The following is a 72,089-nucleotide window of genomic DNA, read 5'->3' as shown; positions in this document are numbered from 1 at the left end:
GCTGAAGTACGACATGACAGGAGTGTTTGTCAACGAGTGTTTGAGCTTGTCGAACGCTTGTTGTTCTTCTTTTGTCCATTTCCACACAGTCTCTTTTCTTGTCAGCTTCCTGAGGGGTTCTGTGATTGAAGCATAGCCGGGGATGAATCTTGACATGTACTGTGTCATCCCGAGGAATGATCTCACCTCACTGACATTTTCTGGTGCGGACGTGTTTGTGATGGTCTTCACCTTCTCAGGATCTGCAGACACTCCTTTCTCGCCAAACTTATGACCGAAGAAAGTCAGTTCATTCACAGAGAAGACACACTTTTCCTTGTTTAGTCTGGCACCGTTCTCTTCAAGTCTTTGTAAAGTTATTCGCAGAATTTCGTCATGATCTTGTTGTGATCTGCCATGTATGATGATGTCATCTGACAAGTTTCTTGTGCCGGGAATGCCTTGGGGTAGCTAGACCAGCAATGGTGTTTTGAAAGATTTCTGACGCCGCGTTGACACCAAAAAGTAGACGCTTGTACCTTCTGAGTCCAACATGGGTCGTGAACGTTGTGATGTACCTGCTGTTCTCTTCAAGTTCCAGCTGGTGGTAGGCGTTTCTCATATCAAGTTTTGAGAAGACAGTAGATCCCTTGAGGTCTGCTACAAGATCATCCATTGTTGGCATGGGGTGTTTTTCTCTTGAAATCGCCTTGTTTGCTTCTCGCATGTCGATGCATACCCTCACGCCTCCAGTCTTCTTTGGAACAACAACCACTGGGCTGATCCATGGGGTAGGGCCTTGCACTTGTTCAATGATGTCGAGACGTTCCAATCTCTCCAGTTCGGCTTCAACATCTTTACGCACGTGGAATGGAATGCGCCTATGTTGTTTTGCCACAGGTTGAATGTTCTGGTCAATGTGAAGTTTCACTTTCACGTCCTTGATTTTGCCGACTCCATCACTAAACAGTGAAGGAAAGTCATCAGCGATGATCTTTGGTGAGCTTGTCGAAAAAGCAAACTGGATGATTTTCAGTGCCTGGGCTGTCTCGGCACTCAGGAGATTTCCGGTACCTTCTGTATCCGTAATGTATATCTTGGCGTTGACTGTCTTTTGGCGAAAAGTTATGTCAGTCATGAAGAAACCTTTCATCGGAAGTGGTGTCTTGGATCCAAATGCATAGATGAGCGGACATGGATTGTGAAGTGTTGCTTGTGGGCGTAATTTGCTGAAAACGCTCCAGGAAAGAACATTCACTGTCGCACCTGTGTCGACTATGAAAGGTATCTGGGTGTCGCATATGGTCGCATGGACGACCGGTGTCTTATGAATCGCTGTCTTCTGTTTTACAGCAAAAACTGACTCGTCGCTTGACGTCTCACATCCAACTTCTCTGGAAACTGTGGTATCCTCCACCACCACGTGTCTGACTTTTTGGCTTTTACAGACACGTGCAAAATGTCCGATTTTTGCGCAAAGTTTGCATGTCTTCCCTTTCGCTGGACATCCTGCTTTATGTGGGAACTGTCCACCACAGTAGAAGCATGTCTTGCTGCTTGAAGCCGTGTTATGCGTGCGTTTGAAATCCTTGTGACCATCCTTGTGACCATCCTTGTGGGACTGTGAGTGTGATTGTGAACTGCGAAAGTGATGTGATCCACGACTCTGAGAATATCTTCTCTGCTTGTTGATAGAGAGCGCGTTGACTGATCCCTCAATTTCTACAGCACGAGTCTCAGAAAGTTCCAAAGCACGAGCTTCTGCTAACAGATGGTCTAGGTCAAAATTGTCACGCAGATCTCGTCTTCTTAGACGTTGTGAGTGACAACCCTGTAGAATCTGAGTGAGTATCTCTTGATCATTGTTGTGGAACTCACATGTAGATGCGAGTGCTCGCAGTCTGGTGTGGAATGTATCTATCGATTCACCCTCTAGTTGGGTCGACTTTCGAAACCGGAGCACTTCGTATGCAGTGTTTTTCTTGGGGGTAAAATACTCGGTCAATGAGTCTCTGAGTGTCGCATACTCGTTTGGTACTGCTCGTCCTTCAACCTGACGCGTAGCACCAGCTCCTTTCTTCTCCTCGCTGAAAGACTCTACAATGTTGTACACTTCGTCACCACAAAAATGGAGAAGCAATGCCTTCTTTCGAGCATCTGTTGTTATGTCAAGCGCACAGAGTAAGTTTTCGAAACGTGCTACCCACCTTCTCCACCTGACGCCGGCAGATTGCTCGTCAGAGAAGACGTTGAACTTCTCAAACGATGGTAAAGCAGCAGCCATTGTTCTCACTCGGATATCCTCGTCGCCAGTGTAATATCTTTCATCCGTCCGCTATCAGTGATAACAGGGAATCAACACAGCTCGTGTGTTCTGTTTAATATTTATTCAGGTTTGGCACATGGTTGTGAATGGTGGTTGAGTGCTGGGTGGAAGTGCTAAAACTCCCAGGGTGCAATATACTAAATACAGTAGTATGTATAAATCATGGATTGGAATACGATCGGAATAATAGGGTCATGGACACAACAACGTGGAGTGTTAACGCCTGTACAGACTAAGACTTTTTACAGAGCAGCTAAGTGTTTTCTAACTTTACACGGTTCAGCGTGTTCTTATTTTTCATAAACTTTAACTGGTTTTTAATTTTGTCAGTTATTTTTGTTTTCCGACTTGGTTGTAAAAACACTTTTGGCTTCACGAGAAGAGGGAGGTGGAGAGTTTTTGTGTGACTGCGAGAGTGGATCATGGTGTGGTTAGTCAGTTAGCAGTAATTGACCGTTTTAGGTCATTCATTTGACTTTAAAACGTGACAGACAGACAAGCAGACAAATATACTGTGGAGGACGCGCAGACAGACATGCGCGCACGCAGTTTTTGCAAGTCCCATTCTATCATCTTGGACGCAATCACACTGGTAGCATTGTACTCAGACTGAGCTGATACGAACATTTTATTTTAAAGTCAAGGCAGTGTCAAAACGATTTTCTTCAGCAAGCAACAACAAACAATATGCTTGTGATTGGTCGCAAAATGCATGAACGGAAATTCTTCTTGCTCTGTGTGATTCTCGTTGGCTCCCAACATCTTCTCAATGCATCAAAAGTCGCAGAGGTTGAATATGTGTATCCGATCTTCACCTCAAAGAACAACCCGTCTTCACTAGCTCCACCTACAGACATGTCGAGGAGGAGTGGAACTAAACAAGTTTCAGCACCACGAGGCAAGTCAAAGACTTCAACCTCGCAGGTGCAACCAGTGCGTTCAACCAGCCTTGAGGATCAAACCACAGGCCTTAAGGTGGTTTCATCGTCTCAGAGTGAATTTGTGCTTTCAGTCAATCTTGAAGATCAAACTCAAGGTCATAAGGTGACTTCAGTGTCTCAGGGTGAATCGCTGTTTTCAGCAAATCTTGAGGATCAAACGTCAGGTCCTAAGTTGAGTGACAATGCTGTACACGACGAAGAATTCCATCCTGACGATAAAACACCTATATGTGACGCTATCGTCGCTGCATACAATTTGATGACTTCAAGACCTGCAGCTTTTTCCACCATAAGGTCCATTCAGACGTCGGATACATTGGCCGAAGCTAGTGTTTTTCAACCCCTTCCCAGCTATGATGTCCGTCAAACGGCAACAAAGAATGAAGGTACAGAAGCTGGTCCTGTTTCTTCCCCTGCCAAGGACAATATTCGGCATACAACCGAAGATGACATCTTGCCAAGCTACTTGACGCAGGTACCGTTGTATTCGGCACATCCTGCTACACCGCATGCAAAAGTCTCCAGTGGTGTTGTCCTGCAGGCATCCTTCGCACCTGCCGGTTTCATGACATCAAACACACCTGGTCGCAGCTCTAAAGTACCTAGATTGCAGCACGCCCTTAATGCAACAGTCTTGCATACCAATTTCACAGAGGAGGTATCTTACTCGTCTGGTTTGAAGTTTGAGCCAACACCACTGCCGATAGTGAGCTGCAACCAGGTCCTCTGTCAGACGAGGCCACGGCACTATTTGGTGAACTCAACCTTCTGTCGTAAAAATTCGTCTGCTTTTCATCTCGTATCAAAAAACGTGCCGTCAACGCTCAAAGTCCTGAGTAACACGGACAATGGCATGGTCAACATCTTCTGCAAAGGAACCATTAGAGCCCCTGATGACAGTAGCAGACCTTCAGTGACGTTGCAGCTGGTGTATGACGTCGGTAACCTGAGAGTCGAAGTTTGTGAGAATGATGAACTGCAACCAGTGAACAATCCCGTGCTGCTAATGAATGGAGCAGTTGAGACTCTGTATAACAAAGAAATCCAGCTTGTTTTTCGTGGTCACGTCCCTCGTTACATGCCATCGTTGATGGTACAATTTGTCTCGTACTCCACTCTTCTGCCATCGAGGAGATTGTCCGCCACTGCGGGCTTTGTTACCTCCCCTGGATTTGAGAAATATATCCCAAGCTATCCCACAAACTATGATGGTACTTTCTTCATTAAAGTTCCCAAAAGCCACTCTGTTTGGTTCAGGTTTAACTTTTTCAAAGTGGACGATTACGATCCTTGCTCTTTAGATAATCTAACACTTAGCCAAGTGACAGAAAACAAGACTGACTTTTTTGTGTGGAGAAAATGCGAATATCAGTTCATCCCACTTACTATTGTTCATAACTCTCTTTTGCTGGAGTTTCATTCGGGTGGGTATAAAAACTCTGCACCCAGGGGATTTAAAATGACTTACGCTGTCATTCCTAACGTTCATCAGCTTGCACGGCTGCCAACAGGTCGCTACAACTGCAGTGTGCCACACTACCATGAGCTAGAGGAAGTTTTCAGGTGCAATTTGATCCAAGAATGCGAGGGGAACGAAGACGAAGAAAATTGTAAGTATTCAGGCCAAACCTGCGGCGTGGGTGCGATGGAGGTAGGCAGCAAATGTCTCACTCTTGAAGGGCCGGTGTCAGAGCTAACCTGGAACGAAGCCCACAAGAAATGCCAGGACAAACAGCAAAGCCTCGTCAGGCCTAGACACTACCACATTCGAGAGGCTCTGGGACGACTGCAGATTGAACAAAATGTGTTTTATGCATACATTGGACTTCAATTTCGGCAGATATCTTTGCTGCCGGTGATGTCAGCCATGTACAGACACATATGGCGTTGGACGGACAATACAACAGCTTTCACTTCCATCGATGACGCCTTAGTCAGAGAACAGTTCCCCGTCTACTGTGCTTTGTACTTCGATAATTTGAGAATGGCTGATATCTGTAACAATAGACCGTCTTTCCCTGTGCATATTGTTTGCGAGTTCGACAGACCTGTTGATCATGTTCCAGTGCCCACCCATTTGAAGAACATATCTTTAGAAGAGTCTGTTAGCGCATATACAAATCTCACCATGGTCCGGTGTCCGCAAGGTCACGTGACCAGGAAATTCTTGTCATGTGACCAGGAAAGCCAGTGTGGAGCTAAGGGTGTGATGACTTCATGCCAAGTTGAGACACGGGAGGTAGCCATGTTTGTCTGTGATGATGGCAGACACTCACTGCCTTACTCCTTGGTCTGTGATCATATCCCCAACTGCTTGGACAAGTCGGACGAAGACTTCTGTCATCACACACCGTGTCCACGCACTCGTTTCCAATGTCAGAGCGGTCAGTGTGTGTCGCCAAATGTTGAGTGCAACGTTAAACTAGACTGCTTTGACGGATCAGAAGAAATGATGTGTCAGTACAAACTCCGAACGAGCTATCATGACGACACCTTCAGCGTAATTGTGGAACTCCACGGCGATGGAAGTTACCAAACAGGTTATCCTCCAGAACGCTGCCCGCCCACCCATTTTCCATGTCTCGATGGAGACTTCCTGCCAGTCTTCCTGCGCTGTAATGGTATCGCTGACTGCAACAGCCGGGAGGACGAGGAGAACTGTGAGAGCTACGCATGTCCGGGTTACTACCGCTGCAGGAACTCATCAGTGTGTTTGCATCCTCACCACATGTGTGACGGCATTTTCCACTGTCCGCACTTTGATGACGAGCTGCTGTGTAAGGAACTGACTTGTCCTGAAGCGTGTGAGTGTCAGGGACTGGCTTTTGTCTGCGCTGCTAACAACTTCTCTGTCAGCGCCTTTCCCGAACTGCGCTATCTGGACGTCAGCGGTACAGCAATGTCACCTGGGAGTTTATCCAACAACTTGAAGCTTGTAAGAGTCTCCCTGTCAGACACAGGGCTGACTGTTCCACCAACACTGGCGCTGCCAAACCTGATACATCTAGATTTGAGCTACAATGAGATAGCTAGCGTCAACTTGCAGGCTTTTGGTTTTCTTACAAATTTGAGAGTGCTAGTTCTGAGAGGCAACCCCCTGTTCACCTTCGTTAGTGAAGCTCTGCTAGAGTCGGACATACAGAGGCTTCAGAACGCTCTTCTATCCTACGGTCTTGTGAAGTCTACTGACAGCTTAGCACTGCGTGAGTTGGACGTCTCACAGACGCAAATAGAAGTTTACAATGGCAGTGAATTTGCCGTTGTTCCGCTGCTGAAACACCTCAACCTTTCACACACTAAGCTTCATACGATAACAGATGAAGGTTTCAAGTCCACTTCAAAACTTGAACTCTTGGATGCCAGAGCTTCACCAGTGAAAATCTTTCCAAGCGATCTGTTGAGGGTTCTGGCTGATTTACATACGGTATACGCAGACAATTTCAAGTTGTGTTGTCCGGCCATGTTGCCGGAGGACTTTGACATTCAAAATTGCTATGCTGCTCAGGACGTGTTGGCTTCATGCGATGCCCTACTGAGATCCAACACGTACCGTGTCTTTCTGTGGATCTTCGCCGCACTGTCCATAGCGGGTAATGCTGGCAGTTTTGTGACCAGGTTGTACCTGACTAAGCGCGCTACCGGTCTAGGCAGTTTCGAAGTGTTTGTTACCAACCTGTGTGTAGCCGACTTCTTGATGGGAGTCTACCTGACCATCATAGGGGCGGCTGACCTCAAGTATCAAGGAGAATACTTGTGGTTCGATGACCAGTGGAAAGAGAGCATAGCGTGTAGTTTCGCTGGTTATCTCTGCCTGCTTTCCAGTGAAGTGTCTGCCTTCATCATCTGCCTCATCACCCTGGACCGTTTCATCGTTCTGCACTACCCCTTCAGCAGATTTCGTTTCAGAAGGCGGTCAGCGTTGCTGGGCTGTAGCTTCGTCTGGAGTGCGGGCATCGTCCTGGCCAGTGTCCCCCTCCTGCCTTCCACGTCGCACTGGCGCTTCTACAGCCAGACTGGAATCTGCATCCCGCTTCCCTTCACCACGGACATGCAGTTTCGGGGTAGGGTGTACTCGATTAGCGTCATGATTGCAGTCAATTTTGCGCTGTTCCTTCTGATCGCTGTGGGTCAGGTGGGCATTTACTGGTCAGTGCGCCACAACTCCATCGCATCTTCGTCCAGAAACACGACGTCCAGGGACGCGGCTCTCGCTCGACGGCTGACCTCTGTGGTGGTGTCGGACTTTCTTTGCTGGTTCCCCATCGGTCTGCTGGGACTGCTCAACTACACGGGGACGCCCATCCCCGGCGAAGTCAACGTGGGCGTGGCCATCTTCGTCTTGCCCTTAAACTCTGCCCTCAACCCCTTTCTCTACACCTTCAATGTACTGATGGAAAAGTATAGGCGGGCGATGCGACAGTACAACAGTAGCAGCACCAAGGAGGCTGTGCTGGACCAGCTCAAAGTCTGCCTTGCCAGTAAAACGATATCCATCACAGACATCATCTCTGCATTCATTAACGAAGGAACATCGCAAATGGAGATTGATGTAGCTGTGAGAAGCCTGCTGTCAAACAAGAACACAGCCCGACACAAGCAACTGAGTCACTGATCCTACAATTTAATAAGCAACTGAGTCACTGATCCTACAATTTAAGTTGTGATATGAATTCAGTAACTGAAGTGATAATGTAAGCTTTCACCAAAACTCCACCAGTCACAGTGACTGTAGCTCTCTCTGCGCAAGTGTACTCTGTATATATATAAGAAAATAATTAAAAAAAATAACCTGCATTATCGTGCCGAAAGATGTGAGACACAAGCAAGTGCATTTGACCAAAGTAAAAACATTTCTGTTCTGCAGGGTGTCTTCAAAATATTTAAGTGCAATACCTCCTGTTGTCCACCCAGTTTGCTGTGTACGGTAGCATCGCCCTTTGGTTTTCAGTGAGAAGCAGACGATTAGATTTCAGTGAGAAGCAGAGAATAAGTTTTCAGTGAGAAGCAGACGGTTGATTTTCAGTGAGAAATAGACGATTAGTTTTCAGTGAGAAGCAGACGATTGGTTATCAGTGAGAAGCAGACGATTAATCTTCTACTTCTCACTGAAAACTAATTGTCTGCTTCTCACTGAAAACTAATCGTCTGCTTCTCACTGAAAATCAACCGTCTGCTTCTCACTGAAATCTAATCGTCTACTTCTCACTGAAAACTAGTTTTCAGTGAGAAGCAGACGACTGGTTTTCAGTGAAAAACAGGCGATTGGTTTTCAGTGAGAAGCAGACGATTGGTTTTCAGTGAGAAGCAGACGATTAGTTTTCAGTGAGAAGCAGACGTTTGGTTTTCAGTGAGAAGTAGACAATTGGCTTACTGACATTCTTAAAACATCATCGACATTGCGCACCGCCGTGTCTCTGACATCAAAACACACACACACACACACACACACACACACACACACACACACACACACACACACACACACACACACACACAGAGTGATGTACAACTTATTCCCGATGTATTCTTTGTTAAGAAACAAAATAAACAGAAGCATATGAAACTATAAGAGAGAGAAATATCTTATAAGCAGCTCCAAAAAGCGATAATTCAACTCTAAATAGCCACACTTATAGCAAAATAATTCACAATGTTCCTGTGGTGACCTTTCTTCTTATCACAGACAGTACCAAAAGTGATGTAAAACAATAAACCCAAACTTAAATGAGCAAAACACTTTCCAAGAAAACAAAAAAGAAATCATAATTCACGTTTGCCTGATATAAACTACATAATAATCATAATAATAATAATAATAATATGTTTAGAGCGAATATATTATATCAAGGCTTGAACCTTGCACAGACCGCTGTATCTTCTACGAAAGATAGTGCCAAAGTGATGTAAAACAACACTAAAACTTCAAATAGCAAAGCAACGTTTTGCAAGAAATATTGCAAAACACCCACTTACACCTTTTCTTGGTTTGAACCTTATCTTGTATGATAGAAAGTGCCACATTGACGTAAAACAAACATTTGAATGGTTCTCCTCAGTCTTGTCTCGAAGGCTTGGGCAATAATTATGTGCATCTTCCAGCAACCCAAAAGGAAGCAAATTATGTAATTGAGCGTTTCTACAAAAAAACATAAACATGGAAGTTACCATGTGAACTGAAAAAGGAAACAAACTTGCATCGGTGTCACGTTTTAAAGTCAAATGAATGACCTAAAACGGTCAATTACTGCTAACTGACTAACCACACCACGACCCACTCTCGCAGTCACACAAAAAAGTTAGAAACAACAAAAGTATAAGTTCTAGACATCTGTTTATATACACTAACTCTCCACCTCCCTCTTCTCGTGAAGCCAAAAGTGTTTTTACGACCAAGTCGTAACAATAACAATGAAGACAACTGACAAAAGCCAGTTAAAGTTTATGAAATGATAAGAACAGGCTGAACCGTGTAAAGTTAAAAAACACTTAACTGCTCTGTAAAAGGTCTTAGCCTGTACAGGCGTTAACACTCCACGTTGTCACAACTCAAAGTTCGTCATAAAGGGTTAGAAAGATGACAAGGTGGGGGGGGGCGTTTACGCATGGGTGCACTCAACTCTCAGTGTAGCCAGGGTCCATTCGATGAAACGCAGTGGAGCATACGGGTGAAAGTTGGAGCAACACCAGTAACAGCCGTAGAACAAAGGACAGCAACAGTGTAGCCCGTCTTCAACAGCAAACAGGTAGCAGCCAGGTAGCAAACGTCCAGCAAACGTACAGCAACACCTCCGCAACAAGCGGCGTAAACCCGCAAAAAGCTGAAAGAAGAGCAATTGGTGCAGTGACCATGCCAACAATCCCCCTTTTACCACCTTTAAACATATCTAACTTCCCCCTTCAGCGAGCACGTGGTACCTGCAAGGATAAACTTTTAATAACAACTCGAGACATTTTCTCCGCCTCTCCATATCTGCAAAAATCATATACAGATTACAATTTAGCGTTATAATGAGCAAGTTATACGCTATCATGGAGAAACAAAACAGAGTTTACATTTCACAGACATTGACCGGTCACCAGCGTAAAGTAACGGCTAATTACCCCAACAGCTCGTAAAATGTAGCTCTCCCAAGCAAACCGCTTGAATATTTGGCTCCCGCTCGTCAGCGAAATTATGTAGGCAAATCCCTCCCGTGTCCTAAGCCTTCTGTGTATTGCACTAACACTAGAAGCCCGTTGGTAGACCTAAACCAGTCTTGCAACGCGTTGGAATCCTCCAAATCTTAGTCACGGAAACAAACCAGACCTCTGTCTGCAAAGCATGTGTAGAAAAGAAAGCCAGAAGGACTGGGAAGAAAGACCATGTGATCTCCCTGACCAATCAGCAGTCGCCTATCCCAGGACAAGTGATCTTCCTGACCAATCACTGGTCGCCTACCAAACACACCTATAGCATGCTTGGAACACGTGTTCTAAACCGTGAGCGAAGAATCACCCGATAACTGCACGGTTTTCACTTTGGCACTTTCCACGTGCATCTCGTGATTTTTAACCAAAACTTTTCCCCGCAATGCGGTATACAGGCGCATTACGTTGCAATTTGAGAAAGGCGCCCAACAAAGAGTTTCTTTCTCAAACGTGTCACTGAAATCGTGACAATCGGTCTCGAATAGCATTAAAATGCTGAAGAGACAATAAACAATAACAACCAACCAGCCAACCTGTTACCGTATCAATTTTGTTGTTTATACTAAAAATGCCGAAGAGACAGGAAACAATAATAACCAACCAACCTGTCAATACTAAAGACATTATAAAGCGAATATTTACTTCTTATGTTATTATTCGTTTTGTGAGTGCGTTAGAGGTTCATGTAGGTTTGTCTTGATTTTGTAAATTTAATTGATTGGCTGTTTGATTTTAAAAAAAATTTGATGCAGGACTCATTTGATCAACTATTTTCTCCTGTTGAAAAGATGCCTTTATGACCAGTGTCATAACCGCCTTGGATCCCATACAATCGGCAGCTGTTTTTGCCCATTACGTCGGCAATCACGTCGGTAAATGGACCCTCCCTGGCTTTGGGTCCCCCGCCGGTTCCAGGGAACTTTCTCTTGGAAATATCCCTGCAAGTCTCCACTTTCAGTTTTCCCCATTTTCTTTTCACCTGGTCTGGTGTCCTTTTAACGCCACAGACAGCGGTCACCAGTACAAAAACCAAACAAACAAAAATACAAAATTGGTGGAAAATCATTAACATGTCAGGATGATCAACTATCACACCACATGTACTTGGTTGTGCCATTAAAATGTTTTCTCACTCTGTTCACTGCAATATTATAATTATGTCTAAAAAAAATAAAAAATTGTGTGTGTGTTAATTACAACAGACATATTTCTGTACTCATTGCCAACAACTACAAATAAGTGTTGCAGTATACAGACAGGTGATGATTTACTTACATTGCCAAAAGATTTTATTAACTGTAAGCGATAAAAAAATTGAGATTGTAAAGGCACTCTCCTCCCTGTTCAAAGGATTTGACTTTTGTATCTGGCCAAGCTTTTACATTGGATACGACCATCTTTTACATTGGATACGACCATCTTTTACATTGGATACGACCATCTTTTACATTGGATACGACCATCTTTTACATTGGATACGACCATCTTTTGCATTGGATACGACCATTCCCTAACTTAGACGAATAATGAAAATTAAATCTGAATATTTGCTGTCTAGAGTGGATTTTTTAATTCATTAGTAAAAAAAAAAATAAAAAAAAAATCACTTGTGTTCAAGTGGAGGGATTGTCGTTTTTTTGAGTCACTTGAGAAAAAGTGACTCTATGTAATCGGTCAGTGTTAGTCTGTCCGGCCGGCCGGCCGGCCGTCCGGCCGGCCGGCCGTAGACACCACCTTAACGTTGGACTTTTCTCGGAAACTATCAAAGCGATCGGGCTCATATTTTGTTTAGTCGTGACCTCCAATGACCTCTACACTTTAACGATGGTTTCGTTGACCTTTGACCTTTTTCAAGGTCACAGGTCAGCGTCAAAGGAAAAATTAGACATTTTATATCTTTGACAAAGTTCATCGGATGTGATTGAAACTTTGTAGGATTATTCTTTACATCAAAGTATTTACATCTGTAGCCTTTTACGAACGTTATCAGAAAAACAAGGGAGATAACTAGCCTTTTCTGTTCGGCAACACACAACTTAACGTTGGGCTTTTCTCGGAAACTATAAAAGTGACCGGGCTCAAATTTTATGTGAACGTGACTCCCAGTGACCTCTACACTTTGACGTCTGCTTTGGTGACCTTTGACCTTTTTCAAGGTCACAGGTATGTCTTGAAGGAAAAAAATTGAAATATCATATCTCTGAAACTATTCATCGGATTTGATTCAAACTTTATAGGATTATTCTTTACATCAAATTATTTACATCTGTATTGTGTTGTGAATAGCAATTTCTTCCTGTCCATCTGATGCCTCATATAATATTCAGAACTGCGAAAGTGACTCGATCGAGCGTTTGCTCTTCTTGTTCCCAAATGCCAGGACAGATCTGAGACCGTGAGAAGAACTTTTCACAGAAAAGTCGGTGCCAGTAAATGTTAATTTGACATTAATAATAATGTGCATACAGTGAGAACGTTCCAAATTAACATTATGAAGTAATAACCCAGTTGAGGTTTGACTAAGTTGCTAGAATAAGACACACGCACACACACAGTGAAACAACACCATGAAAAAGTGAATTGGTCAGAAATTTTAGAATTGTAAAGTAAAATTTCACAGCTAAGAGAGTAACGCAGGCAGTCTTTCCACAGCAGACCCGTTCCACACTCTTCAACATCTTCCTGCACTTTCCGCAGACACACCAGTGTGGTGGTTGGTCTGGGGAAGGATGGAAGCCTGCTGTCGGTCTCTCGGGGCCCGGCTCCAAAACGTCAAACACCAAGCTGGGGTATTTCTCCAGCATGGCAGTAAAGAGGCCTCTCAGCTTTGACTCATCAACAGTGTCAATGATGGCCTAAAAATGCACATGCATGTGAAAGTGCATGATTATAATAAAGCTAGAATGCAACATATCCTCTCTCTCACTATCTCAAAATAACACACACACACACACACACACACACATGTATGTATACGCACACACTGTAAAATACTTTCTTTCACTTACTATTCATATATCAGTTTGTTCAAGATCGCAGATACTCTCTCTAGCTTTGCTTTTCTGTGCAACTTCGTATACTTATAAAATTAAAATTACTGTAAATACTACCTAATTGTAAATAGTTTTAATAAATCATGGAAGTTACCATGTAAACTGAAAAAAGGAAACAAACTTGTATCGGTCTCGAATAGCATAACAATGCTGAAGAGGCAATAAACAATAATAACCAACTAATCATCTTGCAGGAACCAACGGTAGCAGTCTCCTATGGAACGCGAAAAGGGTCAAATGATCGATCAGAATGATCGATCAAAATGATTGATCATTTTTGCGTTTGACCCTTTCCGCCAAAGTGTAACATTTGATCATTATCAACTTCGAAGCATAGCATATCATTCAACAACATTTTTCACGCTTCATTTATTTCCTTTTCAATCATTGATTCAATACACAAACAAACAAGAGTCAACAGCACTTGACAGAATGAACGACAGATGTGATGAAACAAAAGACGACACACAAGATTGACCTGCCGGAATAAACAACGGATATTTACCGAACGAGAAACAGCGTCAAACTGTAGATTGCGACATCTTCGGAATAAGACATTCCATGTTTCGTAAACCTCAGGTGTTAATTAGCTTCTTGACGAAAACCCGGCACCTTTTCATTTCGCAGACGTCTACAGTTACTCGAAACGTACGCAGTGCATTACCACGCAGTGTGGAGCCATCTCGCTTCTTTCGTTACTCGTCATCATGGAGACCCATCAATGACGTGTAACCTTGCTGAACTTTCTGTGGAGTTCGTTCAGAGGCTCGCATCAATCACGCAGGAAAACGGCAGTCACGTTGGTTTTCTAGATTCTTTATTGATTGTTCATGTCTTCCATTCTCTAGTTCCGTTGGTAATGTCAATAATCACGTTATCACGCATGCGCAGTAAGCTTATGACAAAAGGATTGCTGTACGCTCCTGATTGGTGCGTATTCTACATTACAAAAGCGATACATCCATCCCGCAGCAAAACTCGTCTGCTACAGATAAAGTACATACAAGAGTAATTTAACTTGTTTCCCTGAGTATTACAATAACACTGAGTGAGTGAATGTGTGTGTGTGTGTGTGTGTGTGTGTGTGTGTGTGTGTGTGTGTGTGTGTGTGTGTGAAACTATAAAATAGTTAATCCACGATAACAATGTTACATTTAACATACCCAATAATTACAGACAAAATAATCACTCTGTCACAGACGTAAGCTGTTTCGTCATTTTAGATGTCGTGTCATAGCCTCGGTCACACCGCCCTGATATGGCCCTTCGTGGTCGGCTGGGCGTTAAGCAAACAAACAAACAAACAGTCTCGGTCACCCTGTGTTCTCGCGCTGCATTTTTATAAACCAACAACTTTAATGCTGTGTCGCCCAAAAGAAATAACGGTTTTGGGTGTGATGAAAAAAAGAACAGGGCCGGAGTGCAATGTTAATTATGAGCAGTTCTTCCACACCCATTTAAAAAATATGACACTACCAGCATGTTCCCGCATATTGAGCCAGAATTTTTTGTTTGGGCAAATCGACGTCCAATACGACTTGCAATTTACCGTGTGCGCTGTAAAATCTCCCTACCTGAAAAGCAGACGAAAAGCAGACATCTTCATTTACTTCCAAGGGAGAAATCGTTGGTCATAAAGTCTTGCAGGACCCAAACATACTTCTGCACGCTTTCTTTTCTTTTCATATTCAGTTGCTTCGAAAAATGAAGTGTCATTGGTGTTCTCAACGTGTCAAGTCAGTCAAAACGACCGCAGAATACAGAACTATGAAATGACATTGATTGAAATACAAAAGATCTCCGAAAGTATAAATGACGTCATCTGGTCACACCTATCTTGAGAACTAAACGTCGCTCGGAACCAGCGCCCTTCCATTACTTCCACCATGGCGACTGCAGCTGAGAATGCAAAACTTACCAGGCATTTGAAGCGAGCACTTGCTTAAGTGTTGCAATCATTCTACACAATCATTAAACGGCCTACAAACCGGCACGGTTGGCCTAGTGGTAAGGCGTCCGCCCCGTGATCGGGAGGTCGTGGGTTCAAACCCCGGCCGGGTCATACCCAAGACTTTAAAATTGGCAATCTAGTGGCTGCTCCGCCTGGCGTCTGGCATTATGGGGTTAGTGCTAGGACTGGTTGGTCCGGTGTCAGAATAATGTGACTGGGTGAGACATGAAGCCTGTGCTGCGACTTCTGTCTTGTGTGTGGCGCACGTTAAATGTCAAAGCAGCACCGCCCTGATATGGCTCTTCGTGGTCGGCTGGGCGTTAAGCAAACAAACAAATAAAACGGCCTACAAAGGAGTAATTTGAACATACGAAATTTCAATTCAAGTGCCTGTCTAGCCCTTCCAGTCAGTTTATACCACAACTTGTGCGAGCATTGCAAAAAATATAAATTTAAACTGACTTTTTTCTCTCACTATATTCAAGCATTTTGAATTCAACTACAACAACCATGCCCAGAAAGGCTGCTTTACAGTTGAGGTCATTTTCTGAATAGATGTCGCACAATATTTGGTAACTTAATGCACTTCTTTCATTGGGAATAAGAGTGAAATATGTTTGAATTGGCACAGAAAGACAGATGTTGCAACTTACATTGATGAATTTTTTTTTAAATGTATGATAATCCCAGATGGAAATATCGTAAAATATACTGTGTCGACAAATGAATATGACTTTAATACCAAGCAAACGTACTTGGGAATATATCTCAGCTGTTTTTATTACGTACTGATACTTTTTAGGGAATTTCTTTGTAAGTTCTTTTTTAACAGGAACAAATCAGATATATGATACATTTATATTAGATCATTTGGCACGAATTACCTCATGTTTATACCAGATAGAGTGTCTACCAAGTATAATAACTGTCAAACACTCACTTTGAGTAAGATATAAACAACAATAGCAAGAACACTATAAGCATAATTGTATAAGATTCAGATAATAAAAATCAAATTGAAACGACTGTCAGAGTCAAACTCAAAAGTGAAGAATGGATAATAACTTTGGTGAAACTTGATGGTTTCACACAAAAACCTGATCAATGTTGATGTGCCACCCATTCACTATAAGTTCAACATTGCTCCGTTTCAATGACTGTCATTTACTTGTTCTGTTGGCTTACACTGATACTGTGGGTTGTTTCGTGTATGTTGAATGTGATGTTACAGTTGTTCAGATTGCCGGAGAAAATGGATTTTCTGTCTTTATCAAAGTCATCGCTAGTGATGCTTTCGAGATCAGCTGATGAAACTGTGTGCTGCGCTGGTCTGACTTGTTTAAACAGTGTCCCCTGTATCGGCCTTCCTCCATCCAACGTTACGTCGAACCTCTAAACCAAAATCGTTTTACCATCACATCTTAATTTTTTGCAGTTAGACCCTTAACTTTGACTTCTTGGCCTGGAGCCCCCCCCCCCCCCCCCCCCCCCCCGCCCGCCCGCCCTGCACGGTATCGAATCTTATTCTCTAGTCCCTAATAGGCTAAGTTCCTGTGGGTCATGAAGCACCATTTTACGACTACTACTCTGACTTGTTTTGTGTCTTTGCGATTTCAGTTGAGACTTGTGTTGCGGGTGTTTGATAGCTAATCAATTTAGAAATATCCCTATGTTGTTCCTGGGTTATTGAGGAGTACGTGTTCAGATTGTTGTGTCCAGAAATCTGAACAATGTGTGTGGATGGCACATCATTTGACACCAGTTTATCATGATTTTTCTGGCAGAATGGTTTGCATTTTTTTTGGAACCTTGAAGCCCTGATTTCAATACCATGAACCAATAAATTTTTTTCCTATTGGTTGTGCTCTGAACCAAGTGGAATCTGAGGTTGGCTCCTTCAGAGTCATGGTTGCAATATAAAAAAGGAGCATCTGGTCCACTGCAGTGGCTCGGTCTCCAGGATGACTATTCTTTGTAGAGCTCTACTGGACAGCGGTCTGTTGCTGCTGGCGTTGCCCATGCACATGGCGGGACTTGTCTGATGTTGGCTGTGTTGGGGCCAGTTCTGGTTTTTGTTGCCCTTTCGTTGTAACTGGAAAGAGTGCAAACAAGCCATGATTTCACGACGATGCTTGTTTGTTACATTCTCGACAACAACAACGAAAACAGCGTTATTATGAGTTATTTCTAATATACTGACTGTTACAAATGATAACAGGCATGTCGAGAAATAAGATATCAAGCATGAGCCTTTTAGGCGAATGCTGATATCGTTTGTGAGACATGTCTGTTATCACAGTCAGCATATTATTAGAAATAACGGTTTTATTACCCTGTAATTCGACCAAAACAAATTTCGAAGCGACCCTGCGACTTAGACAGAACAGCCGCAATGGGAACTTGAGCGCTCCTACCTGATTATGCCTGTCAGTCAAAGAATTCTCGTGGCCTGGGTCAGCCAATCAGAGTAACACACCTGACGGTGATGAATATTCACAGGTCAAAATGCGTTTGACACACGACAATCTCACAAGATAAACCATGTTGAACATGCGTTTCGGTTGCTTCGCTTTTTCTTGTTGAACAGAGAGCGACAGATTTAGAACCGACTCCAGACGGATGGGAAATGACGTAAAGATACATTTGACGTAAAGCGAGTGACGCGATTTCACTTGATTTTTCCAACTTAGATAATTTAGATTTCAAGTGAGCGGGTCGGCATTGCACACTCAGAGAATGGGCGGTGCCTTCCTGTTCCGTAAAGCACCCACCGACAAAACTCGCTTTTCGGTATTTTTTTTAGATAAACTGAGAAAGTATTATCTGACAGCATTTGAACTGTCATTCTTTAGAATAAGTCACGCTGATATTGTTGATTTAAATTGTTACTTTGTCTTGTTAATTTTTAGCTTGATAAAGAAAAAGGGTCCCTGCCTGAACGAATCCACGCGTAATTGGAACGAAGTTCTTGCCATGTCTTCGTTCTCCCGGAATGGCCAACTCTCAAGTGACAACTGGAAACAGGAAGTGCCATATTAATTTATCCATTTATCACACACACACACACACACACACAATAACATGTCAGAAGGGTTTCTATAAATAAATCCTAACAGTAGGGGCGGAGATCTTTTTTAATTTAACTTCAATCCATATTGATTCAACTCCATGAACCTCAAGATGAGGTAGTCGTTTATATGTAACTGATTCACTTATGTAAACAGTAATGCCTGTTTCATTCTCCTTAACAGGATCATTACGAATAAGAGTATATCCTGGAACAATGATGTCAGAGTCTAACACATTATCTGATAGTCTGGATTCAGAAAAACCAAACATATGAAAACTTTTTCCAGAATTAAAAAGTACATTTGAAACATCAGTCATTTTGTTATATAAATGATTAATATTCAGGTGTCCTATGCGAAGCCCTTCCTTATTCGGCCAAGATGTTTTAGTTGAAGTCATGGTAATGTTTATAATTTCAAAGCTTTTTATTTTTTTAAATTTTTTTTTTTTAATATAATGACGAAAAGCAAGTAATGAAAAGTGATTACTTTTTCACAGACTATGCAAGCCTGTTGAAAAGTTGCTTGCAATTTGAAAAAAAAAATACAGGTGTATAATAACAATAATTATAAATGTTATACTAACAATTCCGAATTCGTAATAATAAAACTGAATAATGTCAGCAACCCAATATTGTCAGACACTCTATTTCCAAATCTATATACCACCACATACACAAGGTGAAGATAAACACCTCTTAGTCAACACATCAATTCAGTCGAACTCATAAGTTCACTGACAATTGATGAAGAATTAAATAAATTGCTACTAAATTCAAAGAGAATTACAATGTCAGGAATCCGTTGATCCTTAAATTCAGAAATAGCAGCAACACCGTCATATAATCATTGATGCACTTACAAATGTAATCTTCGTATCTGCTGAAAGGTGAAGATCCACCATACTGTTTTGGATGTGACGAACCATGGACATTAGAACATGTTCTCACAAAATGTGTAGACGTTCAAGAATTTCGAGACAAACACTACAATGCGGAAACACTGAAGGTTTTATTCCGGGATGTTCCCCCGGACAAGATTTTTAACTTTTTAAAAGAGATCAAGATTTTTTACAAGATTTAAAGTACCAGAAGTGAAAACTAATAATTTTTAGAACCTTCTTTTACAGTGATAGATTTGAATGTAAATAGTCTGAAACGTAGAACTTGCCATATGAAGGGAAAAGAAAATAACTGCATCGGTCTCGAATAGCAGCTAGCATCTGCTGAAGAGACATTAAACCCCAAAAACCAACCAACCAACAAATGTAATCAACCCCTTTTGATTACATTTTTAACCAACCATATGATAATCAGAGGAAGTGTACGTACTTTGTTCTCACACACAAAAAAGATAGCTCAGCCATGAGCATAGTCACAATTCGAAATTCATAATAATCAAACTTAATAATGTCAGCAAATCAATATTATCATACACTCAATGACCAATAATATACACCATCACGGACACAAGAGTGCAAATAAAGATCTCTTATTCTACACATCAGTTCAGTTTCACTCATTTTTTTTTTCAAATGATGCAGAATTAGATAATTGGCCGTTCATTTCACAGATAATTTCAATGACAGCACTTTGTTGATCCATAAATTCAGAAGTAGCAGCAATACTGACACATAATCATAATGATGCACTCACAAATGTAATCAGATCCTTTTGATTACATTGATAACAGACCATATGATAATTAGCAGTAGTGTACGTATTATTTCTCACACAAAAATAGCTCAGCTATCAGCATTGTCACAAGGAGGGAAGTGATTGATAATAATAATATCAATGTTATATCAATTGTTCTATCTCTATCTCTTTAACACACACACACACACACACACACACACTTACACACACACACACACACAAAGACACGCACACACACACACACCATTAACAGATCTAAATTAAGAATTCAGATCTGACAGCGTCAAATTGAATCATAGCACTATTGTTTACTTCAAACTAGAGTTTCAAACGCAATGTTCATTGATGCGTAGGCTGTATGATTGTTAACATACGGACCTTTGAAGGATGAGTATGGCAACCAGCGTGTAGAGTGAAGTTGTGGATTGTAATTCATAGGGGGAGGAAACCAAGGTGGTAAAGACTGCTTATTTGCCCACCAGGTATATTCAGGTGATGTTTCTCTGTGTATTGCCTGACCCACACCTTGGGAGCTACCGATATGGTTTTGATGTCCAGCCACTGCAAATCCTGGTGGCTGGATATGAAGAGGCGGCGATGGGATTGGCAGAGCTGACGGCATGCTTCTGTTGTCGGACATCGGAGATGGAAGCAAGGTTACCCTGCCACCGGTTCGTACTGCTGGGCGATGATTGGGTGAGGGCAAACGAGGCTGACCAGCGTATTTAATGTTACATGCCAGCCTCGCTATTCCTTTGGGACTTGGGTGTATAGAGTCCCAGTATAGGGCCTTCCGTGGTGCTCCATTCTGAGTGGTGAATGTTTCAGTGTGGTCTGTAAAGACAACTTGTTCACTTTCACACACAGTTTGCAGGGCAACATTGGAGGCAGACACAGTTTTCTTCAGTGGGTGGTCTCCACGAGGAGGCACAATGGATGATGCATGAACAACTGCCTTTGGGAATGCACTTTTATTCCGATCGTCGTCTCTACTGGTAGAAACGTCGTTTTTACCGGTAGAAACGAGGATCGTTGTCTCTACTGGTAGAAACGTCGTTTTTACCGGTAGAAACGAGGATCGTCGTTTCTACCGGTAGAAACGACGTTTATATCAGATCTTCGTCTCTACCGTGACATATATATATAATTATATGTATTGACACAATTGAAAATATTCTCACCTCCCCCCGCGGGTTAGGGGGAAGAATTTACCCGATGCTCCCCAGCATGTCGTAAGAGGCGACTAACGGATTCTGTTTCTCCTTTTACCCTTGTTAAGTGTTTCTTGTATATAATATAGTCAATGTTTGTAAAGATTTTAGTCAAGCAGTATGTAAGAAATGTTAAGTCCTTTGTACTGGAAACTTGCATTCTCCCAGTAAGGTCATATATTGTACTACGTTGCAAGCCCCTGGAGCAATTTTTTTATTAGTGCTTTTGTGAACAAGAAACAATTAACAAGTGGTTCTGTCCCATCTCCCCCCTTTCCCCGTCGCTATATGACCTTGAACGGTTGAAAACGACGTTAAACACCAAATAAAGAAAGAAAGATGTTCTCACCCCCATCCCCTTTTACGTGGTTAAATAGCACAACGTAAGATTAGCTTCTTTTAGACAGCAGGTAGAATGCGAGTTTTGAGACAACGACAGTCGTCCAAAGAAAGCTTGCTTTGGAATTTTGTTCTACATAATGGTACATGTGATTCTGTATTTTTCTGCGGTTAATGTTAATGGTTTCTTTTTTTCTCTGTTGGTTTCTTCCTCCTGAGTTGATTGTTATCACTCAAACAAGACCATCAGAGAGTACCTCAGTTGCTCCTCAAAATGGACTGTGAATAGTGGGTTGACTGTGTTGATAGTCAGAATTATTTTAAGAACTGCAGTCAGTTGACATGTTTCGCATATTGTAGGGTTCCAATGCTGCATTGGTAAAGTGGCTTGTATAACCCGACTATTCAGTATCAAAACACTGTTTATATTTGTGTAGGTTGTAGTCATCACAACTAATCGCATTTTGCCTTTTGTTTCAGAAAGGAGGATAAGCTACAACAAGATCGACGCTATGTCAGATATGCCTCAGCCACATGACGACTTCCGAATTTAGGTCCACTCGGCATGGTGACAAGTCTTGATGAAAAGTATAAGACTGAGGACAGCAGTGGAAAAAGTTGCCACATGGCAGGTACCTATTGCTTAGTGTCTGCAGTGCAAAAGACAGATAAGCTGATGGTAGATTTCCAAATGAACACAGTACCCTCAGATTTACTGCTGATTTACGACGGGGAAGCTACAATCCAGGGCAGAGAACACTGCAGCGCTGTATTTTCTTAAAAGGGCGTCCTTACAAATCAACATCTACAACTCTGATACAAAGACATAGTGCATAGTGTACTCTAACCAAGAGGTTGTGCTACCACAGGAACATCCCGATAATTGAATGGGACAGGATTAAAAAGCTTCACAGGGCTGCAGTGAGGAAGTACATGGTTTTTTGTCATTGACCTTAATACTTTCACACAGCCAGTGTATGAGAGATAATGGTCTTCTTGGTGACCGTTCATGCCCAAGCACGCGGAGCTGGTTGCCAGCAGGACAACGTGTCACTGGAAAGTATAGACTTCGGAGTGCGAGGACCAGGGAAAATAACCTCATGTGAACTTGTCTTGAGTGTGACCATCGTAACGCCCATATTTTTAACTCTTAGTCGTATGACAATTCCAAGAATATATTATCTTGATACGCAAGCTCTAGGGTAGGTTAATGATTGTAGATAAGCTTTGCCTTGATAATTATGCTGATGCAGTTTAAACGTGTGTCTGTGTGTGTGCGTGTTTTTGCGGTCTTGTTTGTGTGTGTGTGTGTGGGGGTGTGTGTGTGTGTGTGTGTGGGGGTGTGTGTGTGTGTGTGTGTGTGTGAGGATTGCACAAGATCTCCTTCAGGGACAACTACACCAACAACAAATACAGTCATTTTATCTGTTTGCCTTCTTTTGAAAATTATACATGGAGTAGATATGATGCGTTAGTTTTAACTCTCTGTGTGTGTGTGTGTGTGTGTGTGTGTGTGTGTGTGTGTGTGTGTGTGTGTGTGTGTGACGGAGTGATTGAGTTTGTGTTACTGTTTGTCGATTTCTTACGGGAGCCTTGAAGGCATTGACTCTTGTTTTTATGTGGCATCCAACATGGTGACTGCAGCTAGGAACGCAAAACTTACCAGGCACTTGAAGCGAACACTTGCTTAAGTGTTTCAATCATTCTGCACAATCAAAGGAGTAATTTGAACATACGAAATTTCGATTCAGGTGCCTGTCTAGCCCTTCCAGTCAGTTTATATCACATGTAAGCTATGTTCCTAATAAGCGATGTTCTTACATTACATCGTCGCGATATAACCTTCGTGGTTGAAAACGACGTTAAACACCAAATAAAGAAAGAAAGATGTTCTTACATGGTGGGTTAGACTATACATGTAGGTTACACACTCCGAGTTCTGATTATCTTGCATATTTTCCTGAGGGTCGATTTTCATGTATTACCGAGCCTTTCACGGTTCTGTGTAGATGGCTGTCTGTGTAAAAATTAGGGAGTATCGTCCCTTGATCCCACTCGCGATACTCGTTGAACATGCCTTTGACCATGCAGTCGCTTCAGCCAGCGAAATATCTCGACTCCGCTCTTTAAATCCATGCAGAATGTGCGTATCGTATGAAGTATTCTTTATTTTCTCAATATTGACACATGTAGGCCTGTACCTATACATGATATTGACTTTGACACAACAAAACATTTCAGTCGTATGTTGAAAAATGTAGTCCATCTGTAAACTCTGAATATGCAGATGACCTCTATAAATTATCCAATTGTACTCTGAAATCAAAGACAATGACCAACAAGGAACTTAGTCGATAAATATCGACAGGGGGCGGACAAATGGTTTACATGTGAAATGTGTGTATATGGGTGTGGTTCTGAAACAAACAAACCATGTGAACCCCCCCATCCCACCGCTCGCGGGCTGAACGACTGACGTCACATGTCGCTTCGGTCTTTTCCTGAGAAGAACACGGCGTGTACATAATACACAATTCGATCGCGTAGCACTGCCAATGCACATTTTCGCAACGAAAACCGTGCTACTGTTTCTTGTGTGTTAAATCTGAAAGCAATATAAGTGAACGAACAATTGAAAACTGATATCACGTTACTAAACTCCAAAAAGTAATAAATTACTTCTGACTGCGGTACACAATACGGCAGTCACCTCTGCGAATGCTGTCGAAGAATCTAACCGAAAGTAAACATTCTGGGAATCTACGCGCATCGGCCTTGACGCAAGTTCAATACTTAGCCAATGAGCGCGCCGCGGCGAAGTTGGCCGCTGTAAGTCTCGCAGCGCTGGCTGGCTGAGCGAGTTGCGTGTCCATCCTTTTTTGGTCCAAGCCGCACCGTAGACCAGATTAGTAGGTGCTTGATTTTGGTATTTTGATTTTACATAACATTAAACCTTTCTTGGGGTTCATGGTCATGGCAACAGCCATAATAATATTATATCATGTATAATATTACATTTCAGCATATTTGAATTACATGTCATCATACCAAACTGTCATACATTTTTATTCCTACATCATTCTGATTGATCACAACCAAACCTACTATCAGTGGACACATCCAAATGTAAGCGCCTGTTCTTGACAACTTTTAATCGATCTAAAAATAGCAACTTGCTGGGCCCTCTGCCGCCAACAGACACTGTTTGGCCTGTAGGTAAAATGTACAATGTATTTTCTGATTTGTGCACAAAAGCTTTATTTCTTTTTTCTTTTTTTTTAACATAACAATGTTTAATGTCACTGTATGTTTAAAAGACCATGGTCATATTTGTAAAAAAAATGTTAAATTAGAAAATAAATAACATTTTGGTTCATGATTTTTCCTACACCTGTGCTAAAAATAAGAAATAAAAATGTCGGGTATATAAGTCACTCAAATACAGCTAAGTATGAATGGCTCGGTTTGAGTTTGTTGCAGTTGACCCTGCACAATGCGACATATCATGTTTTTGTTGAACAATTTTGACGTCACCCCTCCCATAGGGTGACGTATTTCACAACTTCCTGTGTTACACAAACTCTGTGATGACCAATTTTGACGTCACCCCTCCCATAGGGTGACGGATTTCACAACTTTCTACAGATGAACAATGTTGCCTTCACCCCTCCCATAGGGTGACGGATGTCACAACTTCCTGTGTACACAAACTGATGACGTATTTCACAACAAAATGGCGCTGCCCATGGTCAACCTCTAAACTATCCGTATAGAATGGGGGCGTCCTCGCCCCCATAATGACAGTTGAGATCGAAACTCGGTTGTGATGGGATATCCATATGGTTGTGATGGAATATTCAGAATAATCACCTCCTCAGCTAACAGAGACTAAGAGGCAGGTCATGGGATAAATAGTATTGTCATCATTTTCACGAGTTTTCATTCACAAGCACCTGGGAAATAAATCTCATGTTCCCCAGGCAATAAATCCCCGGTTACCATAGTTGCAGGAAGCAGGTTATACATGGATAATCAAAAGCAAACCCAATAGAAACGCTCCGGGATTCTTCGGCTCTTTTCATTGGTGTTTCCCCAGACCTAAACAGACGACACGACACTGCTTTGCAAAGTTCCAAAAACGAACTGGCAAACTGGCAAAAGTAAACAAAAAAACAAAACTACTTCATGAAAGGTCATACATTCATCAAAAACAAATGAAACCTAGCGATATGTTTTGTCTTCTTACAGAGTCATGGAGTGCGTGTATCTGTGTTTCGATACACAGACGTTCGAGAAACACGAACGTCAAGTTCAAGTAAAACGACCCCTGACACACACACATTTTGACCCGTGCACAAGACGTTGTATCGATAAACGAAGCACAAATAAGAAACAATAATAAAAGCAAAGAAAATAGCAACAAGATATGCAAACATCTAACAAAGCCGAGCAAGCAGAATGACAGGTCTAATGAAAAACAAAGAGGTACTGAGTCGGAAACAAGATCGCGATTCTTTCCTTCGCTGCACGACGCAAATCTTCTGTGACCTTTGACCAAACGTAGCTTCCACATTCGATCACTCAGCTTAATAATTACAACAGAAAGCCGAGGGGGTGGAATACCGAGATGAACCTACAGAACTGTGCATCCTCAAACCTGACATATTCATCCCAACATTTAATGAACTCAAAAACACAGAAAGTTGCTTTCACACGCCAGCTCATTCTGATAATCCTCGCTCCACGTGGCCACGGCTATCGTTGATTGCCAGTGGTTATCAAACCGGGACTCGTGTGGCCCCAGCACGGAACCCGTGTTTCAAAGCATGGCTCCCTGGGTTGATTGTGCACTTATTTTTCTCACTACCAAAATGATGACAAAAACGATGTCTTCGGCCTTGGTCAAGAAATATGAAACAAAAGACGATATGCTCCCCCCTCTGACCGACAAAAAAGCTGGTCTGTCAACAACCCATCAAACATTACTATCCATTACAGTCTGCGAGTTCATCGGTGAAAAATATGATGTCTGCATGCTTGTGTGGAGGATGTTCTAATGCTTTTTACACACACACACACTCACACACACACTAATACACATACTTACACACACACACACACACACACACACACACGTCGCGCATTCAGCACAGACACACAATCCAAGGAACACATGGGACGATGGGACGGTAGACAGCTGTCTTTTCTTCGACAGTAGGCTGGATATAGTTGAGACAAGACTTTTACTGTTTCGTTTTCTTATTTATCCTGTTTTTCTATCTGTCTGCCTGTCCTTACATTTGTTTTTTCAATAGTGACGGTGGGACCAGTTAGTGTTGTTCTTTTTTACTGTTTCCCACTACCCACCTTCTCTCACTCCTCCGAGTCACCCGACATACACTGAGGTGTGTTCCAGGAGAACGTTAACCTTATTAGAGACATTATTTTTAAGGAGACATTATTTTGGTTATTTGATGCACCCCCTCCTCCTCATGCTTGTCCCCTCTTTCCACGTGTTCCAAAGTCAGACATAAAAGGAGCAGTCTGGCACGAATGAGGATGTTCGGATGTAGTGATTCTTCCTGCTTCCAGAAAACTACATTGAACTATGGGGCGTGAGGATGTTGTGTTCCTGACGTTCTTTCCTGCTGCTGACTACGCACGCCCACCCCGACACCGTCACAGGATTGCAGCAACATCGTCACTTTCAAGTCGTCTTTCATCAGTTGCAGATATGCTATCAACAATACACAGAGCTATGCGGCATGAGGATGTTTTGATCCTGACGTTCTTTCCTGCTGCTGACAACGCACGCCACCCCACCAACCCAGACTCATCAGTAGGACGCTATAATTATGTCAACCGTACACAGACCTGTGCGGCATCAGAGTGTTGTAATACTGTCTTTCTTTACTGCTGATCCCTGCCTCTCCCACACCGTCACAGGATTGCAGAAACATTTTCACCTTCACGTCCAGTCTCTCTCGCTCCAGGCGTACCGCGTCTAGAAACTGGCTTGTGCCACCGCTCCCCTCCCCAGCCTCCCCGATTCCCCTTCCCCCTCTTCCCGTCAGCTCGATCAACTCTCTCCGCGACCTGAGCTTTGTCTCTGTTTTCTGTGGTTGTTGCTGTCCGCAGACTAAAGCGCTGTCGCTGTAGTCATCGAACATGGTGGCGGACGGTACAGCAGTTTTGGGTCGTCTGGGAAGGAACTTGGCTGTTTCGCTTTTTGGTCTGGTGGTGAGGGAGGTGGGCCTGGTGGTGAAGGTTGTGGGCGAGATGGGGGCGTGGCGGGGAGCGGAGAGGTGGGAGAGGCGAGAGGAGGGGTGGGCACTGGAGGCGCGGCGAGGGAGGGGGATGTCTGGGGGGTGGTGCACATCCGTGAACCACGAGGGCGGTATGGCATCCATGTCTAGGTTGTGTAGCACCAGCCGCTCCCTGCGTGAGGTCAAACAGATACATGTGAAAGTTATGAATTTTTAGAACCTTCTTCAGCGATAGACTTGAATGTAACTAGTTTTAAGCATGCAGCTTGCCTTGTGAACTGAGAAAGGAAACAAACTTGCATCGGTCTCGGGTAGCAATATCGGCTAAAGAGACGATACAAACCAATAACCACCAACAAATCATCAACTTATCAGTGCGTTTGGTAGATAATCCAACTTAAAACCTACGCGCAAAGCCTATTTAAAAAGACGCGGTTTCTAAAGGCCTTCCTTAATTGAGCCCGAAGTTGACCTCGTGAAGTCTTTGTACTGAAAATTCAGTGCCAAAGCTTTGTTCAGTGAACTTTGTGAAGTAGACTTCGTAAAGTCGACTACGCCCATTAATATCAGACTTATCAAGCACCTCCCATTCTTTGTATTTCCGAACGAACTAGCTCGCTTGAAGAAAACCATTGCCTGTCCGCAAGCTTATCAAAGACACAAAAACTAAGGGTTCATTAAAAACAAACTTCAACTTGTTTGCCTTCTTCTCGAACACAAATATACAAGAATTCAGAGCACAGTACGAAGGGTGGACAGATAGACAGATGTGCACACACATCCACACACACACACACTTTTATACAAAAGGTAGTTGTCCAATCCACTTACTTTGATGTTTTCCTGACCTGCTTCGGCGACACCTCTCCGCTCGGTCTCTCCCCTTCTCCTCCGGCTTCCCTCCCTCTCGTCCTCCCACCGGCACCCCCTGCCGGCATGACAGCAGAATTCATTCTCATCTGATGCTGCTTCCATCGTCCTTTGAGTCTCTTCTCCTCCTCGCTACACTTCTCGTCCTCGTCCTTCTCGTCGCTGACGTCACTGTTGTCGTCTTTGTCGGGCACTCTGACGTCAAGCTTGACGATGACGGGGGGAGGCTTCAGGCGACGAAGGGACGGGGCGGTGATTGGCCGCAGGGACGTCAAAGCGGACACTGCGGACTTGGTGAAGTTCATGCTGCTCAGGTTTCGACGGATTTGTCTGCACAACGTAACGTAGACATAGTCGTTATCAATGACGTCATGAGACGGGAGTGGTGTGTATTTTGATTCTGTACTTTTCTGGCATACTCACCGTTGGCAGAGGCAAGCATCAACAAGGACAAAGGAGGGAAAACGCATGTTTATAACAACGACAGCTGTGGCAACGACGACAATGCTGACAATTATCAGTTTGGAAGCGAACTACCCTGTACCAGGTTTGGCCAGATACCTGAAATTCACGACTACATCAACTCTCACGCCAACAAAAACACACTGAGAAAAATAAAAGCAGACATCAAACTTCTGACCACCTTCCTCAAAGGAAAGCATAAAGACATCACCACCAACATAAACCAGTTGCCCCTGAAAGATCTCAACATCATCCTTTCTGGATTGATCATCATCCTGAAGAAGCAAAACGGACGACAAAAATTATGGAACAACGTCTATAAGAAGTGGTTTTTTTTGTTGTCCAGCATACAACTCCACCTTAAAGACATGAACTACCCTTATGACCTTTTGAAGGGTGTTGAGTTCCAACAGGCCCGAGCCACCATTGACGCCAATCTCAAAGAACTAAAAACAAGTCGCGTAAGGCGAAATTACTACATTTAGTCAAGCTGTAGAACTCACAGAATGAAACTGAACGCAGTCCGCCGCTAGTGCAAAAGGCAGCGAAAGTGACGAGCCTGTTTCGCGCGGTAGCGATTGCGCTGTGCTTTACTGTACCTCTCTTCGTTTTAACTTTCTGAGCGTGTTTTTAATCCAAACATATCATATCTATATGTTTTTGGAATCAGGAACCGACAAGGAATAAGATGAAATAGTTTTTAAAACGATTTCGAAAATTTAATTTTGATCATAATTTTTATATTTTTAATTTTCAGAGCTTGTTTTTAATCCAAATATAACATATGTATATGTTTTTGGAATCAGAAAATGACGAAGAATAAGATGAAATTGTTTTTTAATCGTTTAATAAGTATAACAAAGTAATTTTAATTAGAAGTTTCCGATTTTTAATGACCAAACTCACTCATTAGTTTTTAAGCCACCAAGCTGAAATGCAATACCAAACCCCGGCCTTCGTCGAAGATTGCTTTGCCAAAATTTCAATCAATTTAATGGAAAAATGAGGGTGTGACAGTGCCGCCTCAACTTTTACAAAAAGCCGGATATGACGTCATCAAAGGTATTTATCGAAAAAATCAAACGTCCGGGGATATCATACCCAGGAACTCTCATGTCAAATTTCATAAAGATCGGCCCAGTAGTTTAGTCTGAATCGCTCTACACACACACACACAGACACACAGACACACACACACACACACACACACACACACACATACACACACACACATACACCACCACCCTCGTCTCGATTCCCCCCTCTATGTTAAAACATTTAGTCAAAACTTGACTAAATGTAAAAAGGAAGACCAGGGAAATGTAATCAAATGTAATCAACAAAGCCCCCCCCCCCCCCCGGAACGAAGAAGAGATCAAACAGCTACACGTACACGCCAACGAAACAGCTTGGCACGACAACTCTGGACACCATACAAAACACTCTGTGGTGGAACAACGCCCGGACTATTGACCTAGTGGTGGCTGATCACTACAACATTGGGGAGATGTTTCCAAGCAGAAGGACTCCGCTGCCAATGAATTTCTCAGTTACTATTCTCTATCATTATCATTATCATCATCAGCAGCATCATCATCATCATCACCGTGTACCTACCTGATCTCCATGTCCAGGTTGGCAGCCTGACGATGCCGTTTCTTGCTGATGTGGTTATCATCATCACCATCATCATCATCATTATCGCCGTGTACCTACCAGGGCTCGTATTCTTGAAACAGCTGCAACTCATATACCGGCCTGTAAAACCACTTCCGCTCGATAAGTCCGCTAAGTGTTATTCATGAATCTCCGGGAAAGACTTACATGGGTGTCTCCGAGCTGTAAAGTTGGAGGACCCATCCCCCTCCTCTAAAACCGTCAATTTTGAATAAATCTTGTTAAAATATTGTTTGTAGATTTATGTCCCTCATGGACACACATTGGTGTCATTTAAGCACCAATGCATTGCGGACAAATACGAGATACCGCTCGCGAAAGATTTCAACCGATGCTCGATCATACCGTTGTGAAAGCGTGCTAGCGTCTTCTTTAATGCATTACAGTGTCCAATTATTTTCAGCTGATTCCGTGGTCGAACGGTTCTCTCGTTGGCCTGATGCGTAATTGAGTCGAGTTCAAATCTCCATCTGCGCGTAATTTTTTTTTTATTCTTTGGCATTTGTTTATTTTTGTTTATTTTCTTCATGTGCAAAAGAGTACGTTATAATAGCAAAATTGATTTAAAAAAAAATGTTTTAGGCTGCAATGTTTTTTTTTAAAATCTTTGGTTAACATGATATTAGTTTATTGATAAAGTTTGTTAACTTAAACATGTAAACATTTGATTAAAAAAATTAAATAAATAACCATGAAGAAGGATGCTTCCCGCTTAAAAAAACAAAGGTGAGAGAGAAAAAACCCACCTAAAATGCGGTAGCAGCCACCTGCATGCAACTGAGATTAAAAACAAAAAAATAAAAAAAATAAATAAAAAGGGTCTCCCTGTGTTTTTATTTCATTCAGTTTGTTTGGGTAGTTGCTATTGACTTTGAAACTGACACGCTGGCTAAAAAGCTGCAACATTGTGTCCTTCAAAGTCAAACTGTCGTTTAACTACCGCCCGGTATTTATTTTTACTGCCCAGTAATTATTTATTTTTCCCCGGTATTCATGTGTGTCTTGCGGAAGGTCGGCAGCTGCCAGTTGGTTATTTTTAGAATTGAAGATTCCCGATGCTTGCTCTTCTCTGCGCACGTGTTACCGGCGTTTTCGCCGGCGTGTCAGTTTCAAAGTCAATAGCAACAACCCAAACAACCTGAATGAAATAAAAACACGGGGAGATTTTTATTTTTTATAAACCTCAATTGCATGCCGGTGTACATGGTATAGTACCTAGTAAACGCCCCCCCCCCCCCCCCCCCCCCCCCCAGTTTCGACCAGTGGACTAGTAGACAAGGAAAATAAATACAGATTATTCAGTCTGCTGTTATTGTTGTTTTTCAATTGTTTTCTTTCCTTAGACATGCTTCGGGGATTGGACAGAAAAAGGTTTCTAGAGTGGCTAGAGAATCGCAATACAATTTTTGATTGGGAGGAAAAAGAAGAAACGAAAGCTTCATCTTTGGTTTAAACATAAGTTTAGTTCAACAAATGTTACAATCATGACATGTATACAAAAGACACAGGTAACAGCAACAAGCTAGAAGCTTATAGTGGTGTTCCTGCATGGATATTATAACGTAAGGCGGTAACGGCTGAACAATTTGTCTAAATAAACCAAATTGGAAATCCAAAGCATCATCATTATAATCATCCTCATCTCATTAATCATCCAAAATTATCATAACATAATAAACGTTGCATAATCATTATAAAGAAAGACAGTAAGAGGAAGGAAGGAGGGGAAGAAAAGGAATAAAAAGAAGAGGGATGGGTAGGAGTTGTGCAGAAATTAAAGTTGTTGTCCGGCTTGTGGAGCATTGATTCTGGTTTGCCCAAAGCGGCCTGAACGTTCAATGAACGAGTGTACTCTGGAAAAAAATGTTCCTGTTCAAATCTAGAGAATACTGTCTGTCTCCATTTAGAAGGTGGGGGAGGTGAATACTGTGGTTAGGGAGGGTATGTATGGTTTCTTGACGTGCTTCGCGATAATTTGGACAATCTAATAGGAAGTGTTTTACGGTTTCGGACGGAAATGCGCAGTCACAAGATGCATCTGTAGCAACGTGTCGTCTCACTAGATCGTTATTAAGATCACTTATATATAGCCTGAGCTTAAAGTGAATTGTTTGTGATATGCGATCTCCAGAATACCAATAACACAGCAGACTTAAATCGTTTTTTGACAAAAAGTGCTTGAGGGCCGGACTTGCTAAGTTTTATGTAGTCTGATAAAGAATTCCAGAGTTGAGTTGTAGATGGGAGAAATGAGTTTTTGTATAATTCAGTGTTAAACGATGGAACTTTCCTATCTAAAGGTCTGCGCTGGCGATATGGATTATTAGTTGATATTAATGGTGGCAATATCGCAAGTAAGTAGTTTGGCACCTTACGGTGTACAATCTTGTGAAATAATATCACTCTTTGACGTTTACGCCTCTCTGAAAGTGAAATAAAGCCTGACTCGTCGTACAGTTGTTGATGGCTTGTACCGCGGACTGCTCCAACAATGGTCTTCATCTTCAAAGCTTCATCTTTGGCGGGAAGTGATGTCTGAAGAGGTTGATTTTGTGTGTTAGTGTGTGTGTGTGTGTGGGGGGGGGGGGGGGGGCGGGGGAGTTTTGTGCAATAACGCATCCTTTGAACACTTTTGGGCAAAACTGGTATAGGGTGGGTGGGCGTATACAAGGTAGTTAACGATAATATCATGTTAACCATCAATTTAAAAAAAAACCTCATTCTCGCCTAAAATTAATTGTTTAAATCAATTTTGATATTGCAACGTACTCTTTGGCACACGAAGAAAATAAACAAAAACAAACAAAATTAATGACAAAGAGTAAAATAAAAAAAATAAAAAAGGCCTGAAGGGATTCGAACTCGACTCAATCGCGCATCAGGCGAATTCGATAACCGTTCGGCTACGGAATCAGACACCAAATTCTTGCCACTGTAATGCATTAAACAAGACGCAAGCACGCTTTTGCAACACGCCGTTATGATCGAGCATCGGTTGAAATCTTTCGCGAGCAGAAGCTCGTATTTGACCGCAATGCATCGGTGCTTAAATGACACCAATGTGTGTCCATGAGGGACATAAATCTACGAACAATATTTGAACAAGATTTATTCGAACTTGACGGTTTTAATGGACAGTGTTGGTGAAGTTACTGACAGGTAGCGACTTTACAAGGGTCCTCTAACTTTACAGCTCTGAGACAACCCGGTAAGGACTTACCGGTGTTTCATAAATAACACTTAGCAGTTGGCGGACTTATTGAGTTTTACAGGCCAGTATATGAGTTGCAGCTTTTTCAAGAATAAATCTTGTTCAAATATTGTTTGTAGAGAGGAGCAAGCATGAGGAATCGCCTATTCTGAAAATAACCAATTCTGGTTGCTGCCGACCTTCCGCCAGACACACATTAATACCGGGGGAAAATAAATAATTACTGGGCAGTAAAAATAAATACCGGGCGGTAGTTAAACGACAGTTTGACTTTAAAGGACACAATATTGCAGCTTTTTCAAGAATACGAGCCCAGATCTCCATGTTCAATGCTGAAGATACAATAAACAATAATAACCAACCACCCAACGACGCTGTTCCTTGCTGAGATCATCATCATCATCATCATCATTATCACCGTGTACCTACCTGACCTCCATGTCCTGGTTGACGGTCGGACGATGCCGTTTCTTACTGGGTCCATCATCATCATCATCATCATCATCATCATCACCGTGTACCTACCGGATTTCCATGTCCAGGTTGACGGCCGGACGATGCCGTTTCTTGTTGAGATCATCATCATCGTCATCATCATCATCGTCATCGTCATCGTCATCGTCATCATCACCTTGTACCTACCTGATCTCCATGTCCAGGTTTGCAGCCTGACGATGCCGTTTCTTACTGGGTCCATCATCATCATCATCATCATCATCATCACCAGCGTGTACCTACCTGATCTCCATGTCCAGGTTGGCAGCCTGACGATGCCGTTTCTTGCTGAGGTGGTTCAGAGAGTACCCCAGCTCCTCGGTCAGCTTGTCGTTGTCCAGGTACACGTCGCTGTGGTCAATGCGGATCTTCTTCGCCTCCGCTGCTCGCTTCCTCGGATCCTCCATCACGGCCATTGGTGTCTGCTGATGGTAATTATATGGTCAGTTTGTTGCTATCCTAGAGGCTGGTGGAGGCAGCTTAATTTTTTTTTTTATCGGAGTGGTTTTTGACTCACATGCGAAGCAAAAGTGAGTCTATGTACTCACCCGAGTCGTCCGTCCGGACGTCCGTCCGGACGCCCGTCCGGAAAACTTTAACGTTGGATATTTCTTGGACACTATTCAGTCTATCAGTACCAAATTTTGCAAGATGGTGTAAGATGACAAGGCCCCAAAAAACATACATAGCATCTTGATTTTGCTTCAAGGTCAAGGTCGCAGGGGCCATAAATGTTCACATTTTTCCCATTTTCTCTGAAGTTTTTGAGATTCAATACCTCACCTATATATGATATATAGGGCAAAGTAAGCCCCATCTTTTGATACCAGTTTGGTTTACCTTGCTTCAAGGTCAAGGTCACAGGAGCTCTTCAAAGTTGGATTGTATACATATTTTGAAGTGACCTTGACCCTGAACTATGGAAGATTTGTTTCAAACTTAAAAATTATGTGGGGCACATGTTATGCTTTCATCATGAGACACATTTGGTCACATATGATCAAGGTCAAGGTCACTTTGACCCTTATGAAATGTGACCAAAATAAGGTAGTGAACCACTAAAAGTGACCATATCTCATGGTAGAAAGAGCCAATAAGCACCATTGTACTTCCTATGTCTTGAATTAACAGCTTTGTGTTGCATGACCTTGGATGACCTTGGGTCAAGGTCACATGTATTTTGGTAGGAAAAATGTGTAAAGCTTGTGAGTCGTATGGGCTTTGCCCTTCTTGTTTACAGAGTAGGCCGAGAACAAAACAGAATAAGATTAATCTAAAATCGGTCTAGCATGACCCCCTGGGTTCTCGAGACAACAAACCGGGCTAACACCTTTCCGGTTCTCGCCAGGAATCCGGTTTTTGAAAATTTCTCTTGCCGGAAAATCCGGTTTCCCAAAAAACAAACAAATAAATTCCGATGCATTTTCGCCGCACGACCGATTCGACTTTTCCCTTTACTGAAAACGGAGGTGCGAAAAAGAGCGTCACTGGCCGCCATATTGCTTTTGCCTTGCCTTCGTTGAATCGAAACAGCAACCTTGCATCTTGCGATTTGTTTGCGAAAACTACGCTGGCAAAGTTGCGAAAATGACGCACATATTTGAAGACAACGAAGAAAAAAAAGCAAGTTTTTATTGGCGTAAAGAACACGTGGAAATCAGAAAGGTTATCGAAGACTAAAGCAGCTGATACGGGGAGTGAGTTGTGCGTTCGACCGTGTCGAAAACGTGATCAGCCTGGGAATTGCTACTTCATTGTTTGCTACAAATAAAGTCACCAAGAATATGTTAAGGCGAGGTTTTTTTGTTTGACAAATCGCATACGATGACTTTGAGGCAACGCTCAAGTTCAACATTACCACTTTGAGTTTTAGTTCATCTTTTCAGATACGCGGTTAGCCTAGTTTCCCCAATCTTACTCTACTGTAGTTCCAACTCGCTTTTGGCATTTTTAGATGAATTTAATTTAAAAAAAATCTATTTATTAGTTCTCTTAAGACGTTACATTTAAAGCACAGTCGCAGTAACACAGTCTTTCGCTGTGCAATAGCCTAAATGCATAACTAGATCCTTTTTTTCAAATGAAGATGTAGACTTATTCAAGAAATTATTTGAAGATAAAGAGTGCATGATATTTGCTTTTTCTCAGACTATTGCTTTGAAAATACCTTTAAGCTGATAAGTTATTCAAAAATAAAATTTTGCATTTATTTAACATTCGTTTTGCTGTCAGAAGAGGCTATCAATGGCCTCTACAGAACAAACAAATACTTCGGCTTCAGAGGGGCAAGGCCCCCCAGACCTCCTAAAGGGCCATTGGCCCTGCACCCATCCCGGGACGGGCCCTGGACTTTCAGGTTTTTCAGATTTTGTTGGTGTTAGCCCTGACCAAACAATTGTTGTCGTCGTCGTTGTCATCATCATCATCAACGTAATTTTTTTTAAAGGGTAGCCGAAAACAAAACAGAGAATGAGATCGATGATGAAACGGTCTCTCATCAACACCTTCGTTCTCCAGACAAGAAACAACAACAAACAACAAACATTTTTATCAACATCACTATCACCATCATCATCATATCAACATCACAAAGGATCATTATCATCATAGGTCGCAAAAAAGACAGAAAAACAGTTTAATTTCTTCTGCTGTGTATATATAATGACAAATGATATTTGATTTGTAAAAATAAATTACGTACCCTCGAGAAATTCCAGGGAGACTGAAAACACAGATCCATACGATACCACCAAGTACCGAAGGTACATTCAAGGGCACTTTAAATACAAATGATTGATGCCAAACGGAATCTGAGAGAATGCTGGATCAGGTTTTTTGCCCGATACTCTCTAGTATCAACTAAGTTCCATGGATACTCAAAACACAGTCCCATCCGATATCATCACGCACCATTAGTTCCCCCAGGCACTCTGAAAACACGTACCTCCGAGAGTAAAAGACGATTTGCAATTAAATTCAATAGTGATGATCGTGCTTACACATAGGAGAGCACGCTTCTATCCCGCTCATTCTCCAGTGTTTCTCGATTCACTTCCAGATTTCAGTCTGTCTTAGGGAAAGCTACATGCGTAATGTGACACTGTCTGTATTCAAAACAATATTGTTGACATCAATCATTAAGGTATTTCCTTCGCCAATACACCACAATTCATGATGCAGTATTGTTGAAAAGCGGCCGGTTTTTGTCCCCCAAGACGTTTCAATATATCCATAATCTACCCTTTCTTAGTTCATCTGTCTATTATAAAACAAGAGAACTATTGCAGAAACGATCTGCTTCGTAGACCTGTCTCTTTTCGTCTCCTGTGGAAACTCATCAAACCAGTTGTGATTATTCCACTTGTGGGTAACTTAATCCCTCTAGGGGAAAATGTGTGGAAATATGCAATGCGTCGCAGCTTAATCGATTCTGTACCTTCAAAGGAAAGCCCTCCTGTTTGCCTTCAACATTTGTAAACATTTCTTTTCTGAGTTAAAAGAAATTTGATTCATCCTAAATGCAAAGCCCGCTTTGCCGTTTCCGGCTTTTCTTCCGTGTACACCTGCAAAAACAGACAGACTGGCGGAAACAGAGAGACTGACAGACATAGAATAACACACACACACACACACACACACACACACACACACACACACACACACACACACAGTTTGAAATCAATTCTAACTCAATATTTCCTTCAGGGCAAAAATGTCACATGGAGCATTGATCCAACTTATGTGGTTTCGTTTCATGGAACTTTCAAAAGATCGACATGGACAATTCAGCGAAAGGTAAATCCCGTTTAGAAATCGTTGAACGAAGTCGGTAAACTCCGCATCACAAAGGACTTTTCACAATGCGATAGGTGATTCGGTGCAGCTCAAGCGATTGTGTGCCTTCAAAGAAAATTCCACCCTTTTCTCGTCGATTTCAAATCATTTATTCTGTGGAAAATAACGTTGTTGTTTTTGTCTCACAGAAATCCATAAATGTTCAACTTGCCGCCTTTTCTCGTCGATTTCAAATAATTTATTCCGTGGGGAAAAAAACGTTGTTTATGTCTAACAGAAATCCATAAGTGTTCAACTTGCCGGAAAAAACCCACTAGACTAAGAAGTTGACATCCACTAAATAACCTACACACAGGCAGGAAGGAAGGAAGGAGATAGAACAAACAAATACAGGAACAAACTGACAAGACAGATCAAACGAACAAGCGATTTTAAACCAACCAACCAAACAACGAACAAACAAACGAACCTGCCTACCCATGTAAGGAAAAATAAGTTTACTCTAGCTCTGTGTGCTTGTCTCAACACAGCTTCACGTACACTCTTCAAAAAAAGTTAAGGATCGGTTGAAAAAACGGATCTAATTATAAAAAAATTGCCAAAAAATTAAACATCGACATAATAATTAAAAGATTAATGTGTTTGAATTAACAAATGAACAATGAGTCTTGACCTAGAATTTTGTTTGGCAGGCAGAGTTATTTCCCTTTGTGGGACTTCTCAAAAGCTTCTGCATTTTGGAAGAAAAAGGGTGTTTTTTATAGCCCCATGAAATTTGCGGAACGCATGCCAGGGCAAAAGGTTGTGATGCACGTGCTACAACAGGGTCCTGGCTATGAACATCGCTCACCAGCTTGTGTTTAAAGGTTGACACGCTGACACAATTATGCACAGTAGCAACATGCCCCCACGAAGACAACTGAGCGATTTGGATAGAGGAAGGGCAATAGGATGGCTACAAGACGGTGTTGCTGCCATGCAAGTGGCCCAGAGGCTTGCAGTGGCTCCCTCTGTCATCATCAGACTAAAACAGAGATTCCACGCAACTGGAAGAGTGCAGGAGCGACAACGTTCTGGTCGGCCCAGAGTCACCACACAAAGAGAGGATCGCTTCATTCAGAGGCAGGCCATGCAACAAAAAATGACTACGGCACACAACATTAGGCAACGCCTACAAGCTACCACCAACACTGTTGTTTTGTGGTCAGACGATCCGAAACCGCTTACACAACTTTGGCTTGCGTGCAAGGCGTCCAGTCTGAGGAACAACCCTGACTGCTAATCACCGAGCAGCTCGCCGAGCCTGGTGCACTCAACATGTGAGGTGGCAACGTCAGCAGTGGGCTCAGGTGTTGTTTACAGATGAGTCCCGCTTTTGCTTGGAACCTGCTGATGGTCGCATCCGAGTGTGGAGCGTCGCGGAGAGCGCTTCGCAGAAGGCGCTGTTCTGGAACGACAGCGTTTTGGCGGAGGCTCTGTGATGGCCTGGGGAGGGATCAGCACACGTCTAAGGACACCTCTGTACCAAGTGGTCTGGGTGGCCGAGTGGTAACGCACTTGCGCTCGGAATCGAGAGGTTGCGTGTTCGACCCTGGGTCGGGCCGCTATTTTCTCCCCCCTTTCCTAACCTAGATGGTGGGTTCAAGTGCTAGTCTTTCGGATGAGACGAAAAACCGAGGTCCCTTCGTGTACACTATATTGGGGTGTGCACGTTAAAGATCCCACGATTGACAAAAGGGTCTTTCCTGGCAAAATTGTATAGGCATAGATAAAAATGTCCATCAAATACCCGTGTGACTTGGAATAAAGTCCGCGAAAGGTGAACATTCGCCTAACAGGCTTGAGGTTTGCTGGTCGATGTGAATGCGTGATATATTGTGTAAAAAATTCCATCTCACACGGCATAAAGCGCTTTGAACTTCGGATAAGGCGCTATATAAATAAATAAATAAAAAAAATAAAAATAAAAAAAATGTAGTGGGCAACTTGACCGGTGTCCCCTACCATAATTAGATCCTGCAACCCCTGGTCGTTCCAGCCCTCCAAGCGATCGGCCCTCGTGCGATCTTCAGGATGACAACGCACCTCCCCATCGCTCTGCAGCTGTAAACACCTTTATCCAGCAGGGTCAACAGGCCAGGGTCAACAGGATGCTGTGGCCAGCCAACAGCCCGGACCTGAACCCCATAGAGCACATGTGGGACGAGCTTTGTCATCGGGTACAGCAACATCACCCTGCTCCTGCCAATCTGGGTCAACTGCTGCAATGGCTCCAGCAGGAGTGGAATGGAGTTCCCAGAGCATTCATATGCAACCTGATCCACTCCATGCGCCAACAATGTGTTGAATGCCTGGCACACAACGGAGGGCTGTACGCGTTATTGACACTGATTCACATTGTTGTGAATTCCATTTTCGAGGGTTGCCACGTTTGACTCACTCTAGCTAAATTGTCGCTGCCGCGTTCGATCTTTGCTTTGTTTGTCATTACTCCTTGGTTGTTCAATTATATAAAAAAAAAAATTAAATGACAGAATTCGGTCTTGTCTGTTTTGTGTGGCGTGCTTGTAAAAAAGTGATCCTTAACTTTTTTTAAGAGTGTATATATATTGCAAGTACCACTGTATTAGATAAGCTATTTAATACAGTTGGCTGTCATATTAGATAAGCTATTTAATACAGTTGGCTGTCATATGAATTAGGCCACACAAAAAAAATTGTCTGTTTAGGGTAACCCGACCGACCCTATCGATTTGGCGCCGACCCAAAAACTTTTTTTTGATTTCAAAAAAAAAAAAGAAAAAAAAAGAGGTAAAAATGCTAAAAAGAGACATTTGGCGTTTCTTTCTCTCCCTTTCTCTCTGTTTTATTTATACGTTAGTTTTGAAACATGTATTCATCAAATATAAGAAGTGAATGTTCAGCCAACATAGCATTTACAAAAAAAAACAAAAAAAAAACCCTACCTATCTACCGACCCTACTTTTTTTGGTCATGTTACCCTAAACAGACAATTTTTTTTTTTTGGCCTTATCATCCTAAAAATGAGGTGCACGAAGCGAAACTGGGTACCACCCACATGGGTTTTTCGCATCCGCGGAGTCGGATTAGTTAAAATTGAGCTTCCAACTTATCAAACCTGCAGCTCTCTTTGGATTTTTAAAGGAGTCTGGCCTTTATTTTAAGATTTTGATTTTAAAAATCCTTGACACTTAGGGTTTCGATTTAGCTTTTTTGTTCCCTTCGGGTGACGTTCTTAATTTTGTTTAGTAAAATTGGTTTAATTTAGATATGTGTAATGTTAAACTTGTGGGGTCCTGATTTGGCCAATATGGTCCGCTGGACCCAAAAAGCAACAACTAACTAATTAACTTATCAAACCCCTCGATTTGTTCCTACCCAGGTGGGTGCCACCCAGTTTCTCTTCGTGCATCTCAGCCCTGAGCCTCCAATTGAGTGATTATACGCACCAACAAGGGCCTGGAGTTCAAGACATGTACCGCTGTGTGAGATACGCTATTTGATACTGTTGCCACTCATTGCAATAATCAAGTCCAGAAATCTCCAGACGGGTGATTATACCACTAATAAAGGCCTGAGACTTCCTTCATTGTGATGATCCAGACATTCTAGTCAAGCGTGAATACATGGGTCGCAGCGTTTGTTGTCTCTGCTCTGAATGTATGTCACGACTGTTCATTGTGTGTTATGAGTCTGATTGAAGTTGTGAATCAGTCTCTCGCCTGATATGGTATGAGCTAGTGTTAAACTTAATTTGGATGAGATTTGTCGGGGAGTGTGTGTGTGTGTGTGTGCACTGAGTTGGGTGTTACGCTGTTTTGTTGCATGTTACTAAGCATCCTTGACTCCAGTTCATATCATTCAAATAAAATACACATACATGTATCCCTGTTTCTCATGTGATATTCAAAATTTGGTAACATTCTTTAGGAACACTGATCGTGTTGATAATGAGAGGTTCACATAGGCACGCAACATACACCGTGTCTGTCCTCATGTTACGGCAGGTCAATGTGTTGTTGTATGGAAACCCGTCGAGGTATACAGTACTTACTGTCGACAAAACAACACAAAGGAAGCGGGAGGGGGGGGGGGGGGCGTTGGTTAAAACAGAGTACATTGCACTAATGTGGCCTTTACTTTATCAGCAGTGTCTCATAGTGCCGAGACTATCTCCCACTCTATCGTCTCTACACACACCTGAGAAACGCTGGATTAAGGTGATTAGTGGTCTCTTGTCTTTTCGCCCAGTGCAACCGGTTCTTAAATACGCATGCAAATACACTGCGACGATACGTGTTTTTAGGCACCAACGCTAAGAAGTATCTGCTTGAGTTGTGCAGCTACTGAGTTGCCCATGAAAATCCAATATTATTTAGCCTGTAGTCTTTGAGATTCAAACAAAGGCTGTTTATTTGAACGTTAAATCGTAGACAACAGAAAACGTTCACTAGTGCATAGTCTTTATAGTTTACTTGTTTCGGGTTTCTTTTTGTATAGCTTTTATGTTTTCTACCGTGCTTTTGTTTTCTGCTTTGGTTATTGGAAGTGTCAATCGTCAATGAAGATATGCATCGCACGGAACTCTTGACACGAGAAGAAAAAATAAAAAGCTGAGAATATATTTGGCCATGTACAATGTAAAAACCATACAAAGAATAAATAGAATAGTAAAAATAGCGAAAGCGTGTCAAGAAACAACCCTCTCACTTTACACAGTGCAAACTAAAGTTTTATTCCACGATGATTAATTTCAACCCGAAGGAATAACAAACACAACAAAGTTGTAAGAATTTATAATTTATTTTATTAATATCCATGCACGTTTTTCACGTCATCAAAATTACTTTCCTGGTAGAATAAAAAAACAAATTAAAATTTTCAAGGAAAGAAAAATAGATGACGCTCACCACCAGCCCTCTTCCGCCCCCCCCCCTCCCCCCCTTCACGCCAATTAGATAGGTCGATACATTGAAAACCAAAGCAAATATGAAACGGGTATAAGCAAAACGATATTTCTTAAATAGCTCATTGTATCAATTGACAACATGCGGACAGAAATAAAAGTATACTCACCTTACCGTCGCGATATAACCTTGAATGGTTGAAAACGACGTTAAACACCAAATAAAGAAAGAAAGATACTCACCTTAGTGAAGTGTCTTGGGAATATGTTCGACCTTTTCAAAGGGATTGTGTCTGTATACACGGATAACGTCACTCTGTTCCGCGTGTCCCTCTTTTCTCCATGTGGGTTTTTTTTCCGTTTTTTTCTCGAGTTTTTTTTCTTCCTTTGTTTTAAATCACACAGACTGTGAACGATTTATTGAAATTTTCTCTTCTTCATCGTCACCAGGTAGGTCATAGCGTCGCTGTGAGCCGTTTCAAGTGTCACATAATTACACAGGCGACAGGAATCGTCCTTGCTGGGTTTCTTATTCCCTATAGATTCACTATTTTTTCGTTGTTTTTTTCTCTCCAGATAAATCTTGTTTTCTTTGTTCCAAATCTAACACTCACTGAACAATGTATTACAATTTTCTGGTTTTCATTGTCAGTTAGCCTCACATCGTCGAGAACAGATTCAAGTGTTACATAATTGCGCCGCAGATAATTATGGACTGACTCGATTTGCTAGTTAGGTTCTTCGCTTGCAGCGTAATGCAGACTCTGAGACAAGACAATACCGTCAGTGTTATATATGGCACCAACACTCCACACAAGCACTCCTGGCACACACTTAGGTTACTCAGCTTTGCGTTTATGAGAGAACAATATCTATATGATTATCTCTGGTTCTATCGTACAGTCTCTGTCTATGATAGCACAAGAGTCACTGATCCTTTGCACATACCCGAAGACTGTTATCGCCTGGAATGAAAGAGAAGCACCACCCCGGGTGGGCTACCCCCCTTTTAATGCACACAGACGTCCCGGCGTTTCTTAGATACCAAAGAAAATGCTAGAATGCTATAGCCGGTTTTAAGAGAGTAGGCGAGAGAGTCTATGGGTCGATTTTTCACTTGCTCGGTGAAAATTAAATACGATTGTTTGACGTTAAAAGAAAAGTCGTTGAAATGCCTACAGTGCAGCCGGTTTATGTTCTATCGCGCGCAGCAACCCAGAGAGATATAGCTTGCCTCGTATGCACAGTTCTTGCCTGAATCGCTGAGAGCAGTACTCAAGGTACGCTTTTGCCTAGCTTTCCTACTCCCCGAAACATAGCCATATCGCGGCTGAGAAACGGGGCTCAGTTCTTACCTACACGGCGTGGAGGAGACAGCAATGAAAACACGGGGACGCTAAGAACAGTAATTGTTTCAATGCTGTTGACGCGTTTCGGGTGCCACCCCGACCCCCCGGGTGCATAGCTCGGGTGGCGAAATCCGCTCATCTGGCCACGCTCCGTCGAGTTCCTAACGGTGCCTTACGCCTTGACAAAGCCTGTGATGCGTAAAACGTGTCAAAGACCGCACGACTGTAACCTTAACGTTGGACTTTTCTCGGAAACTATCAAAGCGATCGGGCTCATATTTTGTTTAGTCGTGACCTCCAATGACCTCTACACTTTAACGATGGTTTCGTTGACCTTTGACCTTTTTCAAGGTCACAGGTCAGCGTCAAAGGAAAAATTAGACATTTTATATCTTTGACAAAGTATCTCGGAAACTATCAAAGCGATCGGGCTCATATTTTGTTTAGTCGTGACCTCCAATGACCTCTACACTTTAACGATGGTTTCGTTGACCTTTGACCTTTTTCAAGGTCACAGGTCAGCGTCAAAGGAAAAATTAGACATTTTATATCTTTGACAAAGTTCATCGGATGTGATTGAAACTTTGTAGGATTATTCTTTACATCAAAGTATTTACATCTGTAGCCTTTTACGAACGTTATCAGAAAAACAAGGGAGATAACTAGCCTTTTCTGTTCGGCAACACACAACTTAACGTTGGGCTTTTCTCGGAAACTATAAAAGTGACCGGGCTCAAATTTTATGTGAACGTGACTCATTGTGTTGTGAATAGCAATTTCTTCCTGTCCATCTGATGCCTCATATAATATTCAGAACTGCGAAAGTGACTCGATCGAGCGTTTGCTCTTCTTGTTTTATTTTACTGTGAGGATATTCAAGGAAAGAAGATAGAAAGAAATGCCATTATGGCGAGAAATGAAGAAAAAAAGAGAGGGAGAGAGAGAGAGGTGCAGACTGAGACAGAAAAAAAACTGCCAGAGGTAGACCCTCCCACAAGCGCATATAGGTATGTACACATGATGCAAATATATAATACGATCACGCACGCACGCACGCACTCGTTTATTGTAACATTGAATCTTTTTAATTGATAACACAGTTTATTATGCAGTTTAACGCCGCCGTAGCCGTGTCAACATTTTCATCGAAACAGAACCAAAGAACCGCTTCATAAGAATTATTTACCAACAGTTTTAAGAGAACTAGTGTTCCACAATCTTGGTCAGTGATCATTTTCCTACAACGGGATCCGACACTTTGCAACGATAATCTATGCACAGTTCGTTGTGTTGATCGGTGCTCGCGCATGCGCACATCTCATTTTTATTGCAACATTTGAATGTGTTTTCAGCCAGGTGGGAGGGACTGCATCTTCCGCCTGTAGGCATGCACTGAAACACAACAGCAATAAATATGAGTAGAAATATCAAGTTTACACGGAAAAAACATGAGTGAATGTGGGAGTTTCAGCCCATGAACAAAAAAGAAGAAGAAGAGGTTGTTGTTAGTTTATAAAGTTTGCAGATAAAGAGAACCGTACCAGTCTTTAAATGTTGAAAACTCGTGATCAAAACGTCATTTTTTTGGTCATGGAAATTCGAGTCATTGTGTAAACCTTGCCTCATGATCAAAGGACAGAACTGTTGACAGGTTTAATTTTGGACTCCAAACTTTAAAGTCCAACATCGGCGCGCCGTAATTATGTCACAACACACCAGGAATACATAAACATTACTGTTACTACGTTCACTTATGCACGTTATAAAAGCAGTATTTGGGTAATCTTTGTGCAATATCTTATCCACGTATGTTCGTGTTTCCTTTCCAACGTCGGCCCCCTTGTTGTCATTAAAAGCCGGGAACCCTGCACGTGTTTGTCAAGTTACACATTTCAGCACCTAAATTCTTAAGGTTCTCCTCTTCTTTGCTAGATCTTTAAATGCAGGGTTGATATGGCGTCTTTCTCGGAGAAACGGAAACGGATTGGTCGGTAAGAAATTTCGTTTTGTTTCCATTATCACAATAAAAATCAAAACTTGACTAAATGTAAAAAGAGTAGGGTTGGCAAGAATCTTGAACACATGAGGCAGAGCGCTATTTAAAGATCTGATAAACAAAGGATGAAAGTAGCTTGTTTATTTCAATGCTCGCTATCCTCTCAGGTGCCAGGAGACTGGTTCCGCATTACTCTAACGTACCCCAGTACACATTTCGTATGCATTTAGAGCGCTCACTTTCCTTTGTTTACCAGTGGGCAAGGAAAAGTAGGGACAGTCCTTGTAAATACCCATTGGCTTTGTTTACCAGTGGGCAAGGAAAAGTAGGGACAGTCCTTGTAAATACCCATTGGCTTTGTTTACCAGTGGGCAAGGAAAAGTATAGGGACAGTCCTTGTAAATACCCATTGGCTTTGTTTACCAGTGGGCAAGGAAAAGTAGGGACAGTCCTTGTAAATACCCATTGGCTTTGTTTACCAGTGGGCAAGGAAAAGTATAGGGACAGTCCTTGTAAATACCCATTGGCTTTGTTTACCAGTGGGCAAGGAAAAGTAGGGACAGTCCTTGTAAATACGCATTGGCTTTGTTTGCTTATTTTGTGTTTGTTTACCAGTGGGCAAGGAAAAGTAGGGACAGTCCTTGTAAATACCCATTGGCTTTGTTTGCTTATTTTGTGTTTGATTTTTAGCTGCCAAGTTATGTTTCTGCTATAGGCTGTACTTTCTGTCGTTGGAAATAGGTTCGCCCATTTTGTTTGATTCAAGAGGATACTGAACACTGTACACTGTAAATTAAATTGTACCACTTTCAAACACTTTTTATAACACTATATAACTCTACTAGCAAATATAGCACACATGGTAAACACTAAATAGTGCTACTTTTGTAAGGAGAATAATGTAGTATTCCCAACATTGCTCACACAACTGGTTACAAAAAGTGTTTTCAACAGTAGAAAATGTCAGGTTACGGTGTAGACACTTACCCCTTGCACGAAGGTGGTTTGAGAGACAACACCGAGCACCACAAGACACAGGAGGAAGGTTAAGCTGTTCATGATGTTTTCTGAAATTAAAAGTCGAAATTAAAACTCTTGTTTCCTGATATGTTTACACTCATTTGTGCGCAAAATTCTGTGGGAGTTAAAAAATATACAATACAGTAAAAGCTATGTTTTAAGACCCAAATAATCTAAGTCTAATAAAACGGCTGTTAAAAAACTTACCTTCTCAGTGGGAGAATGTTGTTCGTGTATGATGAGGACAGGTGTATGAGTCTATTTACATGCGTCTTACAGTTTAAACCATTCCAGTTGCCTGCAGTGTTGTAAGATAACAATGGACCGGATGACATAGGAGATAACGGTGGAATACACAGGCATTTTGAACGAGCACAATTTCCTCATTTGGAGTACTGACCGACATACACAACTTCCACATAAACTCAGCAACCCTGTAGGCCCCTATCGTCTGTATTGTCTCGCAATACGTCGCAGCAACAAAAAACAAGTCGCGTAAGGCGAAAATACAATATTTAGTCAAGTAGCTGTCGAACTCACAGAATGAAACTGAACGCAACGCAACGCAACGCAGCAAGACCGTATACTCGTAGCATCGTCACTCCACCGCCCGTGGCAAAGGCAGTGCCCGTGGAATTGACAAGAAGAGCGGGATATTCGTTGCGCTGAGAAGGATAGCACGCTTTTCTGTACCTCTCTTCGTTTTAACTTTCTTAGCGTGTTTTTAATCCAAACATATCATATCTATATATTTTTGGAATCAGGAACCGACAAGGAATAAGATGAAAGTGTTTTTAAATTGATTTCGAAAAAAAAACCAATTGATAATAATTTTTATATATTTAATTTTCAGAGCTTGTTTTTAATCCAAATATAACATATTTATATGTTTTTTGAATCAGCAAATGATGGAGAATAAGATAAACGTAAATTTGGATCGTTTTATAAATTTTTAATTTTTTTTACAATTTTCAGATTTTTAATGACCAAAGTCATTAATTAATTTTTAAGCCACCAAGCTGAAATGCAATACCGAAGTCCGGGCTTCGTCGAAGATTACTTGACCAAAATTTCAACCAATTTGGTTGAAAAATGAGGGCGTGACAGTGCCGCCTCAACTTTCACGAAAAGCCGGATATGACGTCATCAAAGACATTTATCCAAAAAATGAAAAAAACGTTCGGGGATTTCATACCCAGGAACTCTCATGCCAAATTTCATAAAGATCGGTCCAGTAGTTTAGTCTGAATCGCTCTACACACACACAGAGACAGATAGACACACACACGCACATACACCACGACCCTCGTTTCGATTCCCCCTCGATGTTAAAATATTTAGTCAAAACTTGACTAAATATAAAAACACCAGAGAGACAAACTGAAATTGCGTCTTTGGAATTTCAGGCATCTACAACAATAGTTCCTTTTGCGAATCGCTTTAATTTGTAACGTGTTCATTTTAGTCAGATTATGGGATATTCCTATGTAGGCCCTATCCTACAAACGTGAGAGAGACCGCACATTTGATAAAAAAAACTTGACTTAATGAGAAAAAAAGATAGGTGGGTGTGTGTATGGGTCGATAGAGAGGCAAGAGGTCAAGGAAGGGGAAGGGGGGGGAGAGGAAATGGATGGTAGTTTGGGAAGGTAGATGAAAAGGTTGTTACAGGTAGGAGGTTCGGGAAAAAGCCATACAGCTATTGTGTTTTCAGCGTAGCAATAGGGCCCGATATTTAGACGAGACAAGTATAATGCCGACGAGTCGAAGACGAGTCGCATTATACTTGTTCGAGTCTAAATATCGGACCCTATTGCTACGATGAAAACACAATAGCGTTTATATAGCTATTCTGACATTAAATTCTGTGTTAAAATCATGTTTTTGTCAGCAACAAGGACCAGAATGGTCCATGTCGTTGATTGCAGACGACGGTTCCCTTTCTGCATGAAGCCACGGAAATAACCGAACATTGTAAAAACCCACGGACATGTATTACGGAGAAAACTCAAGATAACCGGATGCTTAGCATTACGTCAATATCTTAGGAATCATATGACGTTATGACGTATCATGCTTGCCTACGTAGATTGTATGTTCGAAAGTCTGACTTCTGTTGGGAATTCGCGTGGTGAAGACTGCGGTAAATCTGTAGATGATAAGAGAACAAGGATTGTCTCAGAAGAAACGATGAAATGCTTCAGACCGGTAACTTCATTTCAACATTGCACTACACAATGGACGTTCTATGTGACAGGAGAGTTTGCTGATTTTGTGTTAAACATTGGTGATTGGAGAGATCGTCTGCAAAAATCAGAGATAGGTCGCTTCAGATTGCAGCTTCTGGAAATTTGCAAGGTTTGCTGCCAGTTAAAGAACTGGATTTTACACGTAATGTATGTCATGTACAGTAAGCAACAACAAAAACACACACAAAGCAAATGGCATCGTCTGTCGACTAGCCACAGACACAAGCCTGGCGAGGTATGCGTGTACTTTATACACGTGGAAGAAACCGGAACCATGCGTCTTTGTTATTGCCGATATCGTTTGGATATCGGCAAAAATGGCCAACTTTCGTAGCGTTATGCTTTGATGATCGGAAAAGGGATGTGTGAGACCATCCAATCACAGCCCCCGAATCCCCCCACGTGTCCATCAGAATAGCTATATAGGTAGATAGTTTTTGTTTGTTTGTTTAACGCCCAGCCGACCACGAAGGGCCATATCAGGGCGGTGCTGCTTTGACATATAACGTGCGCCACACACAAGACAGAAGTCGCAGCACAGGCTTCATGTCTCACCCAGTCACATTATTCTGACACCGGACCAACCAGTCCTAGCACTAGCCCCATAATGCCAGACGCCAGGCGGAGCAGCCACTAGATTGCCAATTTTAAAGTCTTAGGTATGACCCGGCCGGGGTTCGAACCCACGACCTCCCGATCACGGGGCGGACGCCTTACCACTAGGCCAACCGTGCCGGTAGGTAGATAGGGCGATAAGTCTTTAGGTATAGGGGTATATAGAAGGAGGCTGCAGGTAGGCAAGGAGGTATCTATGTGTGTATTTAATTAAGTAGATAGGTAGGAAGGTTTTATTCCTTTATTGCAAATCTGTCACCTATTATCAAGTTTCACTGTTTGAAACAGAGCGCCTTCGATTTACCAAAATCAGACTTTTGGGGATGATTTGACCGGATAATGAACACATGCAATCATTTCCTTCCAAGATTGGCTTAACCGCTGAACAACAATGCAGCAAGAGATTTGTCCTAGTAGTTACATTGAACAAAAGGCGCATGGATTTCGTCATTGTTTTTTAACAAAGTAAAAATAACAGATAGTCGTGTATACATTAGCAAATATTCCTTGAGGATTTGTCAAGATAAGACATGCACATACTTCGGCTTTCTAAGCCATGGATACGAAAATTATGTCATCTTGATAAAAGATCAGATTGTGTGTGTGTGTGTGTGTGTGTGTGTGTGTGTGTGTGTGTGTGTGTGTGTGTGTGTGTGTGCGCGCGAGCGTGGTGTGTGTGTGTTTGTGTAGATGCGTAGATCAATTAGTTTGCAGGATTTCATTGCATTCTGATCATCATCGCTCCACGGCTATCGCCAGTTATCTCTCTGACCGGACGCTAAAGTCCTACGCGAATCTATCAAAACAAGAATACAGAGTTATCTCCCATATGTTGTTCGCGAGCAGTGTTCGCGAGACGAAAATGATTGCAGATTGGCCGACTTCGACAGTGATCTCCGTTCTGTTCTTCACAGTTATGATAAAGACATCGTTCTAAGGTAAAAACAAGTCGAAATTTTGGGACTGCTGCCGGAAGGAAACCGTATATATATGGTTTCATCACTGTCAGAAAAAATCGTCTGCTCCAGCGAGCGCCGAAACCAAACGGTTGATTATCACGTGACACTTTTGCCATATTTAGAGTAGTTTGCACAGTAAATACAGCCGCGAAAAATAGCTCGCTTGAAACTGTCACAGTCTTTTTTAAAAAAAATTTTTATTTTTTTTTATTTTTTTCACATAGGATAACGAAAATAGCAAATGTACAATTGAAACCGTCTCAACCATATCATTTACACACGCGCATATAAACAGACAATACAAAAAAGATAAAGAGAAAAGAGAGAGAAAGAAAGAGGAGTGACAGAAGAGAATAGGGATCAGGGAAAGAAGAGAAAGAGGATAGCGAGCGGTGACCAGGCTTTGCAGTTTACCTACACAAATAATTTTACAAAACAAAAAACAAAAAAACAAAAAAAACAAAAAATCATTCAAATGCATGCCTGTACAGACTCCAGTTTCTGTTGAAAGAAGTTAACTTATTGTTAACCAATGCATTGTGCTTCTCTGCCAAAAATCTTTGTTTTAGAGTTAAAACAAGAACCTGAAAATGGGGGCAGGTCGCACGTATTTTAGATGTATAAATGTGGTATTTTGCGATTAGAAGGAACAAATCAAAGGTTTTGTCCGTCACACAGTTTGTTTGGTAGCCACAGATAATAAGTTGCTTATACAGTCTAACATTAGTACAATGTACAAAATTGTCTCGCATCCACTGAAGGAAATCATTCCAAATAGCCTGTGTTTTTGTACAGTCCCCAAAAAGATGTTCTAGCGTTTCCTCCTGCTGTCCGCAGAAAGTACAAATAGGAGATTCAACAATTTTTCTCAGATGCAAAAAACGCTGGGTGGGTATAATTCTATATATCAGTCTATATTGAAACCATCTGAGACGTACGTCCTCAGTTGTTCTTTTAATTTTTAGAAAAACCTTATTGACATCTACATTACAGTTCAGTGCAGCTGACCACTTTTCAATACATTTCAGAGGATCAGTACTCTTAATCAAATATCCATAGACATGTTTAGAACCACCACTAGCCAAGCACTGCCAAACACATGGGTCACTTACCAAAAAGTTATCACAAAAGTCAATTTCTAGCTTACATTGATACTTCTTAACAGCCCGTACTATTCCTTGATATAAAAAAAAATTAACAGTCACATTTGGGTATTTTCTGCTAAATTCATCATAGGTCAAAAATCCATCTTCCTTCAGCAAGTGACCAACAGAAACAATACCATTGTGCCCAGCTTCTAAGAAACAACACCTTCTTGTCTCTGCATATATTGATATTATAAAAAAGACATTCAGATACAAAGTCATGAAAAGAGGATGGAATACATTTGTTACACACTTTTTTTATAATGTTTAAAAACATCAACCCAAAAAGGATTAACAATTCTTTGCATCAGTACATTTGCAAACTCGCCCCCACGTTGTTTCACAACTCGGACAGCAGGACATAATGCATAGAGAATTTGTGTAATTTTTCCATCATCATGTAAAACTTTCATTAGCCAGGTTATCTTCAATGACGATAGAAAAACTCTCACGTTAACCATTTTAAGTCCCCCCTCTTCGTATGCCTGATACATAGAGGTTCTTTTGATTTTGTCAATTTTCCCGTCCCAAACAAAATTAAACAGTAGTTTCTGTAGATTAGCTAGAAAATCCTCATCTGGGTCCGGCAAATTCATAAATAGGTAGGTAAGTTTGGACAATGCCAAAGTCTTAATGACTTATTTTTCCGAAAGGGGTTAAATTCCTTCTGGACCACGAGTTGAAAATTCTCTTAATCTCCACAAACTTGTTTTCATAGTTTAATGGAACAATTTCCTCGATGTTTGTCGAAAACCAGATACCCAAAACTCTGAAAACAGTGGGATTCCAAGCAAAGTTATACTCTGGCATAAACTTAACGTTAGAATTTTTAGAGGCTCCTATCCACACTGCTGACGACTTGTCATAGTTAATAACTAGACCTGACAAAGAAGCAAACGTCTGTAGTGTTTTTACACATGCACAAAAAGAATCTTTGGTGCCATCAAGAAAAAAGGTAGTGTCATCAGCATATTGTGACAATAAAATTTCGACATCAAAAAAATTCAGTCCCTTGATTTTTGGATTCTGACGCATCATTATTGCCATAATTTCGGCACAAATTAGAAAAATATAAGGAGACAAAGGGTCCCCTTGACGGGTTCCTCTCTCCAGGTTAAACCACTCTGAATATTGTCCGTTTACTGCTACACATGATTTACTATTTCTGTAAAAAGTTAATATCCATTTTTTTTATATCATTTCCGAAGTTAAATTTATTCAGTGCTTTTTGTATAAACGACCATGCAATGCTATCGAAAGCTTTTTCAAAGTCTACCATTAACAGAAGGCCATCAGCTTGTCGTTCATTACTGACACTGTCTTACATATCAATTCCTTTGTAATTTAAAAATTACACAACATCATGAAAAATCATTATCGACGATCGCGAATCTGCTTATATCCATAACACATTACGAAAAGATCAAAAATATGTAAAAAAAACAAAAAATCAATTTCTCGCCAGACAAAGAAAACCAAGGCATCTTGTCAGGGATAGAATGAGCCGAACTCATTTTGACCTGAGGTCAGGATGGGGTTCATTGTTGGTGGCATATCTGTCATTAAAAGGTCAGTGCATGGTCATCAAAGGGACTTTACCATTTCTAAAAATAAAAAGTTCGCTGACCAACCCATTAAAGGAAGGGTAAGCTTTCTCCGCTGCTACTTCACGACAACAGGTCAACAAACTTTTTGTATGTCGCTCTCCTGAGAGAGAAAATGTAAGTTTTACGCCCTCACGGCCGGCAAAGCCATTAGGGGCATGTTACACGGGAAAACCCGGCTCTCTCATATTCCCATTGCTTAAGTTACACCCCCCCCCCCCCCAAATACCGGCACGGTTGGCCTAGTGGCAAGGCGTCCGCCCCGTGATCGGGAGGTCGTGGGTTCGGGACAAATCATGTATCCGCACCGAATATGCATACCAGCGCTCATTGGTCTAAAACATATGTAAATATTGTGCAGCAAAGGGAAGCTACCCACGAGAAAATAATCATCGAATATCCTGTTATTAACCAATGAGCGCTGGTATGCATATTCGGTGCGGATACAATATTTGTCGGCAAGTGGATTAGCGGCTCGCAAACGAAGATTCGTCCAAATGATGGTTAAATACAACCTGCAGCGGACGGACGCTGAAAATTAAAGGCACATAATAGTTCAAACAATCATTCAACTGTATTTATTTGACCTTACACAGACTGTAGGAAGAGGCAAACCGTCTTGAACAATATTTTTCCCCAGGAAGCGACTCCAAGAACACAGAAGACTCGAAGGTGAGTGTCGTACCTTGTATCTTTCTGTGATAGTAGTAGTCCAGTGGACGATACCTTCCGCCTGTGGTCAGTTGCCGACTGACACAAACTTTCTCATTCGGCTTTTCTTATCTCGTAACTCCACACGAAATACCCCACTTCCCCTCTGAAGTATTGATGTACAACCCATGGCACTAACATCCATGTAGTCGTTTATAACTGAGGTTGAAAAATTCGCTTCATGACGAGACAAGTATAAATGCCATTCACCCAAACTGAAAACTTCGCTGCCGTCTGCTCGCGATTAGCTGTTCTCTTCTCCTCCCCTTGTTGCATCCTAGTTCTTCAGTTGTTTCTAGTTTTCCGTTTATGTTGTGTTTTGGTCTTCTTCATAAGTAGTCTTGTTCAAAATTAAAAAAACTCAAACTTTTTGTTGTTGTATTCGAATGAACTAATAAAAAGCTAATTAACAGCTGTGTTGTCAAATCGAGTTTTTTTTTCCAAAGTCAGTGTGGCGCCTGCGCAAAACTAATGCGCATAAGAAACGGCGTCTGCTATCAAAACCTGAGATCAACGCATCGACGCAAAAACTGTCATTTTGTAAGTTTGGAACAACAAATCAAGGTCAGAACAGCTATATAATCGCTATTGTGTTTTCAGCGTAGCAATAGGGTCCGATATTTAGACTCGAACAAACTAATGCGACTCGTCTTCGACTCGTCGGCATTATACTTGTCTCGTCTAAATATCGGACCCTATTGCTACGCTGAAAACACAATAGCTGTTTATATTGTTCCTAATTCAAGAAAGCTGTTAAAAGGTACATTCAAAACGGCCCTGGCGATGGTTGGTTATTATTTTTGTATTGTCTCTTCAGCTAATATTGCTATTCGATACCGATACACACGTGTTTACTTTCTCAGTTCACATGGCAATCTCCGTGCTTAAAACTTAGGGTTTGGGTAAGGTCTCTATTTACAATCAGGTCTATTTTTTTATTATTCAGGAAATGACAAGGAAGAAGATTAAATCATTTTTGGATCGATTACTAACATTTTAATTTTAATAAAAAATTTGAGATTTCTAATGACCAAACTCATTCTTTCTTTCTTTATTTGGTGTTTAACGTCGTTTTCAACCGTTCAAGGTTATATCGCGACGGGGGAAGATGGGATAGAGCCACTTGTTAATTGTTTCTCAGTTGTTCACAAAAGCCGCGACTAATCAAAAAATTGCTCCAGGGGCTTGCAACGTAGTACAATATATGACCTTACTGGGAGAATGCAAGTTTCCAGAACAGAGGACTTAACATTTCTTACATACTGCTTGACTAAAATCTTTACAAACATTGACTATATTCTATACAAGAAACACTTAACAAGGGTAGAAGGAGAAACAGAATCCGTTAGTCGCCTCTTACGACATGTTGGGGAGCATCCGGTAAATTCTTCCCCCTAACCCGCGGGGGGAACCAGACTCATTAATTAATTGTTAAGCTTCCAAGCTGAAATGCAGTCCCGTAGGCCGGGCTTCGTCGAAAAGACTGATTGACCAACATTTCAGTCAATTGAATTTGAAAATGAGGCCGTAACAGTGCGGCCTCATCTTAATAGCCGGATATGACGTCATATAAAACATTTATCCCATAAAGGAAAAGAAGTATGGGGATATCTTCCGGAAGGGTTCTGGAAGAGTTTGTGTGTAAAGTTTCATGAAGATCGGTCAAGTAGTTTTCTAGGAATCGCTCCACTCACACACACACACATACACACACACATACACAGACTGCCAACAAAACACCCATCAGTTGCTCGTGAGGCATGAACATACATGTTTTTTTCTGCCCAACATTGAACTCATTATTTGATTCATCTGCAAACCAATGCACAGAAAATCAAGAACAGTTAGCTTTTCTTCAATATGGATGTGCGTGTATTTTCCTGATTTCCCCTCTAACAAAGTCAGTTCGTTTGTTTATGCTTCACTTTCACTTTTCACTGTATTGCTTTTTACTATCCGGTTCTTTCTGGGGTTTTGATTCGGGATTTTGGAACGTTCGCAGTCTATCTGGTTTTGGGATGTCGGTCCTTTTTGTTGTGTAACAGGTCATTCAAAAGACCTGCATAAAAAAAATGGTCTACAGTCGAACCACTTTTAAGGAACTCGGATTGAAGAAACGCCCTTTATAGAAAATAACATTTCCCCGCTGCCGAAGGTATTCTTCTTTCGCCTAAAAATAATCACGGGATAAGAAAAACAAGTCGCGTAAGGCGAAAATACAATATTTAGTCAAGTAGCTGCCATTTTTCAGCAAGACCGTATACTCGTAGCATCGTCAGTCCACCGCTCACGGCAAAGGCAGTGAAATTGACAAGAAGAGCGGGGTAGTAGTTGCGCTAAGAAGGATAGCACGCTTTTCTGTACCTCTCTTTGTTTTAACTTTCTGAGCGTGTTTTTAATCCAAACATATCATATCTATATGTTTTTGGAATCAGGAACCGACAAGGAATAAGATGAAAGTGTTTTTAAATTGATTTGGACAATTTAATTTTGATAATAATTTTTATATATTTAATTTTCAGAGCTTGTTTTTAATCCGAATATAACATATTTATATGTTTTTGGAATCAGCAAATGATGGAGAATAAGATAAACGTAAATTTGGATCGTTTTATAAATTTTTATTTTTTTTTACAATTTTCCGATTTTTAATGACCAAAGTCATTAATTAATTTTTAAGCCACCAAGCTGAAATGCAATACCGAACCCCGGGCTTCGTCGAAGATTACTTGACCAAAATTTCAACCAATTTGGTTGAAAAATGAGGGCGTGACAGTGCCGCCTCAACTTTCACGAAAAGCCGGATATGACGTCATCAAAGACATTTATCAAAAAAATGAAAAAAACGTTCGGGGATTTCATACCCAGGAACTCTCATGTCAAATTTCATAAAGATCGGTCCAGTAGTTTAGTCTGAATCGCTCTACACACACACACAGACAGACAGACGCACATACACCACGACCCTCGTTTCGATTCCCCCTCGATGTTAAAATATTTAGTCAAAACTTGACTAAATATAACTAGGTTCAAAGCCGTGGACTTTAACCACGTGTAAGTTTCAAGGACCTGTTTTTTTCACGGAGAGGAACCCCAATGCTACTTCATAACCATTACTACTTTTAACCCCCCCCCCCCCCCCCCCTCTCCCCTGCCACCGAAAAAGAGGGTGTACAGGTTTCACTCTATCTGTTTGAATGTTTGTTTGTTGTCTGATCTGCACTTTTGTCCGCATTTAGATCTCCAGTGTTTATTGGCCGATTGAGCAGAAATTTGGTGTGAGGTTGGAAGTAGGAGACGCAATGTCATAGCAAAACATTAGGCTCCTAGCTTTCACCGATGAAGGGTTAAGCTGAGGACTCTCTCTCTCTCTCTCTCTCTCTCTCTCTCTCTCTCTCTCTCTCTCTCTCTCTCTCTCTCTCTCTCTCTCTCTCTCTCTCTCACTCTCTCTCAATCACATGAATGCTTATAAGTTGATCATCAGGAACAAACTGAGACCAACAAACAAACCACACTGACAAACAAACAATATTCATAATTATGGATGCGTTTGCGTGTGTTAACACACAAACAAACAAATGCAACTCCTACTCTCTACATCTGATGCCAAAATGAAGATCCTTGGATTAGATTATTAAATTACCAAATATTTTTCTTATCCGACTGATTGAGGTCTCTCGAGCTCCGGGTAAGAAAAAACTCGGATATGAGAAAGGGACAACTTTTTTCGCTTGACTTTCTTATAAGCGGAGTCTTCTCACTCTTCTCCTTGTCATTAGATTGCAATGCTTCATTAAATAATATATACGTATTTCAAGATGCTACACATAAGTAGGCGAGATTCATCACATGTATCACATTCCGTTTCTCCAAAAGTATTATCGTAGCACCGTACAAAATAGATCGCCAAAATGTGGACGAAAGACGGGTTTGACGTTAAAAACGCTCCTTTTAAAAACATGTCCGAAGAAACTGATTTTTTTTCCGATCCGTATTTCTTTGTCCGAGTCAGTTATTTCTTCATGGATGCCTCATGTGTTAAGTCAAACTTGAGACGTTATCGCAAGCGTTATTCGACCAGCAAATGTTCTGAAAAACTTCACGGATAAATTGCAGAGTCTTCAATTCCAGGAATGCCTGGCATCTGTGTGTGTGGAATGTTGTACTTATTGGTATGGAAATACAAGTGAAAAACTGCAATCGTTTAAAAGCTGTGCTCTAGGTAGTTCCTGAAAGACTTCACGACAACACGTCTTCAAAATTGATCAGGTCTTTGGCAGGCCAAGAAATTTCAAGGGCCATAACTCTGCCCAGGCGTCCAGGATGACACCCAATATGGCGAGACACTTGTAGACGACACAAGTCTTGGAGGGTACGCGGGGTTGTTGCTACATGGTCCAGATATTCCACAATGTCATCGCGACCTTGACCCTGAAGAAGAATTCTGAGACTTGTGTCCTGCTTATAGAAAAAGAGTTGATTCTCCGAGCAGGCCCCCGATTTGTACAAAAGTTTGACGAGAGGCATCTGTCCATTCCGTAGAGCAGTTTTCATTGGCAAAGAAGAGCAAAAGCAATAATTGTACTGAGATGAACAGTTACACGGATTCACGTGTGTTGCCAAACCGAATCTAACACACAGTTTCACCATTTGCTCTCTGTCTCCGGAACTAGTGACAGCATCATCAAAGACAGACCGAATGGAATAATAATCAGACTGTCGAAGGTCGACCACTAAAAGTAGACTTTCACAGACTTCTGACTGGCCACTGCGCACTGCGCACTGCAAAACTTCACAGAGAAGATCAGAGTCCTGAGAACATCTAGGAAGGAGGCTATTCACGATGTCCCATTGACCATCAGATGCGGCATTCTTAAAAGCAAGGTCTGTAAAGGATGTATCTTCACAGTGGTCTAGATACGAATTCATGTTTTCCCACTCTTGCGCAAACATTCCGATATGTACAGCCCATTTGTACTGGTCCGTCTCCCGGCACTTTTCCATTACGTGGCTATATTCGGCTCCGTTTTGTAAATCACAAATTACATGTTCGACTTCTTCAACTGACAAGTGCTTCAGGAAAACGGCCGCAGAATCCCAGTCAGACATCCTGACAGCAATCGTAAAACAAAGACCAAAAACGTCTGAGTTTATTGCATTGCCAAGTTCACTCGCTACTCGTTTGGCTATGTCCCTAAGGCCGAACATCACCGAGAGTACCAAACCAAGGTTCCCATATGAAGCTGCCAAACACCATTCGGTGAGCGTCATTGCGTTTTGCACCAAATCAGGCCATGGTGCATCATCTGCATTTTCGTCACTGCCACAGTCTGAAGTGAGGGTACCACAGAACACGTCAAGTGCAGGGACAACTATGCTCCAAGCATCTTCGTCCAGTAAGATACCGCCAACGCACGTTAGAAGTGTGTTTACCTTGAGGTTGTCTTCCTCGTCGTCATGCCATTCATCGATGTAATCGGGAAAGTCTTTTGTCAAATCCCTCACAAGACTCCACTTTTTCTTTTCAAGTGCAAGCGCAAGCGCAGTTTCAAATTCGTCTGTAGATTGTTCGTGGCGACAAAACTCAAGAACAAAGTTGCATTTATCATATTTCATGGCTGTGCTTAACACAAATGTTTCATGTTGATTCATTTCAAAGTAAGCCTCCATGCACGGTTCTAACTTTTCTGCAATGATCGACTCCTCCAAAATGCACTTCAAAAACTTTGTTTTGTCTTCCCACTTCCCAATTCGGATTTTATTGATCCAGTGATGGTAAACGTCCTGTACACTATCCCAGAGACCACGTTTCAGCCACATCCTGAAGGCAAACACCTTGTCATCAACAGAGATTCTACTGGAGTAGGCACTCAGCAACAGTGCCACACGCCACTTGCCATGTCTGGCAGCCTGCAAAAACGAGTACCTGCGATCACTGTGATTCAGTGCACGAGTTTTTACCATCTTTTTCACAATCTTCCATGCACGTTTCCTGATGGCATGCCTGAGAGCAAAGCGACGTTCTCTGAAGCTAACTCGGGCGTCTTTAAACATCCCCAATACACTGTCCCACATTTCTTGACTAACGAACATGTAGAACGCCAGGTTTGGGTGATCGTCCATCAAGAACGTGTGCAGGATAATGATATCATGATCTGAAAAACGGGTTCTGAGGAGCACCTGTTTGAAAACTCTTTGTCCGCACTTAAAAAGGCAAAAAAGTTGAAGTATGACGAGAAGGTTAGTGGTGTGCAAGGCTGTGGTGACCAAGTCAACCATCTCCTTTTCTTTTGCCCCGACCCCTTTCAATATCACCAGGTACCATTTCTCGTAATTCTTGGCAGTTCTGAGTATCACATCACGCACGCTTGGTCTGGTGTCGCACTCTTTTATGAGGTCAACAAGAACTTGACATCTGTTGGACCTGAAGACTTCCAGTACAATGCGCTCTGCACAGCCCTGCTCACATCCTTGGCGAAGCAGCTCTACCGCACAGTCAAGGTGCGCCCACTCCAGGGCCTCCCTGCAGACCAGGCCTTGTTGTGCTGGCGTGAGACCCGTCTTGATCAGTTGCTGCACGCAGACCCATTGACACGATCTGATTGCTTCCTGAAGAACAAAGTCGGTGTGGTCATTGTTGTTGAAAAGTTTCACCAAACTCGGAACGTGCTCCCATCTCTCCTGACTGACGACCTCCTGGAAGACCTTGGTGACCAGTTCCTGCTTCACACCGACCCGCAGAGCATCCAGCACCAACCCCCACTGGCCGTGTTCCAAGGCTGTTGTCACCACCACGCCCCGTAGTTCCAGGCCCACCCCCAGTGACAGCAGGCGAGACACCAGGGCCCACTGTCCATGTCGCAGACCTCGCTGAAGGAGAACGTCTCTCTTCTCACTGCTGACACCAGCAGCAACCAAGTCATCAACAATGTCCCACAGGCAGTACCTGCAAATCAGAGTTCTGACTGTTACACGTAACCTCTAGCACAAAAAGGAACATAATACGCAAGAAGAAGTGCAAACAAAGAGACTTACGGACGAATATTGACGATACTTATATATGTACTCAACGGCAAAAGATAATTTGTGTCACAGGCGTAGTATCAAACTCTATGGATAGCTGATTTGAATACAGTTCACGGGGGCTATTTTACTGCGGATTGCACGTAGATGTTAGTAATCTGCACTCGGGAACGGCGCCAAAGTTTGCACGTGAATTCTGCGATTTTTCGGCATATGAACCTCCGTCGCCTAAGAAGAAATATCCAGATGTCCTTGTGATACATTTACAACGACGTTAAAACAGAGAGAGGAAATAGTATCAAATCAGTCTGACATATATGCAACTTAACACACGGTTGAATCGGCAGTTGGCAGATTATATTGTAGTGTTAAATGTATCATGGTAAAAGTTTGTGAGTATAGAGGTAGTTCTCTTAATGCAATTATTAATTTGGATTTTAAGATTAATGAATAATTTGTATCGGTGCAAAAGTGTAACTGTATTTTGCACGCAATCCTTCAGGAACTCGATAAAATGAAATGACATTTGGTATGAAAACTGGTGTATGTAATCTTGCTTTCGTTACACAATATCAACAGAAACTAACGTTCGTGTTGTCATTTACAGCAAAAACATTTGTTGTTTACTTGTGACTTCAATGTTTTTAATGCTAAAAGAAAAACTACGCAGCACCCTAAGGCTTAAAGGGCTATCTCAAATGTTCACTTAACATTTAACACTTTAACAAGGACAGTTGTACCAAAAATGTAGTAAACTTCCTTTAAAATATGTAACAGTTTCCTAACTTCGACTTCAACACTCAAATCCTTACATTATTTTTTTAATGAAATATACAGGCTCATTGATTTTTGTTTTTATGGTAGTTAATAATAAAGAGTTTTTATAAGTTTTATCATATATTCAAAGACAGAGAAGAGAGCACTGGTGCAATTTTCTGACGTTTGATTTTGACCCCTACCATATGTTGTAACAATGACAAATCAATCTGAACCATATTTCGCTTGGAGGCAAAATGAACATGGTTCAGGAGATTATCTTTGCTTTACGATTGTTTCATTAATAAAAATGATATTAAAAAATTGGCCGCAAGAGAAGCTCGCTGGAGAGCATTTATACACATCAAAAATACATATGAAAAGAATATACCGGTACTTGCAAATGAAGACGGGTCATTGTTTCATTGAAAAGAAGGCACTTCAGTTGACAGCCTGATTACTGCCCTATGTCAGTGGACATATCATGGGCACTACTATATTTTGATTGAAACAACCAAGCAGAGGACAAAATTAAAGCGGGACAGGCTAAGGCGGGAAGAAAGAGTTTAGATTGAAACAATTGACGATTTTGGGAAATAACTCGGTCACTGCTACTTGACAGTTAGGCAGAGTTATGCCGCTTGAAGCTCGGACAAATATATCGGGTTCCGCTTCCGGCCAACACGTGCCCGAAGTAAACAAGCAAGGAGAGAGGAGAGAAATCGGTCCAAACATTATGAGTTGCTCTTTGGGAAAGTTCGATTCTGATAGTCGAAATCGTGTGCGCGTACGTAACGTCAGTTTCTTCACATGTGTGAAACGTGACATTACACGCCAGTCACTAGCAAGAGGATGTGTCTCAAACACGTGCACTGGAACCGTGTGGTGTGTGTCTGAGTAAAGCCAGGGTACTCACTCTTTCACACCTATACAAACTCAACAGAGTTATTTCCGGAATGTGTCTATTCCAGGAAGGCAAAAAATAGACTTTGACCAACCTGACAGCTTTGTGTACAGCCAGGTCTCTGCACTTCTGACTGATGCCGAGTTGCACGAGGTGTGAGACGAGCCCCCACTGGCTGTGTGAGACAGCCTGACTGACAGCCACGTCTCTCTGCTCCAGGCTCGACCCCTGCAGCACCATCTGTCCCACTCTCTGCCACTGACAGTCTCTCAGTGCCTGTCGGAACGTCTCCTGCATTCCACACCCAGCCATGTCTCTTCATCGTGTGTTACTGAAGAAAAACAAGTCGCGTAAGGCGAAATTACAACATTTAGTCAAGCTGTCGAACTCACAGAATGAAACTGAACGCAATGCAACGCAGCAAGACCGTATACTCGTAGCATCGTCAGTCCACCGCTCATGGCAAAGGCAGTGAAATTGACAAGAAGAGCGGGGTAGTAGTTGCGCTGAGAAGGATAGCACGCTTTTCTGTACCTCTCTTCGTTTTAACTTTCTGAGCGTGTTTTTAATCCAAACATATCATATCTATAATATTATGTTTTTGGAATCAGGAACCGACAAGGAATAAGATGAAAGTGTTTTTAAATTGATTTCGAAAATTTAATTTTGATCATAATTTTTATATTTTTAATTTTCAAAGCTTGTTTTTAATCCAAATATAACATATTTATATGTTTTTGGAATCAGAAAAGGATGGAAAATAAGATGAACGTAAATTTGGATCGCTTTTTAAAAAAAATATTTTTTTTACAATTTTCAGATTTTTAATGACCAAAGTCATTAATTAATTTTTAAGCCACCAAGCTGAAATGCAATATCGAAGTCCGGGCTTTGTCGGAGATTACTTGACCAAAATTTCAACCAATTTGGTTGAAAAATGAGAGCGTGACAGTGCCGCCTCAACTTTCATGAAAAGCCGGATATGACGTCATCAAAGACATTTATCAAAAAAATGAAAAAAACGTCTGAGGATATCATACCCAGGAACTCTCATGTCAAATGTCATAAAGATCGGTCCAGTAGTTTAGTCTGAATCGCTCTACACACACAGACAGACAGACACACACACACACACACACATACACCACGACCCTCGTCTCGATTCCCCCCTCTATGTTAAAACATTTAGTCAAAACTTGACTAAATGTAAAAAGAGCAGTCATTGGTATATATCAAAGAAACCTAATTAAAAACACCAATGTAATCAACATAGGGGACCAACCAACTTATAGAAATACATGTTCATAGTACCCAATATTGACGGACTGTGTGATGATATCTTCTGCTATGGTCTGTTGAGACAGTAGCAGAAGATATCGTCACACAGTCAGTCAATGTTAGATATATTGCTAATTCTCTGGACATTTTGTATTTACTGTAAAGAAATTACAAAAGTATTTGTCTCAGTTTTGGCTGTTCCATATCCCTCCCTCTGATTATTATTTCTTTTTGTTCATTCACTCTTTTCTTGTACTTTTCAGTATTTCAAAATGTCTTTTCTTTCAAAAAGTCTTTAGTCACTTGCTCAACTAAATTCTGGGATCATTACATTTTCATATAATTATATTTGTTTGTTTTTAAATTTAGGTGTTTTTGTTTTTGAAGTGGGGAAGCAATAAAGAGGTCGTCGATATCAAAACTGATATCGACAGAAATGTCGTCGATATCACTTTTACAATGAGCTCAGTTTTGCCCAATTGACCAATGGAAATCCACGTAACATATGAAATAGCAATATAACAGGATATTTTATACCTCCATCCGATCAACTTGACTGGTCAATATCAGATCAAATAGATACGGGATCATACCATTTGAGCAGATAAAGTTATTATCAACGTATGATGATTAGAAACCTCAGAGGGACAATATGTCTTTGTTAAACGCAAAGCGGGACACATTAGCATCGAATATAAGCCACAAACAACAACAAAATGTTACAAAGGCGGACAAAAAAATACCTACAAACATGTGGAATTCTTGTTAACAAAAACATGAATGATAAGCTCTGCAATTGGTCATCGTGTGTTACGAAAGTTGTATATTTGCCATTCTTGATCGATTTCGAAGAATCAAGAACTGAAGGAAGGAAACTCTGGATAATAAAAGTCAAATTTTACGCAGGTCGATGTGTGTTGTTGGAGTATGAGAGCATTACGATATCCATGACGATTGACAGCTCCATAAAATAGATTTAAACAATTCATGACCCATCCATGAACCATCTTCACAGCTTTCATCAGCAGTTATTAATTTGATGTACGAAATTTTGTCTGCTGATTAATTGTGTTTCCTGAGAATAAGTTAGGCCCAGCAAGGCTCAATAGATTTCCGATATACCTGTAACATCACTGCCTCCATCCCAGAGTGATAATACGTAGTCAAAATGCGGCATTCACTCTTCATTCTGACGCAGGAGATAAATATAGTAAACAGAATGGCAAACTGCTCATTACAGCGATGGCTTTGCCTGTGTTGAACAGGTGGTTTTGTCCTTCCTATATATATCCGATCTCGACCAGTCTGACCATAAATTTCGCTGAAAATAATCCCCACGAAATAATCTGCGGATTTGTATATGTATATGTATATTTTACACTTTTTGACACACCTCGCGTGGATCATTGGGTTTATATTGTATGTTAAATAAACATGCAATAAGAATGGAGCTGACGATCGACAAATGAAGATATTTTCACAAGCCGGGATAATTTTGCCTGTTTGAACGAAGACGTTCATTTGTCATTCTCGATATAATTATTGCCTGGATGAAGAAGTGTGCCAATTTAGATCATTGAAAGTTAAGTAGCATTTACAGATAAATCACATAAGTGTACAATATTTATTTGTGCAAGTAAACACAACAAAGCAGTGTTCTGTGACTTACTCTTAAAATGTGTACGTGCGTGGATAGTTTCACAAAAAAATAGCCTGGCAAAACCATTATGAGTCGAATCGATTCATTCTTGGCGAGAAAAGTGTAGCTGTCAACATGGGTTTACGTCCACAGAATAGTGAAACAGATTAAAGAGATTTGCAACTCACCTGCCGGGTGGTTTGTTTTTGCACGGTGCGTACTTTATATCCCTGTCGATCTTTTCCGCTTCATCTCAGCAGACCAGAAAGAATCCAGGGTCGAAATCGACCATTCAAGCAAGAATCAGCGGAAAGAACAGAAAGGAAAGAAAACATGAAATCACACAGTGAATTTCCTGGAAAAAAGCATAAATCCTATCCAGTACAGCGTACACGAATCCGGTCTGCGTCGACACTGGCAAAGCAAAAACTGCCTTTACTTTCATAATTAACCTGTCAAATGTTTCGATGGAAATTCCAATGCCGGTCGTTTCTTAGAAAACGCACAATAACTTACTCACTAAAAGGTGATGAGTAGACCGTGGTTTGCTGGTGTCCGCTTGCGCGCTCCCACACTACACAATGCAGGCTGATAAGAGTAATGGCACATTGTATTGCACTGCTATAGCATTTATTTGAATTCAAACTTCGCGAAACTGGAGACCGGACGAGAGAATGGAGCTATTTTTGGAGTGTAAATGAAACTGCTTATTGTGACACTCCCGTCGTGTTATACACGTACGTAGGCCCTACTCTTTCATGGAAAATCACAAATCTACGATTCACTCCAGGATATTAAACATAACGTTAGTGATTGAGGACTTTGTCAAGTGCAGATATGTTTTGGGTGTTTTCTTCTTCCTGTGACTGAATAGTGTTCGCACGCAAACAGAGAGGTAAAGGACGTAGAGCGGCGAGAGGGCGAGATAGCCGGTGCGAGAACTCAGAACTTAGAACTTTATTACTAAAAGATAAAGTTTAGGCATTGCCTTATCTTCCAACCTGACGAAAATATTGGACTACACTGACTGAGTGGCAACGCATCGTTAGTCATGTCTTTCTAGGGTTCATCAAAACCCTGAGTTTAGTGGTCCTTCCCGCATACTTTTACATAATGAATGAACCGGTCGTAACCTAGCTAGTAGGGCCTACTCGTTTGACCGTATTCAGGCTTCACACGACGGTGAAGCGCACACACAAACTTAAGACAAGAAACTACGATGATTGAAAAGATAACTTTTACCTTTTTATCAAATACGCTCGATTTCCTGGCTTTTGTCAGTTAATGTCGATTTCAGTGAAGTTTTGAAGATATTCAAGATGGCCGCCGTTATGAGTAGACTTAGCCGCGGCGGAAGACCAATGAGTTTCTCAGTGAAAAAGGAACTTTCCCGATACAACGTCCTTTGAATTGGACGTCAACGAAGCGGCGAATATACTCGATCAATAAAGAGTGTTTTGTATCCACGCCGACAAAGCTAATTAAAGGTTGTCAGTTTTGAATGGTTTATTTATCAATCAGAGGTTTTATGGTAATTAAAATGATGGATGTTTTATTACTGAGTATGTTTAAAGCGTACATTCCTAGCCTGGAATCAAATCAAGTACGCTTTATCATCAAAACACTCACGGTCGAAAGCGGCAGCGCACGATAAAACAAAACTATAATAAAACAAGAGGCGAAGCCTTCAAGGCTCCCGTCAGAAATCAGTCGACAAACAGTAACACTGACAAACTCAATCACTCCGTCATACATACAAAACACACACTCATACGCACATAGACAGACGGACACACACACCTTTACAAACAAACACACATACACACACAAACATACACACAAACTCATGCACACACACACACACACACACACACACACACACACACACACATACACACACACTCTCTCTCTCAGTCTCTCTTTCTTACACACACACACACGCACACACACACACACACACACACACACACACACACACACACACACACACACGAGTTCACATACACAAACAGTGCACATGTGCACAAAATGAACACACACACTGCGCGAGAGAGAAAGACTACAGGGAGGCATGACGTCATCAGTGATGCATTAATTGACGTCAAACACTTTTGACCGAGACGTAATCTTCTTATAAAAATGCGAACTTTATCCATAGACTCGGAAATGTTAAAGTTTCTATCAGTATCACACACGCACGCACGCACACACGCACACACGCACGCACAGACAGACACAGTTTAGCATCGCATAGGCTACACTTACGTGAGCCAACAATAACAATAACAATAACAGCACTTTATTGTCCATTAAAATATTACATAAAAATGGAAATTTTTCTTCGGTGACACCCTGCCTGCCTGTAAACGATTATAACAACAATTGTATGGGACGACACACATAAAACATAAAACATAAAAGGGATACAATCAAATATGATATTGCACTATGTGAATTTACCCTCTCATATCACAGGAGTTGGGTTTCACAGCAGAGTAATCTACCTAGCATATTAAAGATATCAATAAAGTATGGAATCTATCATGCTATATCATAATTATATCAATCGCAGTATCATAACATTCGTGACAAAAGATAAAAGCCTGTTGACACAATGTGGGTCACACCGTTTTATCGCCTCGGTAGTGTGTTAATCACTACATCGCCTCAGTTGCTCCTGTGTTGCCGGGTTGAGTTCCAAAGCGACATTTCTCTATACTTCATGGAAATGCATTCTGTCATCTGCAAGTTTTGTGTTTGTAATATTCAGCGAAACAAAAAGTGCGAGGTTTTGTCAGTTTAACGAACAAAAACGCATATCAATGTATTCAAATTAACAGCTCACATTCTGCCACGCACGTACGCTGGAACGCACGCACACGCACACTGACACACACACACACATACACACCGCCGCACACTGACACACACACACATACACACATACACACACACACACAGACACACACACACACACACACACACACACACACACAGGTTGTAAAAACTTTTCATATAACATGACATTTGGAATTTCCGTTACCTATTAATAGCTCCTTCATATTCCCCGTTATGGCCCGAATACAAGAAACAAATAGTTTCTGAGAAAGAGTTAATTCACAGTAAACGTTGCCCATAGGTGCCTTACCGGTGGCACTTTTGTGTTTGGATTTTGAGGATTCTGTTGTTGTTTTAACAACTTTATCCAGAAACGTTATCGACTTTGCCAAGGTGTTTGCCTGATGGATTACAACGAGTGACCGTATTTATAGTTCTGTTCTCATTGACACACACAATAAGTTCGCTGGCGGATTTTTGTTCCATGCACTGATAATAGTAAACAGTTGTTTACGCAATGAAAAGCAAACTTGAGTTTTTGTACTCGATGAGATTCGAGGTGAAAGAGGAAAGGTGGGGGAGTGTCACAATACAAAAGTGAATCTTACGCTTTCACGCGCCTATGAATAATGCAGTTTCATTACTTGGTCCTCAGTAGTAGGCCAACTGAGTGTGTCCTTTGAAAGCGGCGCGTGTGAAAAGTGTGTATGTGTAGGCGAAACGATCTAGCAAGTGACATGAAAATATCCCGGTCTAGTCAAGCGTGTGCGTTTTACCGCCGTTTTATTGAAGGCGGTCTTGATTTTTCAGGAATGGCAGACATGTTGACTTCCTTCATTAAAAGAAGAGAACACAGTTTGTTTCTGCCTTGCAACACACTGACTGAATAGGACGACATCGTGTGTTGTACTGAAAGCGTGTAAAGTGCAGGTTCCGGGCAAGACGGTGCGCTGTCACGTATTGTGTCTGAAATTGTGCATTCGTTTGTTTCCAAAGTAGATTGTCGACTTCGAACAGCGTTTCCTGGTCTGCCAAAATGAAGAAACGAAAGAAGGCAGGGGTGTGTCGCGAACACTGAAAACAGCGTAGACAAGGTTAGCAGCTGAGCAAATATCTCTCTCTCTCTCTCTCTCTCTCTCTCTCGGCACCTCTAGGCTCTCGGCTCTCTCTCTCTCTCTCTATCTATCTCGGCACCTCTCTCTCAGTCTCTCTCTCTCTCTCTCTCTCTCTCTCTCTCTCTTTCTCGGCACCTCTCTCTCTCTCTTTCTCTCTCTCTGTGTGTGCAGACAATGATAATTAATTTGTAACTTTTCGCAGAACAGCGACGGGACTAAGAGAAAAACGCATGCTTCTGAATAACATCTTTCCTATCGTCGAAGTTGTTGTACGCTTAACAAAAGATCGTACCTTTAAGGTATCTGTAATAACGAAGTTGTTCCGCCACATGATCTGAATTGACACAGGACATAGGCCTATGTAAACGCCGGTGTTCATTCAAACAGGAACACAGTGCTGGTATGTTGTGAGTGTTGATCGTCAGCCGTATTTTTAGTTTTCTGCCTTTTTAACTGACGCATATAATAATCGAATTCTTTAGATCAATCACGCTAGGTGTGCCGACCTGAGTGTGACATGTGCATACTTAACAAAAACCAGTGGTTACTTTGCTCGTGAAAGCAAACATGTGCGGGATCTATAGTCCATCTTGATGTAATGTTGTAAAAGATAAAAACCACTTTTTCAACGCACATAAAATAGCAACTGCGATGAGCAAGGAGCCATCTTGATTGCTTAATTAATTACCTACGTCAATTAAAAGACAGTTGTCTGTTTGGAGTATTTCAGCGTTAGATAATTATGTTTTGGAGAGATTAACACAATGTAAAAGCATCTTCATAGCGAGCAAAACATTTAATCTTCATATCCGGCTTTTTAAAGAAGTTGATGTGGTACTAAAGTTTTTAATCAAATTGATTGAAATGTTGGTCAAACAATCATTGACTCAGGCCAGACACTGGGATTGCATTTTAGATTAGAAGCTTAAAATGTATTGATCAAAATTTGTTCATTTAAACCCTAAATATTCGAACTCAAAATGTAGTCACAGATTCAAAAATAATTGCAACGTATTCTTTATGAAATAAATAAAATATAAATAAGTCAAGTTTATTCTGAAACTTACATAAATCGACTTCATGTTTGTATTCTTCATGGAGGCAGCACGACCCGTATCGGTCTTCGGGTAGCCAAATCTTTGCTAGCATCGGTATTAACTATTTTCGGGTTTCTAGTACAGTGCCTGCGGTAGCATTTTAGTATCAGGACGCCAGATTGACTAAATGCTTTGATATCGCTTCACAAGACTTGTTTATGTAAAGATTTTTGATAATTATGTTGTAGAATACCATAATGCTGATAATAAAGCTTGTTGAATCGTTCTTCAAAATCACTTGTTTCAGTGCCGCGCAATGAGAAGACATGGCTGGGCGTGGGAGACAGGAGACGTTCCGACAGGCAGTGAGAGACTGTCAGTGGCAGAGAGTGAGACAGCTGGTGCTGCAGGGGTCGAGCCTGGAGCAGAGAGAC

The 72,089-nt window shown here is 41.6% G+C and overlaps 4 protein-coding genes across 5 annotated transcripts in view; 2 read left to right on the top strand and 2 right to left on the bottom strand.

Moving 5' to 3' along the window:
• The first annotated feature begins 5,374 nt into the window (after positions 1-5,374).
• Positions 5,375-7,983, top strand: LOC138961097 (G-protein coupled receptor GRL101-like). Its single transcript, XM_070332694.1, has one exon. It carries the CDS (start codon positions 5,375-5,377, stop codon positions 7,856-7,858), a length of 2,484 nt encoding a protein of 827 aa, XP_070188795.1. The 3' UTR covers positions 7,859-7,983.
• An 18,916-nt stretch (positions 7,984-26,899) lies between these two features.
• LOC138961614 (uncharacterized) lies at positions 26,900-44,990 on the bottom strand. The gene is made up of 4 exons (XM_070333286.1): positions 43,661-44,990; positions 34,939-35,117; positions 28,812-29,180; positions 26,900-28,152 (listed from the first exon to the last, which is right to left on the bottom strand). The coding sequence occupies exons 2-4, from the start codon at positions 35,109-35,111 to the stop codon at positions 27,573-27,575; spliced, it is 1,122 nt and encodes a 373-aa protein (XP_070189387.1). The 5' UTR covers positions 35,112-35,117; positions 43,661-44,990; the 3' UTR covers positions 26,900-27,572.
• Positions 44,991-56,217: 11,227 nt separating this feature from the next.
• On the bottom strand, positions 56,218-67,988 carry LOC138961619 (uncharacterized). Of its 2 annotated transcripts, none has more exons than XM_070333292.1 (3): positions 67,908-67,988; positions 63,843-64,079; positions 56,218-62,011 (listed from the first exon to the last, which is right to left on the bottom strand). In XM_070333292.1, exons 2-3 carry the CDS (start codon positions 64,058-64,060, stop codon positions 59,305-59,307), a joined length of 2,925 nt encoding a protein of 974 aa, XP_070189393.1. In that variant the 5' UTR covers positions 64,061-64,079; positions 67,908-67,988; the 3' UTR covers positions 56,218-59,304. The 2 variants fall into 2 exon arrangements, with proteins under 2 accessions (XP_070189393.1, XP_070189392.1); XM_070333291.1 differs by lacking the exon at positions 67,908-67,988 and adding an exon at positions 66,854-67,023 and having other exon boundaries at positions 56,219-62,011.
• A 1,997-nt stretch (positions 67,989-69,985) lies between these two features.
• The window catches only part of LOC138961612 (uncharacterized), an 11,054-nt gene continuing 8,950 nt past the window's right edge, over positions 69,986-72,089 (top strand). The window contains exons 1-2 of the mRNA XM_070333282.1: positions 69,986-70,597; positions 71,963-72,089. The exon at positions 71,963-72,089 is cut by the window's right edge and continues 110 nt beyond it. Of these exons, the coding sequence (XP_070189383.1) occupies positions 71,982-72,089 (108 nt within the window). The 5' untranslated portion in view covers positions 69,986-70,597; positions 71,963-71,981. The remainder of the gene's footprint in view (positions 70,598-71,962) is intronic.

This window comes from Littorina saxatilis, linkage group LG3 (genome assembly GCF_037325665.1).
Source record: "Littorina saxatilis isolate snail1 linkage group LG3, US_GU_Lsax_2.0, whole genome shotgun sequence".
NCBI classification, from domain to species: Eukaryota; Metazoa; Mollusca; class Gastropoda; order Littorinimorpha; family Littorinidae; genus Littorina; species Littorina saxatilis.
Note: the sequence above shows the minus strand (reverse complement) of the source record. Positions and strands in the feature narration are given on the sequence as shown.

Excerpts from the sequence above, each read along its gene's own strand:
- LOC138961619 (XM_070333292.1), bottom strand. The coding sequence starts at position 64,060 with ATGGCTGGGTGTGGAATGCAGGAGACGTTCCGACAGGCACTGAGAGAC. Across the intron at positions 62,012-63,842 it reads GCTGTACACAAAGCTGTCAG|GTACTGCCTGTGGGACATTG; the intron begins GTTGGTCAAAGT and ends TCTGATTTGCAG.
- LOC138961614 (XM_070333286.1), bottom strand. The coding sequence starts at position 35,111 with ATGGCCGTGATGGAGGATCCGAGGAAGCGAGCAGCGGAGGCGAAGAAG. Across the intron at positions 29,181-34,938 it reads AACCTGGACATGGAGATCAG|ACAAATCCGTCGAAACCTGA; the intron begins GTAGGTACACGC and ends TACGTTGTGCAG. Across the intron at positions 28,153-28,811 it reads CAGGTCAGGAAAACATCAAA|GGAGCGGCTGGTGCTACACA; the intron begins GTAAGTGGATTG and ends GACCTCACGCAG.
- LOC138961097 (XM_070332694.1), top strand. The coding sequence starts at position 5,375 with ATGGTCCGGTGTCCGCAAGGTCACGTGACCAGGAAATTCTTGTCATGT.